Source organism: Schistocerca americana, chromosome 2 (genome assembly GCF_021461395.2).
Source record: "Schistocerca americana isolate TAMUIC-IGC-003095 chromosome 2, iqSchAmer2.1, whole genome shotgun sequence".
Lineage (NCBI taxonomy): Eukaryota > Metazoa > Arthropoda > Insecta > Orthoptera > Acrididae > Schistocerca > Schistocerca americana.
Window position 1 is genome coordinate 1,056,336,322 of NC_060120.1, and position 72,089 is coordinate 1,056,408,410.

Genomic DNA, 72,089 nt, shown 5'->3' on the forward strand with positions numbered 1-72,089 from the left:
GCTGGCAGTAACGGTCAACGCTCCATAAAAACGCGGGGCTACCACAACCTAACGGTTAACGCTGTTATCACGCTGCAATCGCCACGACACCGAGTACTGAGGAACACCAGTGTACCTGCGTGTCAGACACACGACTCACCACCGCACAGCCCCAGACGACTCGTATGAGGGAAGAGTAAGAACCCTTGAGCTCTAGCAAAAACATCGTTCAAGAAACCGCAAGAAGAGGAAATTTTGTTTATCATTGAGGTGGAACTCGCCGATTGCCATAAACAAAATTCTTAGGAATAAATTCAACAAGCCTCCTTTGGTAGTAGTACAACTTTCGTTTTACCATAAATATTCTACGATCGCGAAAGGCTCTTGCTCGCAGTCATTTACGGAAACCATGATGTGCACGGAGGTACCTGACGTACGTGGCACAATGCGCGACATTTCACGCAAAATATCCGCATTTGGTTGCTGTAATGAAGCGTTTCAGACCATGTGGTGTTGGTGTGTACCCGTCCTTTGGCTTCCTCCACCGAAAACCACGTCGAATCGACATGGCGAGCGTACAACTGGCGTTCGCCAAACGTGGTTTTGCGGGAACAGTGGTCCAGCGATATTATGCTGGCTGTCGTCTTCACACGTCCACCACAGATGCCAGACACGGTGTTGACATCTTGATAAACTCGTTAGCACTCAGATAAGATGTTCGCCCATTTTTAAACTCCACAGACACACTCTATTGATACTGACATTCCGTTTCAGCAAGCTAAACGTTTTAACACTTTTATGTGTATTAAGCATTACTGAAATCTATCATGTGATGCAAGAGATCCACAACAAAGCAAATCATTTAGTACCAGATACAAAGGTTATGGAAGTGTAGACCAAAACACTAAACTTTTGCAAAACATGTACACCAGCCAGACTAAATATACACGGACGTACAAATCATACAAATCATAAGAGTAACCAGAAATAAACACCCCTCAACGGACAAGAAAATTTCCTCATTCGTAAGAAAATGATCACCGTGGCTCAGCTCGGTGTGGTAGTCACAGACAATTCTGCCCCAGTCGATGAGATTCCAGGCCGGAGGCGTGTCTGCAGACGCTCCGGACAACTGCGGAATACCAACCTGTTTGTCGCCCTCCACACGGCCCGACAACCAGTTGTGATGGTCCGGGGTGCTATTTCATTTCATAGCGGGACCAATTTGGTTGTCATCCGTGGCACCCTTACAGCACGTGGGTAAATCGACTACATGGGGAAAGACGTTTGCATTTCAGCAAGATAATGGGCTCCCGCACAAGGCGAGAGTTTTTATTGCTTGTCTTCGTTTTTGCCAAATTCTATCTTGGCCAGCATTTGAGAATGTTTGGAGCATTATGGTCAGTGCCCTCCAACCAGCTTGGGATTTTGACGAGATAATTTGTCACGATATCCCACAGGATGACATCCAGCATGCGACTGCTCTATCAGCGCCAAGCTGCATAACTGCTTGGGTAAGGGTCAGAGATGGACTGCCGCGTTATTTACTCAAGTTGTTAAGCTCTTTCTCTTGAATAAATCATTCAACTCTTGTGAAATTGTAATCATTTGTTTGTCCGAATGTGTATATCACATAAACCAAATTTTGTCCCATTCGGATAATTCCATCGGGAGGTGTCGTTCCTTTTGCGTTTTTTTTTTTTTTTATATAAAATCTGAAACTTCTAGTAAGTTCCTTTGGGACCAAACTGCTGAGGTCATCGCTCCCTAGGATTACACATTACTTACCTAACATTAACTTACGCTAAGAACAACACACAGACACCCATGCCCGAGGGAGGACTCGAACCACCGACAGGGGGTGCCGCGCGAACCGTTACAAGGTATCTGACCCGCGCGGCTTTCTTTTTGTCTTTGTTTCTATTGGGGAGTGTATTTACCCGAAATAAATGCATATATCGAGGGGCGGTTTTCGCCAGTTCATCGTGGACAATACGACAAATTTACTAACATTCGCAAGTAATGTCTATTGTTTTTTCCCTTGATTACGATACCGACTTTTTTTTCTAATGGGATTACAGACTTTCTTTCTGTGGCTCTTGAAAGAAACTTCAGTGATATAACGTGAATGAAATTTGATCATACAGAATCAAGATAACATCGCTATACCGCCGTCATGAGAAGAGGCTCACAAGTGTCTAACCTTTTGTACAGAAAGTAAGCAGACACGTAACTCAGGCACGGTTCGTCTGTTTATTATCACGGCTGTCACGCTAAGTGTCCAAAATTATGACCTTGATTCTGGAGAAACAACATCGATTTTCGTATGGAGTTAACTGCAGCACAGGTCCGGGAGTTGTCTATTTTTTCTAGTAGATCTATTGTTTTAATTTTTGTCACAGGTGAAAGTATACGAAAGTTAAGCTTGGTGAATGTGTAGGCCATTTTGCGTTTCCTTAACGATCGTTTCACTGCTCTCTTAATTTCTCTTAGGAGAGTTTGTCATTACATGTGTAGAATGGGAGGGACATCCGCCATGTTGGAACCACCGTGAGAGGCTTGTACAAGGAGTTCGGAAATTCGCTATACTAATTTTCAGGACTAGAAGAGGGGAGCAGAAACACATGTAAGGAAACGTATCGTCTCCTTTCCGTGACGATTTCGATTCAGACGTTTAAATCATTCACTTCTGATAGAGGAAATGAATTAGGCAAGAATGCAGTACAATAGCTAGGTAAGAATTGCAAAGGCAATATAGCAAAATATCCATTTATCACTTAAGTACATTTTTTTGTATTAACACTTAAACACTACGAGTTTACATTATTTCGAAACAAAAAAGAAGCCAGCATACTATACGTACAAAACAGTATCGATGAATTACAATAGCGGCTCGATTTGGCGACCACCAAAGTTGTAAACAGACACTGTACCTACTAAGCATGTTCTGGTGCTCACTCTCCATCCCTCCCGGTGTCTCTTCAGTTTCTGGTGCAGCGGCCAGAACTCGTGTCAGAAGGTGTTCCTCTCACTTCACAGCAGTCTCGTAAATTACCCTTGCAGCAAGGCAGACGTTAACCATCGTAGTACACGTCATCCAGTCAACAAGCCAGGAATAGCAACTCTGAGACTTTCTCTTTCTCTCGGCAGACGTGGACGCGTTACAGATCTGAACCGAAACCGTCGTAGAACGGAACGGTACGTTAATGGACATGGCTTCCTATACAAAGTGTTATGTACTCACCCTAAAAGTCCTGTGGGTTTGTAACGGGAATTTCCGAACACCCTGTATAAAGTGTAATATCTTCAAATACCTGCGGCAGCAGCATATCACAGGTATTCGAGGTACTTGAGAGTATTTAGATTGCCATAAATAAAACACAGACTAATGATGCATGTGTTGAAAAACAAGAACCAAGCGTTTATAAACCAAGAGCGTAGTTTTTATCCACTTCTGTTTTAGTCAGTGTGGATTTGCAACTGATGATTTGTGCGTACTGAGAACATTTTCCCATGTTTGGTAAATGATGCTACCCTCTTAAATAAAATTTGGCATAGGTATGCTGTATGACTTAGGAATTCCCGTAGATAACGTATGGAGAGCTATAACCAATTCTGGAAGACATAGCCCTGAAGCTATGGATGCAGCGAAATGTAAAGACCATGTAATGCGATGCAATGCACTGTTCGCTGATCACTTGTTTGGTTCATCCCTCTGAGCTGTCTCTTACTGATATTTCCAAGGCGTGCCACTGCTGCTGCCTCTTACTGAAATTTGCATTGTTTGTTAGTGTTGCTGAAATGTTACTTTCGTTTCTTTCATCACTTGCTGTTGCTTTTCCTTGGTGTGTTTTTATTCTCCACACTTACTGCTTCTAGAACTTTTCTATAATGTTTGAAAAGACAGACCGCGAGAGCTTGGCATTGTGCAGTGCGGACACGTTTCGATATCAAGAGTTCCCGCGCGTCATTAGGGTCCCTCTGTCCGCAACCGCTTCTAGAACGGTCTGCCACCTGCAGAGAGCAAGTCTGTGGGCAGGCATTTAAGCGCTGTCGCTGCCACGAGGTCCTCACGGAGTGACGGGCGTTTAAGCCGTGTCTTTGACAGCGAATGGGAGTAAACGCAGTGACGAAATAGCCGAGAATATCCTTGACTCTAGCTAGAAGTGGCGTTTTTGGTGACTTTGGGTTCGGTGAGACTGAGTGTCGGCGGGGGCTGTGAAGATTGCTCGTTGAAAGAGCTGCACGATGCACGGCCCCCGACTTCTCGGCATCTCAATTTGCGAGAAGTATGTGCCCAATGTGGGGCTAGGTTGGATTCCTGTCCTCCAGTTTCAAGAACCGGGTGCAGGGGCATATGGTGAACAGTAACAGCTGGTTCCTGATTCTTAACAAACATTTCATAACATCTTTTTGGAACACCCATTTGTCGAACTTACTCTTTGATCTACTAGAAATCATGCTGAGCATCCGATTACCGTATGCACGATTATGTTGTGCCGCGCAGTGGGTATTCTAATGGGCCATCCTGGTTATCCATGTGCTGCAGCCAAATGTAGTAAGCGTTGCTTCACGCAATGGAGAATGGCAAACCAAGGGCACGCCTCTTGCGGACATCGCAACTGACGGCTTCCCAGCCGCCGGTGCAGCAGGGAAGCGCCGAGTGGCGACGAGTTCATCTCAACCACAGGGCATCCTGGCTTCAGCGGAGCACTGGTGGCCTGAGGCGATCAGCGGCGCGCGTTGCGGGCATTGTCGGAGAATCTACACAGCAGCAGCCAGGCGGAGGGATCCGCAGGGCTGGGCAGCCACGGCGAGGGAGAAATTGTAAAGAAAGTTCAATAAACAACTGTAAAATTCCACGCTGTCTCAGTCTTTGGAACAGCCACTGTGTCTGCTGCTAACAAGTGGTGCAGAAGCCGTAACACATGTAAAGACCTTCATTCACGAATACGTTAAATGATCTCACGCAAATTACGTTCCTTCGGATGTATGCAACTAAGCTAATGCTGCTCGAGCTGTTTGACTAAGTTTGGCTGCACCTTTAATTACAATTTGTCGTATATTTTGGAACCAGGTGCTTCATGTGCCACGTTTTCCTTTGTCATGTGTACTTACAGTGTCTATTTGTGTTTCAAATGCAAATTATAATTAGTGGTTTACATGTTACAGGACAGCTTGATTTACCTGTTGTTTGTGTGGTGGGCCCCTGCTAGGAAGACCTGGGTACGATAAACGCCTTTACAGAGTATCTGTCTCTCTAGTGGCGAACTCCATCCACACTTAAGTGACGAAAGAAAAATTGCTTTGCCCTGCAACTCCCACTTGTATCATATTTATATCTAATGTTTTCAGGCTATTCTGCTTGCTTGGTAGACGAAACCGCTTATGCCAATAAAGTAAAACATTTAAAAAGTATTTTTGGCTGGTTATGTTGTTCAGCGTATCTTTTCTTATCTCTTTTAGCTTGTGTACGTACATTAATTCTGTGCAACCAATAGGCGTACGTCAACGGCCTTGCCGAGGTGGATACACCGGTTCCCGTACGAACACCGAAGTTAAAAAACATTGAGACTTGGCCAATACTTGGATGGGCGACCGTCCAGGTACGCTATGCGCTGTTATTTTCCCTTTTGCCTTTACGGTGAAGGGGACAGTAGGGTCGATGGCGCGGAGCCCATGATGAACCGTGTTTCCTATAAATGCCCTGCATTCAACTCCAAACCTCTCGCAGTGTTTCATGAAGTGAGGGCTTGCGACACTGTTGATGGTGATACTTCCGTCGATTGTGACGTCAACCTAGGTGGCCCCCTTGGTGATCTTCGAGAGGAGGAGGCTACGTGCAAGGCCGGGGTTTCACCCTCTCCCACCTCTCAACATCATACAACTCGAACACAACACTACACTACACTACACACACACAAACACCTATCACAGTCACCTACACTTAAGAGATATGCACGCAGCTCCAAACTTGGCAATGGGAAGATTGTTTCAAATGGCTCTAACCACTACGGGACTTAACATCTGAGATCATCAGTTCCCTAAAATAAGATCTGCTTAAACCTAACCTAAGGACATCACACACATCCATGCCCGAGGCACGATTCGAACCTAGACGAGTTTGAGCCAAGACATTCAGACGAAGAAGAACCGCATGTGAGCCCGACATCCTTGGGTGAAGCGCCTAGAATCGATCGGCCACAGTGGCCGGCAGGAAAGATGCCCACGCGTGCGGATGGGGGGACACCTTATCAATTAGCCGGTTGATCCTGCCCTTCGGGGTCTCCCACCCATTCATGACCTACGATTTAACTTTAGAAGCATGTGTACATTCCTTCGTATTTCCAATAGTAGTGTAAATCACATATACAGCGTGGTCCATTGATCGCGACCGGTCCAAATATCTCACGAAATAAGCGTTAAACGAAAAAACTACAAAGATCGAAACTTGTCTAGCTTGAAGGGGGAAACCAGATGGCGCTATGTTTGGCCCGCTAGATGACGCTGCCATAGGTAAAACGGATATGAACTGTGTTTTTTAAAATAGGACCCCCATTTTTTATTACATATTCGTGTAGTATGTAAAGAAATATGAATGTTTTAATTGGACACTTTTTTCGCTTCGTGATAGATGGCGCTGTAATTTTAGACGAACAGTTGGTAACAGGTAGGTTTTTTAAAGTAAAATACAGAACGTAGGTAAATTTGAACATTTTATTTTGGTTGTTCCGATGTAATACATGTACCTTTGTCAACTTATCGTTTCTGAGAACGCATGCTGTTACAGCGCGTTTACCTGTAAATACCACATTAATGAAATTAATGCTCAAAATGATGTCCGTCAACCTCAATGAATTTGGCAATACGTGCAACGACATTCCTCTCAATAGCGAGTAGTTCGCCTTCCGTAATGTTCGCACATGCATTGACAATGCTCTGACGCATGTTGTCAGGCGTTGTCGGTGGATCACGATAGCCAATATCCTTCAACTTTCCCCACAGAAAGAAATCCGGGAGCGTCAGATACGGTGAACGTGCGGGCCATGGTATGGTGCTTCGAAGACCAATCTACCAGTCATGAAATATGCTATTCAATACCGCTTCAACCGCACGCGAGCTATGTGTCGGACATCCATCATGTTGGAAGCACATCGCCATTCTGTCATGCAGTGAAACATCTTGTAGTAACATCGGTACAACATTACGTTGGAAATCAGCATACATTGCACCATTTAGATTGCCATCGATAAAATGGGGGCCAATTATCCTTCCTCCCATAATGCCGCACCATACATTAACCCGTCAAGGTCGCTGATTTTCCACTTGTCGCAGGCATAGTGGATTTTCCGTTGCCCAACAGTGCATATTATGCCGGTTTACGTTACCGCTGTTGGTGAATGAAGTTTCGTCGCTAAATAGAACGCGTGCAAAAAATCTGTCATAGTCCCGTAATTTCTCTTGCGCCCAGTGGCAGGACTGTACACGACGTTCAAAGTCGTCGCCATGCAATTCCTGGTGCACAGAAATACGGTACGGGTGCAATCGATGTTGATGTAGCATTCTCAACGCCGACATTTTCGAGATTCCCGATTTTCACGCAGTTTGTCTGCTACTGATGTGAGGATTAGCCGCGACAGCAGCGAAAACACCTACTTGTGCATCATCATTTGTTGCAGGTCGTGGTTGACGTTTCACATGTGGCTGAACACTTCCTGTCTCCTTAAATAACGTAACTATCCGGTGAACGGTCCTGAAACTTGGATGATGTCGTCCAGGATACCGAGCAGCATACACAGCACACGCCCGTTGGGCATTTTGATCAGAATATCCATACATCAACACGATATCGACCTTTCCGCAATCTATAAACGGTACAATTTAACACGGGTTATGTATCACGAAGCAAATGCCGTCCGCACTGGCGGAATGTTGCGTGATACCACGTACTAATACGTTTGCAACTATTACAGCAACATCTATCTCAAAGCGAAAAAAGTGGTCCAACTTATACATTCATATTTCTTTACGCACTACACGAATATGTAATAAAAATGGGGGTTCCTATGTAAAAAAAAAAAAAAAAAAAAAAAAAAACGGAGTTGATATCCGTTTGACCTATGGCAGCGCCACCTTACGGGGCAAACATAGCGCCATCTGGTTTCCTCCTTGAAGCTAGACAAGTTTCGATATTTGGTCCAGTTACGATCAATGGACCACACTGTATAATCAAGTATTGTTAGTACAGTGACCGAGCGGTTCTAGGCGCCTCAGTCTGGAACCACGCAACTGCTACGGTCGCAGGTTCGAATCCAGCCTCGTGAATGGATGTATGTGATGTCCTTAGGTTAGTCAGGTTTAAGTAGTTCTATGTTCTAGGAAACTGATGCCTCAGATGTTAAGTCCCATAGTGCTCAGAACCATTTGAGCCATTCTTAGAACAGATATTAGAAATCATCGTCATAAGTTGAGAATAGCTTACAGTATTTATACAGACTACGGAATTATAGGGTACGAACTGCCAAGGAAAATATGTGTGGGCCTACTGAAGCTATTATTCAAGGCAAGACGACGTTTTCATTGGTATATACAGAAATACAATTTCAAAGTCTGGACAGTTATAGCAAGAAATACGTGCGAGTGAGTAAATGACGCCAGAGGTATGTCGTACATTTATTTCATACAGACACTTATTTCGCTTTATATTATATTCTCGGTCAGAAACAGACATAGTTCCAAAAGTCACTGGTAGATCAGTATATTATTTGTGTCAGACAGGGCCCCGAAACTGGGCTTGCCTATAGCAATTTGAACGATTTTTTTCTGCTTTAAATACGTAACGGTTGTCCCATTTCGCCAGTGCTATCCCCGGAATCTAAAAGCAAGAAAAATAGGGAAGGGAATGTAATATTTAGGGGCGCGGAATGTTAATGCCGAGGACACAGTGTTATTAGAATAGCTGCACGGCCAGGATATCAGGCTGTGCGGAGACACATTCCGCGGGAAAATACTGCAGGGGGGGAAAAATGGCGGCCCGGCGCGCAGAGGCGGCCTGCGACCGGTTTACGAGACCGCCCGGCTATTTCCGCTGCGGAAGCGCGCGATAACGTTCGGCCAGCGGCAGCCGGCGCGGCGAGCTGGCTCCACAAATTCTTAACTGACGCGCCGCATGCTGGCTACCAGCGCCGCCGCGCCCAGCCAACTACACGGCACGCTGCCGCGGCCCTGCGGGAATGTGAACACACGTAATGTCTCTGAATATACTCTGACAAGTGCCATCCATTACCGCCACCCGTGTTGTAACAAATTAAATTACTTAATGGTTCGATGAAAATGAACTCTCCGTCGATTTTGAGGCAATACGCTTCACTCAGTCACGTCCACAAATGGTGTCATACCAGCAATTGCTGTAGTATACACGGTGGTCCATTGATCGTGACCGGGCCAAATATCTCACGAAATAAGCGTCAAACGAAAAAACTACAAAGAACATCTAGCTTGAAGGGGGAAATCAGATGGCGCTTTGGTTGGCCCGCTAGATGGCGCTGCCGTAGGTCAAACGGATATCAACTGCGTTTTTTTAAAATAGGAACCCCCATTTTTTATTACATATTCGTGTAGTACGTAAAGAAATATGAATGTTTTAGTTGGACCACTTTCTTCGTTTTGTGATAGATGGCGCTGTAATAGTGACAAACGTATAAGTACGTGCTATATAGTAATATTTCGGCAGTGCGGATACATTACCCGTGTTAAAATGGACAATTTACCAATTGCGGAAAAGGTCGATATCGTGTTTATGTATGGATATTGCGATCAAAATGCCCTACGGGCGTGTGCTATGTATGCTGCTCGGTATCCTGGACGACATCATCCAAGTGTCCGGACCGTTCGCCGGATAGTTACGTTATTTAAGGAGACAGGAAGTGTTCAGCTACATGTGAAACGTCAACCACGACCTGCAACAAATGATGATGCTCAAGTAGGTGTTTTAGCTGCTTTCGCGGCTAATCTGCACACCTGTTGCAGATAAATTGCGCGAGAATCGGGAATCCAAAAAACGTCGGTGTTGAGAATGCTACATCAACATCGACTGCATCCCTGCCATATTTCTATGCACAAGGAATTGCATGGCGACGACTTTGAACGTCGTGCACAGTTCTGCCACTGGGCACAAGAGAAATTACGGGACGATGACAGATTTTTTGCACGCGTTCTATTTAGCGACGAAGCGTTATTTACCAACAGCGGTAACGTAAACCGGCATAATGTGCACTATTGGGCAACGGAAAATCCACGATGGCTGCGACAAGTGGAACATCAGTGACTTGACGGGTTAATGTATGGTGCGGCATTATGGGAGGAAGGATAATTGGCCCCCATTTTACCTATGGCAATCTAAATGGTGCAGTGTATGCTGATTTCCTTCGTAATGTTCTACCGATGTTACTACAAGATGTTTCACTGCATGATAGATCGGCGATGTACTTCCAATATCATGGATGTGCGGCACATAGCTCGCGTGCTGTTGAAGCGGTATTGAATAGCATACTTCATGTCGTCAAAGCACCATACCATGGCCCGCATGTTCAGCGTATCTGACGCCCCCGGATATCTTTCCGTGGGGAAAGTTGAAGGATATTTGCCATCGTGATCGCAGGCCGGGGTGGCCGAGTGGTTCTAGGCGCTACAGTCTAGGACCGCGTGACCGCTACGGTCGCAGGTTCGAATCTTGCCTCGGGCATGGATGTGTGTGATGTCCTTAGGTTAGTTAGGTTTAAGTAGTTCTAAGTTCTAGGGGACTGATGACCTAAGATGTTAAGTCCCATAGTGCTCAGAGCCATTAATGTATGTGTTTTTTTTTTCAGGTAATCACTCTGTAACAGCGTGCGGTCTCAGTAATGATAAGGTCACAAACGTACATACATTGGAACAACTGAAATCAAATGTTCAAACGTACCTACGATGTGTATTTTAATTTGAAAAACCAACCTGTTACCAACTGTTCGTCTAATACTGTGATCCCTATGTTTGTGACTATTACAGCTCCATCTATCACAAGGCGAAAAAAGTGGTCTAATAAAACATTCATATTTCTTTACGTACTACACGAATATGTAATAAAAAATGGGAGTTCATATTTAAAAAAACGCAGTTGATATCCGTTTAACCTATGGCTGTGTCATCTAGCGGGCCAACCGCAGCGCCATCTGGCTTCCCGCTTCAAACTAGACAAGTTTCGTTCTTTGTAGCTTTTTCGTTTAACGCTTATTTCGTGAGGTATTTGGCTCGGTGACGATCAATGGTCCATCCTGTATAAACAGGAATCAGTAAACATGGTAGAACGTTCCAAATTTCTGGGAGTACTTACTGATGAAAACACGAATTGAAAGAAACATATACTGACGGTAAAAAATAGCAACACCAAGAACCAGCTGTGCGACATAAACGAAAATTGGTAGGCGGATTTCTGTACATGAAAGATGCCGTCTATGTAAATTTCGCGCCAGTGTGGTGTCAGTAGTGCCTCTACGACGATGCAGATCAGGTTTTCTTTAAATACACGCTGTAACGGTCTCAAGCATTAGTTACTTTTGAGACCAGACGTGGTGAGTTGACGTTAGTCAAGAATGCCTCCAAGGTGACAAAGGCTCCATTATCAGCAGCTCTCTCATTTTAAACGAGGGCTTGTAATAGGGCTACCAGATGATGAATGTTTCTTCTACGATACTGCAGAAAGACTTGGCAGGAATATAGTCGCTCTGGATGGTCTACGTGCAGCGGTCTCAAGATGATCGGCTTCCGGACGGCCACCTGGCACTAACGAGTGGGAAGACCACCGTGTTCGGTGTACGGCTCTGGCGCACCGTAATGGGCAACAGTTTATCACCACTTCAAGCACAGCTCCGAGCCAGACACACTGCAGATTGCATTCCACTACCCAGACCACCGAAATTTTCCACTTCTATGGTATCAAGCGAGAACTCGTTGGTGGGAGGCGTGGTGGTGTGTTGTCTGATGAAAGCTAGTTCTGCCTCGGTGCCAGAGATGAGCGTGTATTGGTTAGAAGGTGGTTTGAAAGCCTGCAGCCAACCCGTGTGCGTGCCAGACAGACTGGATCAATAGCTGCACTTACGGCCTGCGGTGCGATTTCGTACGACAGCAGGACCACTGTAGCGGTTATCGCACACACCCGACTACAGATTTGCGCGTCGACCTGTTGTACTGACATTGATGAAAAGGATTCCTAGGAAAGCTTTTAACAGGATAATACTCGTGCACATACCACTTCGTTTCCTAACATGCCTTGTAAAGTGTCCACATGTTGCCTTCGCCTGCTTGACCACCAGATCTATCTCCACTCGATGAGAAATGAGACATCATCGAACGACAACTGCAGCGTTATCTACAACCAGCATTAGCCGCCCCCATATGGCCGACCAAGTGCATCACACATGGAGCTCCATCCCACAAGGCGAAATCCAGCACTTGTACAACACAGTGCATGGACGTCTGCATGCTTGTATGCAAACTTCTGGCGGTTACACCTATTATTAATGCACCAGCATTTCACATTTCCAATTACTTATATCTTGCTTGTATTAACCTGTGATCTTGCAGTCTTAAACACTTAAATGTGTTACCTAGACAAATGTATTCCCGAAATTTCATTACTCCACCTTAATCATATTTTGGTGCTACGCTTTTCGTGCATTAGTGTATTACTCAGCTATTCAAAGAATTAAGATCAGCTACTTCTGCTCTTCACTTAATTGATAGTGGTGGTAGCAAATGATTCAATCTCCTAACATACTTCCACTTTCAGTCTTATGAAATACATTTCATTATACAGAAAGAAAGCATTGACTTAAAACAAATCGAAAAGGGTCCTAAGAAAAGTACGGTATGTACACCTGCAGTCAGCTTGTAGGCGCTTTTAACAAGTTAGGTAGTTTAACTGCAGCTTCAAAATACGTAACAAATATTCGATAAAGAAACATGTCGTAAATAATCCGCCACCATTTGGGAAAATCTGTCAACTTAACACCAACAGCTCCGTAAGAAAAATTACCTTCATTACTCATTATGAGTTGCATACATGGAAGAGGCCTGGAGATACTAGAAGGTATCAGATAGATTATATAATGGTAAGATAGAGATTTAGGACCCAGGTTTTAAATTGTAAGACATTTACAAGGGTAGATGTGGATTCTGACCACAATCTATTCGTTATGAACTGTAGATTACAAATTAAGAAACTGCAAAAAGGTGGGAATTTAAGGAGAAACTTAACGAACCAGAGATTGTAAAGAGTTTCAGGGAGAGCATGAGGGACCGATTGACAGGAATAGGAGAAAGAAATACAGTAGAAGTAGAATGGGTTGCTTTGAGGGACGAAATGGTGAAGGAAGCAGAATATCGTGTAAGTAAAAACACAAGGGCTAGTAGAAATCATTGGGTAACAGAAAATATACAGACTTTAATTGATGAAAGGAGGAAATACAAAAATGCATTAAGTGAAGCAGGCAAAAAGGAATACAAACGTCTCAAAAATGAGATCGACAGGAAGTGCAAAATGGCTAAGCAGGGATGGCTAGAGTACAAATGTAAGGATCTAGAGGATTATCTCACTAGGAGTAAGATAGATACTGCCTACAGGAAAATTAAAGAGACTTTTGGAGAAAAGAGAACCACTTGTTTGAATATCAAGAGTTCAAATGGAAAACCAGTTCTAGGAAAAGAAGAGAAGTCAGAAAGGTGGAAGGGGTATATAGAGGGTCTATGCAAGAGCGATGTTCTTGAGGACAATATTATGGTAATGGAAGAGGATGTAGATGAAGATGAAATGGGAGATATGATACTGCGTGAAGAGTTTGACATAGCACTGAAAGACCTAAGTCGAAACAAGGCCGCTGGAGCAGACAACATTCCATTAGGACTACTGATAGCCTTTGGAGGGCCAGCCCTGACAAAATCTCCCATCTGGTGAGCAAGATACGAGACAGGCGAAATACCCTCAGACTTCAAGAAGAATATAATAATTCCAATCCCAAAGAAAGAAGGTGTTGACAGATGTAAAAATTACCGAACTATCAGTTTCATGCCTGCAAAATATTAACGCGGATTCTTTACAGTCCAATGGAAAAGCCGGTATGAGTGGCCGTGCGGTTCTAGGCGCTGCAGTCTGGAACCGGGTGACCACTACTGTCACAGGTTCAAATCCGCCTCGGGCATGGATGTGTGTGATGTCCCTAGGTTAGTTAGGTTTAGTTAGCTCTAAGTTCTAGGAGACTGATGACCTTAGAACTGAAGTCGCATAGTGCTCAGAGCCATTTGAACCATCAATAAAAAAACTGGTAGAAGCTGACCTCGGGGAAGAGCAGTTTGGTTTCCGTAAAATGTTGGAACACCTGAGACACAATATTGGTGCTGACATTAGAGTACGTAAGCTAAGGGAGTGAAAAGCGACCACTAATGACTGATTGGAGTTCAAACGAATGATGGGAAAACAATTTGCTGGAATTTATGCCCCCATACCAGCATCCAAAAGACAAGATCAATTATTAAAAGAAGAACATAAGGTTATTGTTCTGTCTTTACGTTTCCTAGTGTGCATATTTAGTTAGGGCAATCTTTGGCAAACCATTTTCGTCGTAATTGCTGACGAAAGACTGAAATGGATTACACAGTTGGTTCATTACTGAAGAACGCACCACATACGTCGTCCCTTATCTAACAACTCGGTGACTCCAGACTATTCTCCCTGTGTCACAGCACTGAGTAGGGTGTTTTGTATAACTGCTAGACATTCCCTTTCCTGTCCCACTCACAAATGAAGTGAGTGAGAAACGAGTGTCTGTATTTAATACTGTCTTCACCGTCCTTACACGAGCTTTGCGAAGGTAGCAACTGAATGGTTCTTCAGTCCGTCGCAAGCTGTTGTTCTGTAAATACTATGCAGTGTTTCGCGAAAAGAAAATCTTCAACCATCCAGCGATTCCCATATGAGTTCACGAAGCATTTCTATAACACTCACATGCTTATCGAACCTACTGGTAACGAATCAAGTACCCCGTCAATGGATATCCTCGAGCTGGTGGGAATCTCAGGCACTCGAGCAGCATTGAAGAAAAGACCTCACAAGTATTCTGAAGGTGGCCTAGTTTACAGGTGATCTACGCCTTTCTTCAGTTCTCACAGCGGACTGAAGTCGAACATTTGTCTTCCCTATAACGGACCTTACGCGCTCATTACATTTCATGTCGCTTTGCAACGTTACTGCGTTAAACAGCACGCCATTGATACAGTATTCGAATATTACAGGTTTGCTTTTCTCACTCCTCTGCACTAACTTACATCCCTGTTTATAGTTATTTAGAGCAAGCTGCCAACCATCACACCTAATAGAATTTATGTCCAGGCTTCCCTCTATCCTTCTACGGACAACAATTTACCATATACCACAAAATCATCTTCACCAAAGAGCCACAGGTTGCTGTTCACTCTATATCCGCCAGATCATTTATGTATATAGAGAACGAGAGTGGTCTTATCAAACCTCCTTGGGCGACTTCTCATGACACCATTGTCTTTGATGAACACTTGTTGTCGAGGACGAAGTAGTGTGTCCTATTACTTGAAAAGTCTACGAGACACGTATCTGATGCAAAAGGGAGAAGTTAAAAGGGACTTGGATACAGAGATGGAGCGCCAGGGGAGTAATTAGACCATACCAGAGTCATCCAGTGACGAGTGTACAGCCATCACTTATGCAATGTAGGCTTCCACATGATGACAGCAGATGATTTTTCGGGAAGTCGCAGTGGTAGGGCAAGGGCGACTTCACCTGACAGTGCCGGTTGCCTAAATCAGGAGCAGGTATACATTCAGGGACAAACGCATTGTTCTCTTTTGATTGACAGGTCCTTAACCTATTGTTCTGCTCGAAGGATTAAGGCACCCTGGAGCTAGTCCACCCTTTTGACTGACAGGTTATGAAAACCTACGGATAATCCTTCCCTTCGATTGAAAGTCCTTAAACTGTTGTTTCCCCACCTTCTCCCTCCTTCTCCTCCTCTCCACATCCTCCTCCCTGATATATGATTGCTAATTAATTAAATCGTTCAGATAACTAAAGACATGCTCTGGGAAACCAACCAGCCATCCCCCTCCCTTCCCCCTCCCGACCAGGAAATAGTCTCTTGGGATAGAGAGCTGAAAAAATGTATTACGGGAACAGGAGGGTAGCGTCAAAGCGACTGTGGCCCAGGGAGTAGGTCCGGGGTATTGGAGAGCTCACGACCGGAGGCCGCAGATCTACTTGTATTCCCTCGGAATGCGAGAAATCTGCGTTTTGAAATATTGAGTTTCCTTACGAAGGTAAGTGAGGAACACAATGATGAAATGTTTCGTGCATATTGTAAGGAAGAAGTGTGTGAATTGTGTTCATTACAGAGTTTTGACCGGTTAATACGATTGAGAACGCAACTGGAATTGTTACCACTGATCGCTATCTATTGCAGATAGATTTCATTACTTATTAGATCACAATGATAAAGCTTTTCGATGGTATATGTGTTGAGCAACGTAAAAGATACACACAGGTCCACGAGAACATCAGTTTTTTCTGTGTCAGCGTCGGAAAGCGCGAGATATTGTTTCTGTAAGTGCAAGACGTGGGTTAACGAGATAAACGAATTTCTCTCAGGGAGTTTTTGTTCAGTTACTAGAAGCATTTGATGTATGTAACAGAATAATGTGGGAGATCCTAATTTTAGCATGTAAATATTAAGTGGGAGGTCTATCTGTTAGGGAATGCCTTTCTGGAAACGATTCTAGAAACCACAACACGCCACTGACACCCCCGTGACGTGCTACCTTCTCGTCAACGGCAAATACGCTAAAAGACAGAAACTGCATCGCATCGAACTATTGGACTCAGCCCTATACCTCAAGTGCTAGGTCGAAGACACAGATTTACACCGTTTTGAGTGTGGGGCAGCAGCAGCTGTCTGGACCCTCGTACAGAAGATTGTGGCTTTCTGCATCCGAGTACCACCACATCACGTCTCTCCTACCATGCTGATATACCCTGAGACGACCTAGTTTCGATCGTCTAAGTGGCGCACCATCACATGGATCACTGGCATGGCTATCAACTACCTCTTCCGGTTCAACATCATCGATCCGGCGGATGTCTGTACGCGCCTCCAAGTACGCCAGCACACCCTTCGTCAACATCGACACTATCGGGCCACTTTCGCGAACTATTTACAGAGTATTTTTAACAACCCGCCTCAGAGCTGGAATCTCATCGTAATGATCCCACGGTCCCACGATCCAACGTCCCCTTCTAATGAAATGTCAGAATGTAAATCTTTCACTACTCTTTCCTCTTGATCTTCTCATTTTTTCCTTGCACATGTTTATTCTGTTCACGGATTTCTCTGTATCTGCAGCCTGTTTGTTTTCTTTCTCATGTGCTCCCCTATAAAAAAAATTAAATAAATCAAATATAAAAAAATAAAGATGGTAGCGTTGTTAATGATGTTGAGACTGTTTACATATTTACGTTTATAAAAACAAAAGAAAGATGTCGAGAAAGTTTGCTTATGTTTTCTTATTACCTGCAACATTTTGCTCATGTAGTATTTATTTAATTATTTACTCGTCAAGTTCCGTAGGACCAAATTGAGGAGCAAATCTCCAAGGTCATGGAACGTGTCAGTAAATGAAATTACAACATAAACGTAATAACAGATAAAAATAAATGTTCATGAACCTTTAAAAAGTCAATCCATAAATTTAAGTTAACGCTATTAGCAACACAATAAAAATCAGCTTAATTTTTCAAGGAACTCCTCGACAGAATAGAAGGAGTGACCAATGAGGCTGGCTCTGAGCACTATGGGACTCAACATCTATGGTCATCAGTCCCCTAGAACTTAGAACTATTTAAACCTAACTAACCTAAGGACATCACACACATCCATGCCCGAGGCAGGATTCGAACCTGCGACCGTAACAGTCGCGCGGCTCCGGACTGAGCGCCTAGAACCGCTAGACCACCGCGGCCGACCAATGAGGAAACTCTTCAGTTTCGATTTGAAAGCGCGTGGCTTAATGCTAAGATTTTTGAATTCGAGTGGCAGCGTATTGAAAATGGATGCAGCAGTATACTGCACACCTTTTTGCACAAGAGTTAAGGAAGTCCGATATAGATGCAGGTTTGATTTCTGCCGAGTATTAACCTAGTGCAAGCTACTTATTATTGGGAATAAACTAATATTGGTAGCAGGAAACGACAATAAGGAATATACATATTGCGAGGCCAGTGTCAAAACACCCAGACTCGTGAACAGAGGTCGAAAAGAGGTTCGTGAACTAACACAACGTATTGCCCAAACTGCCCGTTTCTGAGCTAAAAATATCCTTTTAGAATGAGGAGTTACCCCAAAATATAATATACGACAATAACGAATGAAAATAAGCAATGTAGACTAATTTTCGTGTCGAACGATCACTCACTTCTTATACCGTTCGAATAGTAAAAATGGCAGTATTATGTCTTTGAAAAAGATCCTGAACATGGGTTTTCCACGACAGCTTACTATCTATCGGAACACCTAGAAATTTGAACTGTTCAGCTTCACTACTCATATGCCCATTCTGTGAAATTAAAACGTCAGGTTTTGTTGAATTGTGTGTTAGAAACTGTAAAAACTGAGTCTTACTGTGATTTAGCGTTAGTTTATTTTCTACAAGACATGAACTTAGATCATGAACTGCCCTATTTGAAACGGAGCCAATGTTGCACACAACTTCCTTTACTACTAAGCTAGTGTCATCAGCAAACAGAAATATTTTAGAGTTACCCGTAATACTAAAGAGCATATCATTTATATAAATAAGGAACAGGAGTGGCCCAACACTGATCCCCGGGGCACCCCCCACTCAGACCCTACAACACAGCCGTTATCAACATTGTGAATAATGACCTTTTGCTGCCTGTTGCTAAAGTAAGAGGTGAACTAATTGTGAGCTACTCCCAGTATTCCGTAATGGTCCAACTTCTGGAGCAATATTTTGTGATCAACACAATCAAATGCCTTAGTTAAATCAAAAAAAATATGCCTATCGTTCGAAACCTTTTGTTTGACCTATCCAGTACCTGACAGAGAAAAGAGAATATAGAATTTTCAGTTGTTAAACGACTTCTAAAGCCGAACTGCACATTTGATGGCAAATCGTGTGATACAAAATGATCAATTTTCATTACATACATAGCTTTTTCAATAACTTTTGCAAACACTGATGGAAGAGGAATAGATCTAAAATTATCTACATTTTCCCTTTCTCCTTTTTTATAAAGCGGCTTTACTACAGAGGACTTTAATCGCTCAGGAAACTGACCATTCCTAAAGGAAAAATTAGAAATATGGCTAAATACAGGGCTAACATGTGCAGCACAGTACATTAATATTCTGCTAGGCCCTCTTTCATAACCATAAGAGTCCTTAGTCTTCAGTGATTTAACTGTCAATCTCCCCCTTGAAACTTCCTGGCAGATGAAAACTGTGTGCCCGACCGAGACTCGAACTCGGGACCTTTGCCTTTCGCGGGCAAGTGCTCCACCATCTGAGCTACCGAAGCACGACTCACGCCCGGTACCCACAGCTTTACTTCTGCCAGTATCTCGTCTCCTACCTTCCAAACTTTACAGAAGCTCTCCTGCGAAACTTCTGTAAAGTTTGGAAGGTAGGAGACGAGATACTGGCAGAAGTAAAGCTGTGGGTACCGGTCGTGAGTCGTGCTTCGGTAGCTCAGATGGTGGAGCACTTGCCCGCGAAAGGCAAAGGTCCCGAGTTCGAGTCTCGGTCGGGCACACAGTTTTAATCTGCCAGGAAGTTTCATATCAGCGCACACTCCGCTGCAGAGTGAAAATCTCATTCTGGAATCTCCCCCTTGTCTGTAGCACAGAGGAGTATTTCAGACATCAATCTTGGAAAGGCATTTGCCAAGAAAGTTATATGATTTCCTGTAGAAACTAAATTTTTATTTAATTCACCAGCAATGCTCAGAAAATGATTGTTAAATTCTGTACATATATCAGATTTATCAGTCACAGAAATATTTTTACTGCGAACTGACTTTATATCACCGACCATGTGCTGCTGACCAGGCACTTCCTTCACAACTGACCATATGGTTTTAATTTTATCCTGTGAATTAGGTATTCTATTTGTATACCACATACTCTTTGCTTTCGTGATAAGATTTTTAAGCACCTTACAATACTGTTTGTAATGGGCTACTGCATCTTGATTGTGACTACTTCAAACATTTTGATATAATTCCCGCTTTGTTCTACATGATATCCTTATCCCACTAGTCATCCACCCGGGCAAAGCAAGTCTCAAAGACCATGAGAAATGCGTTAAGGAAAGCATTGTATTTATAATCTATGTTATCGGCACTATAAACGTCCTGTCACTCTTGTTCCTTGACAAGGTTTTAAAAACTCTCAATTTCTGTTGGATTAACTTTCCTGTATAGTTAGTACTTAAACATGACATTGGTGCATCTTGGTCTGAAAATCCATTCAAGTTTTTTGCTAACAAGATGCCCACCTACTAATGAAAAATGAATGAAAATATTGTCTATGGCTGTGCTACTGTTCCCCTGCACCCTAAATGGAAATAACACAGTTTGCATCAGATCGTATGAATTTAGGAGATCTACCAATATCCTAGTACCTAGTAGGTACTTATTCTTTTCGTTCTCTACAAAAAGAAAAGGGGTGGGGGGGGGGGGGGGAGGGGCTTGATAGAGCCCTTGTCCGCGAAAGGTAAAGTTTCCGATTTAGTCTCGGTCCGTCAAAAAAAGAAAAAAAAATGCTTCGTAAGCTGGGGACCGCTGGATCGAATATCGCTCATCCTTTTTTCTTATAGTTCTTTCAACAGCTGTCATATTTAGTATATATTACATTCGAAAGATAATATGACCAAAGGACACGTGTATTTGCAAGAACTTAACTGAATTTTCAATTTAGCAGTTTAATAACTTTTATTAAAACAACCAATGTTATGCGACTTTCATTTCTACCCACAAGTTAAAAACTTTATCAAGTGCCTTGAAACCTGTTCGTATTTGACATAAGACGACGAGTAATTGCTTCTCGTGAAGATGTTACTAAAATAAATTTTGTCGTGCAATTTTCGGTGCCGATGTGTACTAAAATGCTGGGTTACGCTAGGTTTGCTTCCAATTTTTTTTTTCTTACATACTTCGAAGATTCCTTTTGCATGCGGGAGAATTGTACTCATTTGATGAAGCAGGTGCCGTTTTAATTTGCTTTCCGTCTCTGTATGGAAAATATCATCCTGCAACTTGTAATGTCGACAGCACATCCGAAGATTACTCGTACAATATCCTCATACTCTGGCATATTGTAACTCGCTGTATTATCAAATAAAGTTATTTACATCTTCATTTAACGAGAATTGACTTGGGGTTGCCAAGACAGTCGCTCGTCCTTGAAACCTGTATCTGCAGATCGGAGCGTCCAGGTGCAAAGAAGTTCTCGGTACCTTACTCGACTGCAGGTATAGGGGATTTCGGAAATCATAATAGGCATACATTTTCAGGAAAAAATGGTTCAAATGGCTCTAAGCACTATGGGACTTAACATCTGAGGTCATCAGTCCCCTAGACTTAGAACTACTAGGACATCACACACATCCATGCTCGAGGCAGGATTCGAGCTTGCGACCGTACCAGAAGCGCGATTCCGGACTGAGGCGCCTAGAACCGCTCGGCCACAACAGCCTGCACTTTCAGGAAAAATTTAGCGTTTGATCGGTTACGTGTCGATGACTGTAAGCATAATATTGGTTGTGCTCATAAAATTAATAAATAACGAAATTACATTGTAAATTCAATAAAGTTACTCGCAACTGCACGTCTCTTTTCATCACATTACGTTTCAAATGTAGTTTATGTGAAATAATATTATTAATGTCGAAAAAATATTAATTAAAAAACGGATGAGCCGGGCTCCATCCAGCAATCCACCGATTACGGAACCTGAACGTTAACAACATGGTCGATGGCAGCACGTGCTTAGAGAGGCAACAGACCCGTAAACCACTGACGCGTTGAACTTGACCGCAATGTTCTCGACATCACTTGCGTAGTACGCCTTAATACTTGCACATTACGTTGTCCTAACGGACTATTAAAAGTTCAGACAGCTGATCTGAACAACATCGTGGCTTCCCCGTTACATCTGAGTGAACTGAGAACATAGAGACTCAGTGGTGTGCCAAGTGCTAGTGTTACCTACAGGGATAAAAGTGTAAATAATGCAAAGGCCAAGGTGGTACTGTGACTGAAGGTGAAAATTTGAAGTGTAAATAACTGAAAAGAAAGCAATGTCAGTGTATGAGCAAACCCGGAGCGTGGATTTTTTCCGTAGAGGACAAGTAATCCAACGTAAAGAAGACAGACACGCACTCGAATAACTATACAAGTTGGCTGGATTAATTAACCCCCCGCTTTTCACAACATCTGTGTGACTTTATCTAACACTCGGGCCTCTCAGGCCTGAGTTGTTTGAACTAGCATAAATTGACACTACTCTGACTACTTAAGATATGAACCACGTTTCACGTATAAACACTTTTAAAATAATTTTCTATATTTAAAGTCAAGGTTAAGAAACACGAGCTTTACGTTTACTATTGTCTTTCCAAGAATATACAGTTTATTCTCATTCTATATCAACTGTTTTTATACACTGAAGCGCCAAAGAAAGAAGTACAGGCATGCGTATTCAAATACGCCGATACGTAAGCAGACGGTATACGGCGCTCTGGTCTGCAACGCCTATATAAACCAAGTGTCTGGAGCAGTTCTTAGATCGTATACTGTTGATACGATGTTAGGTTATCAAGATTTAAGTGAGTCTGAAAGTAGTGTTACAGTAGGCGCACGAGCGATGGAACACAGCATCTCCGAGGTGGAGATGAAGTGGGGTTTTCCGCGTACGGTCATTTCACGAGTGTACCGTGAATATCAGGAATCCGATAAAACATCAAATATCAGTCACAGATGCTGCCGGAAAAAGATCCTGCAAGAACGGGACCAGTGATGACTGAAGAGAGTAGTTCAACGAGACAAAAATGCAACCCTTTCGCAAATTTCTGCAGATATCAATGCTGGCCCATCAACAAGTGTCAGCGTGAGACCTATTCAACGAAACATCATCGGTATGGGCTTTCGGAGCCAAGGGCCCACTCGTGCACGCTTGATGATTGCACAAGATAAAGCTTTACGCCTCGCCTGGGTCCGTCAACACCGCCATTGGACTGTTGATGATTGCCTGGTCTGACGAGTGTCGTTTCAAATTGTATCGAACGGATGGGCGTGCACGGGTATAGAGATAACCTCATGAATCCATGGACCCTGCATGTCAGCAGGAGCCTGTTCAAGGTGGTGGAGGTTCTGTAATTGTGTGGAGTGTGTGCAATTGCAGTGATATGGGACCACTGATACGTCTAGATACGACTCTGACAGGTGGCACGTACGTAAGCATCCTGTCTGATCACCTGCGTCCACTCATGTCCATTGTGCATTCCTACGAATTTCGGCAATTCCAGCAGGGCAAAGCGACACCCCACACGTCCAGAATTACTACAGAGTGGCTCCAGGAACACTCTTCTGAGTTTAAGCACTTCCGCTGCCCACCAAACATGAACATTATTGAGCATATCTGGGATACCTTGCTATGTGTTATTCAGAAGAGATGTCCATCCACCCCCCCGCCCCCCCACTCCTAGTCTTACGGATTTATGGACAGACCTGCAAGATTCATGGTGTCAGTTCTCTCCAGCACTACTAAAGATATGAGTCCATGCCACGTCGTGTTGCGGCACTTCTGCATGCTCGCTAGGGTACTAGACGATATTAGGCAGGTGTACCAGTTTCTTTGGCTCTTCAGCGTAATACAGTTCTTATTGCAAATTTTCACAGGGTCTACAGTCAATATCACTTTGTTCTGAGCACACAGGTTTGGTACACATATAAAATGTAATTTGACTTTTTCTACCTTTCTTCTCTATACAATATGCACAACTTCTTCTTTCCTATCTGACGATTTCACTGCCATTCCTGCATCCGGTACTACTAATGAATTCATTGACTTCTTTGCTGCTGTCAGTTGCTTTCCCAAATTGATGGTGAATGTCTGACCTCTCACTTTTCTATTGGTAACCAGCTTCATCCAAATTTTGTATGTATTCATTAAACTTACGAGTACATCTATTTTGTTGAAGAAAACCACCAATGGCCAGCGCCTTGTTTCTCCTTTCTCACTGTACCGTCACGTCTTCTGGTTCATGGTGTTAATGTCACCTTTTGTGGCACTTTATGTCATTATAATTCAGGCTTATTTACTCATGATGGCTATACCGTTTGTTGGTCGTGAAGAGAGCAAGTATGGTAACTACTTTGTTCTTTGTCATGACATCTGTTTGGAAAGCTAATAATGTGTACTTCAAGTCCTTTAGGTGTAATAAAATCGGCAGGCAGTTCACCTTTTTTTTCGGGTACTACAGACTAGTGTCAAATCTTTTGATAATAAAGAATGAGCTAAATCGAGAGACGTACAGAAATGATCCCAGGTGAGATTACGTCCAAATTTTTAAGTTGAATCATCACTGTTTTCACAACATTCTCTCCAAGCCGCACAGCTCTGTTTTGTTCCTCCTTCCCCCAAATACACTTTCGTCTTCCAGCAGTTGCTTGTTTCACTGCCACAAATTACCCAGAACTTTCTTCCGTATCTACCGGGTTTTGATGGCATGTACTGCCGAAATGGATAGCTACCTGGGAACGTGAGCAGCTGTTCATCCACGGTCATGCACCATCCTTGAATTCAGATATCCTGCAGGGTAGTTTCCTACATACTGCAATCTTCTCTGAGTGCTTCCAGTTTGTCACTTGAGCTATGTTCACATCTTGCTGCTGCGCTATCACAGCACAATAGCATGGAAGCGGTTGTGAGACATTTTTTCATTGATCGGTGGTCGGACATTGTCAACTCTCCAAAGTTGACATCATTTCTTGATCTTTAAACACGAGCAATGACCAGAACACCTACAAAATTTTTCATTTCATACAAATTCATACCCATCCAAATAATTTCACCTTCCTTGTTGGTCGACATACAAACTTACTCAGTTAGGGGCACACGATAAAACAACATAAAACAAGGCTCATCATTATCGCAGTTCCTAATCAAATACCCTGTAGATCCCTTGTCTCCTTTCAGTACATCCCTTTTGCTCCGCCTTTCATAAATTCCAGGTTGAGGGGCTGTAGCCCGTATTTCATTCCCATTATGAGAAAACGATGAGTCTCACTCAACGGAATTCCCACTAAATTGTTCTTCGCATTCTTCGTAATGGAATGATTCATGATCACCGTCATCTTTGTGCGGTGTTGTGTTAAGTTTTCATGTCTACTTCATTAACATCATTACTGGAAAATTCTAATTCACTATGTTAGTTTTCAGATTCAGAAGACTGCGTCAACAATTCTCTTATCTCCTCATCCGATACTACTCTTCTCCGTAATATTTTTCAGTTTCTAGATCAGGTAAGTGTACACAAAAATATACATGTGCTTATCACACGAAGGACTGTTGGGCACTGAAAGAATGACGAAGCGATCATCAAAGCTAATGACTAACAGATGCTGCGCAGATAGACATATTGTTTTTTTTAAAAACTACAGGGACTTGTCAGTCCTTTGTGGTTTGTGAGGACCGGAAGCGTGAACCATCACTTTAAGGCAAATCAATACGTTAATTTTTATACTTGTTTTCTGAGGTTATGACTAACAGGTCGAATTACAAAAAGTGCTAAAATTTTATAAAGTTATATAGTTACTAATACAAAACATAATAAAAATCACAGATGTGCCTGTGAGGACTGATGGTAGTCAAAGCTTTGAAGACCTTTTTTCGTTCATGTTCATTGTCATGCCTGTCCACAACCTCTCCTGACCGCTTCGTGGTGGAGTCAACTTAAATAAATTAATAAATAGTAATTTACGAGTAAGATTACTAAAAATTTGTCTTAAGTTTCTCGCCAGTTGTCTCCCAAAGCATCTACGAAGACTGCAGTCCCTAAGGAAAACGCGGGCACGTCCTGACAAGCCACTCTCATCCGCTACACATTGGCGCCCAACATTGGGCATTTTACCTCTGCAACGTCATGCTGACAGTCAGTTCCGTATACTCGTACCTGGATGAATTCTGCAATTTGGCACTGTAACAAACGCATTCTAGGATCATGGGACCTGATTGTTGCCCTCCGTTTGATCTCATACGCGGTACGGGCAAAGTGAGTTTCGCATGAGTGATGCGGGAGGCACCAGACAACAGTGCTTTGTGGAGATGGGGCTGAAGCTGGTGCGGTGCTGCGGTGCGGTGGGCAGCTATCGACCATGTAAGGCGATACCGGCGCGAGATGGAGGCCGCGGCGCTAAAAGCAGGCGTGCCGGCCGGCCGCTGCCCCCACTGGTCTCCAGGCTGGAAGCGCCGGAGTCTCCAGGAAAGCCACGGCCGCGGCACTCACGTTCCACAAGCCACAATCACTTGGCAGCGTCCTCCTTGTCACAGCATAAAGGATACGATATTTCAGGAACTGTTTTATGATTGTCACACAAGACTGACATTACTGTTGACAATGGAAGAACAGATTAAGAAAGACCAAGGCACATTCCGAGGATTTATCGGCAAAAAACCATCCTACAACATGAGATGGTGCAAAATGTGCGAAATTCCCAGGAAAATGGGAGTACACTAAATGGGAAGACGGATACTGTTCAGTATGTACAAGAAGCCAATGTCCGCCTCCGTAGTTGAGAGCTCAGAGTAGATGGCTGCCGCGCGGTGGACCCCTATTCGATTCCCAGTAGTGCCGAGGGCTTTCCCTCGATGGGAGGAGTGGTACCGGCTGCAGTCAGCCTCGCGACGCCAATTGAGGAGCTGCGAGGCCGAGCAGCAGCAGTTCCACCGCGGTCTGGAAAGACTGCAGAACGGCCGGGAGATGTGGTGTGCTGCCGCGTGTCCCTCGATACTGCACAGCGTCGCAAGGCAGAGGATAACACGGCGGCTGGTACACATGCCTTAGGTCTTTACTGCCCGGACAACTTGCGCTTTAAGTTTCCTTTAATTTACGTCTATGGCCACAAACTTTTTGTTAACAGTCTTTAATGACCATCATCAGATCTGTTTCATAAAAACAAAGTCCTGAAACAGATCTGATGATGGTTATTAAAAGACCGAAACCGGTAATCTGTTACCAAAAAGTTTTTGACCATAGACGTAAATAAAAGGAAACTTATTGCATATACGGGTCACTGTTTTTTCGCGACGATGTCGCAGCTTGTGTAACATGCTCTTTGTTTTTAAAAATAGGAACTCAATATGGAATAATAAGAATGGCAGACTGGAGTATTTGCATTAGAAAATATATGAGACGAGGAAATAGCGTTTAGCCCCTAGTGATCACTTTAGACATCGCAGAAATAAGGGTAAGGGAATTAAAGCGCAGGGTGAAAGTATGTCAGTGACAAGACTTTGTCATCACATTGCTGTCCTAATTGAAGGAAGAATTGTAAAACCTACTGAATCAAATCGACAGTCTAATAAGCACACACTGTGGATTGGAAGTTAATCGAAGACATGTGAAATAATGAGCAGCAGCAGAAAAGAGACTAGCAATAAACTCAACATCGAAACTAGGGATTAGGACCTAGACGAAGTCAAGAAATTTTTCTACCTTAAAAGCATACTAACACGACTGATCATACTAGGACGACACACCACACCGAGAAGCACACGCAGTGGAGGCATTTCTGGCCAAAATAAGTCTACTGACATGATATATCGACATTCACGCGAGGAAGAAATTTCTAAAATTATGCATTTACAGCACAGCAATGCATGTACAGTACAGCGTGAAATGGGGTAAACCCGTACGCCAAAACCATCGAAATGTTTGAGACTTGATACCATAGGAGGCTGTTGAAAATTAGTAGGTGAACTGATAAGGCTCTCCGCAGTATCTCCGAGAAAACAAATATCTGATAAGGAATGAGTAAAATGATAGACGGGCCAACAGGACACATTTTATGACGTCAGGGAATAACTTCTATGGTACTTGAGGGAGCTCCAAAGGATAAATACTGTTGAGAGAAAAAAGTTTGGAATAATATCAATACATAATTTACTTCTTTCGGGACAAGTGTTGATCTGCGGTGAGGAGCATGGTGCATGAGATACACCGATGACAAGAAAAAGAAGCTTGAACTGCTGCCGACAAACCCTTTCCTCTGTGCATTAGTGGTGTCCTGAAGAATGGTATTGGAAAAGCGAAGGAAAAATTACATCACACTTTCGCTGTAATATACCTAAGGAATAAACTGGTAGGAACTAACAAATTCGAAAGCGTATGATACTATCTAAATGTCAAAATTACCACTGGAGGTGCGTTGTAGCTTAGGTGAACACTTGTTGTGGCCTTCAGTCCTGAGACTGGTTTGATGCATGCATCCATGCTACTCTATCCTGTGCAAGCTTCTTCATCTCCCAGTACCTACTGCAGCCTACGTCCTTCTGAATCTGCTTAGTGTATTTATGTCTTGGTCTCCCTATACGATTTTTACCCTCCACGCTTCCCTCCAATAGTAAATTGGTGATCCCTTAATGACTCATAACATGTCCTGTCAACCGATCCCTCCTTCTAGTCGTGCCACAAACACCTCTACCCGCCAATTCTGTTTAGTACCTCTTTATTAGTTACATGATCTACCCATCTAATATTGAGCATTCTTCTGTAGCACCACATTTACAAAGCTTCTATTCCCTTCCTGTCCAAACTATTTATCGTCCATGTTTCACTTCCATATATTGCTACAGTCCACACAAATACACTCAGAAACGACTTTCTGACACTTAAATCTATACTCGATGTTAGCAAGTTCGTCTTCTTCAGAAACTCTTTCCTTGCCATTGCCAGTCTACATTTTATGCCCTCTCTACTTCGACTGTGATCAGTTATTTTGTTTCCCAAATAGCAGAACTCCTCTACTACTTTAAGTGTCTCATTTCCTAATTTCACTCATTTCACTCAGCACCACCCGACTTAATGCGACTACATTATCTTCGTTTTGCTTTTGTTGATGTTCATCTTATATCCTCCATTCAAGACACAGTGCATTCCGTTCAACTGCTCTTCCAAGTCCTTTGCTGTCTCTGACAGAATTACAATGTCATCGGCGAACCTCAAAGTTTTTATTTCTTCTCCATGAATTTTAATACCTACTCCGAATTTTTCCCTTCTTTCCTTCACTGCTTGCTCAATACACAGATTGAACAACATCGGGGATAGGCTACAATCCTATCTCACTCCCTTCCCAACCACTGCTTCCCTTTCATATCCCTCGACTCGCCGGCCGCTGTGACCGAGCAGTTCTAGGCGCTTCAGTCTGGAACCGCACTGCTGCAGCAGTCGCAGGTTCGAATCCTGCCTCCGGCATGGGTGTTTGTGATGTCCTTAGGTTAGCTACGATTAAGTAATTTTATGTCTAGGGGACTGGTGACCTCAGATGTTAAGTTCCATAGTGCTTAGAGCCATTTGAACACCTCGACTCTTATAACTGCCATATGGGTTCTTTACAAATTGTAAATAGCCTCCTGCTCCCTGCGTTTTACCCCTGCCACCTTCAGAGTTTGAACGAGAGTATTCCAGTCAACACTGTCAAAAGCGTTCTCTAAGTCAACAAATGCTAGAAACGTAGGTTTACCTTTCCTTAAACTAAGTTAAGTCGTAGGATCATTATTGCCTCACGTGTTCCAACATTTCTACCTAATCCAAACTGATCTTCCCCGAGGTCGGATTTCCATTCGTCTGTTAAGAATTGAGGTTAGTTTTTTGCAGCTGTCACTGATTTCTTTGGGATTGGAATTATTATATTCTTCTTGAAGTGTAAGAGTATTTCGCCTATCTTATACATCTTGCTCACCAGATGGTAGAGTTTTGGCAGGGCTGCCTCTCCCAAGGCTGTCAGCAGTTCAAACGGAAGGTTGTGTACTTTCGGGGCCTTGTTTCGACTCAGGTCTTTCAGTGCTCTATCAAACTCTTCACGCAGTATCATATCTCCCGTTTGATCTTCATCTACATTCTCTTCCGTTCCCAAAATATTGTCCTCAAGTACATCGCCCTTGTATAGACCCTCTATACACTCCTTCCACCTTTTGGCTTTCCTTCTTTGCCTAGAACTGGGTTTCCAGCTGAGCTCCTGATATTCATACGAGTGATTATCTTTCCTCCAACGTCTCTTTAATATGCCTGTATTCAGAATCTATCTTACCCAAAGTGAGATGTGCCACTACATCCTTACATTTGTCCTCTAGCCATCCCTGCTTAGCCATTTTGCACTCCCTGTCGATTCCATTTTTGACACGTTTGTATTCCATTTTGCCTGCTTCATTTGGAGCGTTCATCGGTAGCGTCGCATTTCCAAGGTGGTGCTGCTGTTCCAGGTTCGACGGTCAGACGAACGACCGCGCCATCGCTCTGAGGTGGCAGACACCGCAGTGCAGGGGAGTGTCTGGTACCGACCTGGCTCTCAGGAAGACAGACGTGTCCCTGCTGGATGCGTGACTGACTGGCATTCAGTAGTAATAGTAGAGTTTCAGACACATACTCCTGATGCTCTGTATTTCCGTTATTTGTTTTTGGCTATTAATTTTCAGACTGTGGCAAAATTTATCAAGTGTTATGCAGTTCCTTTCTCCCAAACTGTGACTACAGTTTTGTGTCTAACCACCCACCTAACAATAAGACAAACGTATTGACAGAGCCTGCTTCCGGGAACTGCCACACGGACTCTGTGCCATCTAGAGGTTAGCATCTCTCTTCTATGGTCGCTCCAGTCCGTCGGCGTCTCTAGTTCCGTGATTCCATCACATATCATGGGCACGTAAGTAAATGAACGCTTTATGTCTTGTTTCTTGCATTTATGAGCTATGTGTACTGACATTTATCACAAGTAAAGGGCGCCTGGTTTCTCGAATGTAATACAGCAAACATAAGTGACCTGACAGATAAAAACTGGGTATCACGCCAGTACTCTATCTTGGGACCTTCACCTTTCTCGCGCAAATGCTCTACCGTCTGAGCTGTCAAGGCTAAGCGCAAATTGAGACGCGTATAGCACGCGTGACGTGATATTATTTGGACGCGCGCGTTCCACACCCACCTTGCTGACCTGCGCAAATCGAGACGACTGTGACGAGCCTGCCCTTCAGTCTGGGTGACGCTTGCACGCCAGACGCCGGTTACTCAGCTACTGCATGCCAAACTGACAATAAGCAGTTCGTGAATAATAGAGTTATTATTGTTAGAGCTGAGCTCCGAATCAGATTCGAAGACTAATGCTGAAGACGAAGTGTTGTTTTATTCATTAATATAAAAAATTCAGATCATCACATAGATGTATTTCGTTTGAAAGGAAAAGATGTGGATGATTTCAAACTATGACTAAAGTGAGTGATACTGATTTTACAAATTACTTCATTTTCTGTGGAACGTGGAATCATACGGCATACCATTGACTCAAACGGACAAGACCAAATTACAATTGGACAAAATCTAGCAGTAATTTTGAGGTGCTTGATGAACAGTGACATTCATTTTTGTTTTTTTAACTAACTATAAAATGTTGCAACCTCGTATCTAGGAATTTTATTTTCAACCCCACGACGCAAAACGTATCATAAAACACCCTTCGTCCTCTCATTAAGTTGCCGCTGAGAGAAGTAAACTATTCATCATCTGCACAACGCGATGGTTTGTGTACTGCCAATAATCGAGAAAAATACAAGTAACAGGAATGTGGAAGATACCGAGGAAAGCATTGTGGTGGGACGGGACATGTCATGAATGTATGTCTGCTTTTGTCAGCAATACATTTCAACAAATTAAATATATCAAATGACCACATTCTTTCAGGTTATTCATACTTTCGAAACGATACCGACCGCTTCTTCATTTGTGTAGCCTGTTGTATAATTACTTCTTTAATGCTGATACCGTGTGTCCAACCACTGAAATTTTTTCGTCTTCACGACGAGCCAAGTAAAACATTGTCATTCGAGGAGGTTTCTCGACTGTTTCTAGCTTTCAGTGGAAACGTGATGTCCACGTGCATGTAGAACAACGTCTGTTATTACATCCATATCCAAGTAAGTACAGTGAAAATTATATACTTCAGATCTTGGACGCTTTCTACCGGGAGCACAAACGGATCACACCTGTGGCAATTATCCTTTTTCGAGTTTTGTAACAGATCGTACAGATTCACCAGCTAATAGGCAGCAGGTAGATAAGTTTGCTTTACCTTTCTCCCGTGCTTCTTTACAATACGATTTTATAATAGTTCTTACTTCCTTCTTCATTGCACTCTGTCACTTCTTGCGATCTGAAAACATTATGGAGGCAGATGATATAATCACAGAGGCCAGTGGCCCAACTGTTACTGAACTGTGCATTGTTCTTGGCAAAATAAGAAAATAGCTGAACAGATATAAATCATTGAAAAATATAGATACCCGCCTGCGTAGCTGGGTGGTAACGTGCTTGCCTCCCGTGCAAGCGAGCCCGGGTTCGATTCCAGGCTGGGCTGGAGATTTGCTCCGCTCGGGGACTGGGTGTTGTGTTGACCTCATCACCGGCCCGCAAGTCGCACAATTTGGCGTAGACGGAGATAAGACTTCCACTTGGCGGCCAAACTTCCCCGGATAGGACCTCCCGGCCAACGATGTCATACGCTCATTTCATTTCATTTCATTGAAAAGCATAATGTAACGAAGGAAATAAAAAACAAAACAAAACAGAGAGTTTAAATGTCGAGAAACGAAACACTGCTCAACGGCAACAAAATTCAGCATACAGTAAGGAAATATTCTTTAGGTACGCAGTACTACCATTGCCCATATGAGCCGTGCCGGAGAGAGCATACGCAGGACTGCCTTCCCGCTCCCAGCCTCACACTTCCCGCAGTGCACGCGTGGCACGTGGCGCGACAAACTGTGCCACGACTATATACGCAGGGTGACCTGGAGCAGGCGCGTGTCGCGTCCCCATCGCGTCGCGCCCCTATTTCCGATGCTCCGTTTGAACCTGTGAAGTTAGAAAAATGAGAGCTGCTTTGCGCCTCGCTACACGCACTCTATGCGTCTAAATTTGCAATTACCGTAAGTCAAAAGTCTTAGTTCCGGAGGACGGTTTTAACCTGCCTAGAGCTTCTGAATCGGCATTGCAAAGTGGACTTCCATCCTAGCAATCATTCGTATCCAGTTTCCAAGATAGAGGGCCAATATTTTCATTGAACTGTTATTTTCGTTCCATTTTTATAACATTTCTGAGATACAGTTCAGTTAAACTCAACAATCTTTCCAGAAATCGGAGATCGATGGCGACGACTGTGCCTGTAGCAATGATTGCTTCAGATGAAGAACGCCCTGACGATGGCACCAGAAACTCACATAACACATTATTATTTTAATATTTTTAGTATTATATAAAATTTTTACTATTATGTAAGATGACGTGTCATTGTACCCAGGAAGATTTTAGTCAGAATAAAACGAAATTCTAAGAAATATTAATTTCCGATTTACAGATGCTTTACACTATGACATGAATTTGTTTGATATTTTCTGTCCCTTTATGTATGGACGTTTTTTTCTTGATAATCATTTTTTCTTCGTATATTTCAAGTCTTTGTACTTGCTTTCCCTTTTGGATATTATTACCATCGTTTTGAGCATCTACCGAAAGTGAAAATCATCTCTTACTCCTCGTAACCTCATAAGTTTCATAAGAAATTAAATACATGAAGTAATCCCACAATGCTTGTCAGAAGAGCTCTGCTCATCACAATCTTGACACTCTCTTAAAAAAGTGTTTTGAGACAATTGATGTACTTTACTCCAAGCGGAAAATCAAAATACCTCGATTCTTATAACTAGTTTTCCCTGAAGTAAATTTTTAAGTATTTTAATGTCTATTAAATAATTAAAACGTCGATACAGATGTATAGATGACTTTCGTAATATTTCTTCTACCAATTCTCTGATCAGATTCGTTTGAGCTGCATAACGACTGCACTGTTTGATTTTGATTTCGACATTTTCGAGTGTTTTTTTTTTTTATTTTTTCAGGCCTCCTGTATCTCTTCCAACTAAGTTCCAACAAAATATTTTAAACACGATTTACATGACTACAGAACTGACAAGTAAATTGCACTCAGAGTAGCTGACTATCAACATAAAGTTGCACGACATTCAATCTGATTCATAGGAGACGTTGTGACTCTGAGGTTGGGCTCTTTCTGAGGGCGTGGAAGTGACGTCAGCAGTCACCAGAATAAAAGCAGTGGTATTAGCTGGGTGTGTGTGGTAGTCGGAGTACTAGGGACGATCGAAGAAGGAGAAACTCGACAGCTGGAGACATGCAAATTTTCAGGAGGGTGCAGTACTCTTTTCACCTAGGGGAAGTTCTTTTCGAACTTTTTCGGTGTGCGGCTCCTCTTGATACGAACATTAGCGCTGCGGCTCCTGTCACACATGGTATTTGACTCCAAGCATGAGGTGTCATGGCTGTTAGGTTCAAATGGCTCTGAGCACTATGGGACTTAGCATCTATGGTCATCAGTCCCCTAGAACTTAGAACTATTAAACCTAACTAACCTAAGGACATCACACACATCCATGCCCGAGGAGCCGAAAATTTAATAGTATTGGGTGACTGGAATTCGATAATAGGAAAAGGAAGAGAAGGAAAAGTAGTAGGTGAATATGGATTGGGGCTAAGAAAAGAGGAAGCCGCCTGGTAGAATTTTGCACGGAGCACAACTTAATCATAGCTAACACTTAGTCCAAGAATCATGAAAGCAGGTTCTGTACATGGAAGAGCCCTGGAGATACTAAAAGGTTTCAGATAGATTATATAATGGTAAGACAGAGATTTAGGAACCACATTTAAAATTGTAAGACAACTCCAGGGGCAGATGTGAACTCTGACCACAATTTATTGGTTTTGAACTGTAGATTAAAACCGAAGAAACTGCAAAAAGATGGGAATTTAAGAAGATGGGACCTGGATAAACTGAAAGAACCAGACGTTGTACAGAGTTTCAGAGAGAGCATAAGGGAACAATTGACAGGAATGGAGGAAATAAATACAGTAGAGGAAGAATGGGTAGCTTTGACGAATGAAATAGTGAAAGCAGAAGAGGATCAAGTAGGTAAAAAGACGAGGGTTAGTAGAAATCCTTTGGTAACAGAAGAGATACTGAATTTAATTGATGAAAGGAGAATATACAAAAATGCAGCAAGTGAAGCGGGCACAAAGGAATACAAACGTCTCAAAAATGAGATCACAGGAAGTGAAAAATGGCAGAGCAGGGATGGCTAGAGGACAAATGTAAAGATGTAGAGGGGTAAGATAGATACTTCCTACAGAAAAATTAAAGATACTTTTGGAGAAAAGAGAACCACTTGCAAGAATATCAAGAGCTCAGTTGGAAAACCAGTTCTAAGCAAAGAAGGGAAAGCAGGAAGGTGGTACGGGTATATAGAGGGTCCATACAAGGGTGATGTACTCGAGGACAATGTTATCGAAATTGAAGAGGACGTAGATAAAGATGAAACAAAATATATGATGCTGCGTGAGGAGTTTGACAGAACACTGAAAGACATGTCGAAACAAGGCCCTGGGAGTAGACAACATTCCATTAGAACTGCTGAAAACCTTGGGAGAGCCAGCCCTGACAAAACTCTACCAACTGGTGAGCAAGATGTATGAGACAGGTGAAATACCTTCTGACTTCAAGAAGAATATAATTCCCATCCCAGAGAAAGCGGGTGCTGACAGATGTGAAAATTACCGAATTATTAATTTACTAATTCGCGGCTGCAAAATACTAACGCGATTTCTTTACAGACGATTAGAAAAACTGGTAGCAGCCGACCACGGGGAAGATCAGTTTGGATTCCGTAGAAATATTGGAACACGTGAGGCAATACTGACCCTACGACTTATCTTAGGAGATAGATTAATGAAAGGCAAACCTACGTTTCTTGCATTTGTAAGCTTAGAGAAAGCTTTTGACAGTGTTGTCTGAAATACTCTCAAATTCTGAAGGTGGCAGGGGTGAAATGCAGCTAGCAAAAGGCCATTTTCAACTTGTTCAGAAACCAGAAGGTAGTTATAAGAGTCGAGGGACATGAAAGGAAAGCAGTGGTTGGGAAGGGGGTGAGACAGGATTGTAGCCTATCCCGATGTTATTCAATACGTATATTGAGCAATCAGTAAAGGAAAAAAAAATCGGGGTAAGAAGTAAAATCCATGGAGAAGAAATAAAAACTTTGAGGTTCACGGATGACATTGTAATTCTGTCTGAGACAGCAAAGGACCTGGAAGTGCAGTTGAGCGGAACGGACAGTGTCTTGAAAGGAGGCTATAAGATGAACATCGACAAAAGAAAAACGAGGATAATGGAATGTAGTCGAATTAGGTCGGGTGATGCTGAGGGAATTAGATTAGGAAATGAGACACTTAAAGTATTAAATGAGGTTTGTTATTTGGGGAGCAAAATATCTGATGATGTTTGAAGTAGAGATTGCCATACTGGCAATGGCAAGGAAAACGTTTCTGAAGAAGAGGAATTTGTTCGTGTATAGATTTAAGTGTCAGGAAGTCGTTTCTATGGGTAGATCACATAATTATGAGGAGGTATCGAACAGAATTGGGGAGGAGAGAAATTTGTGGCAGAACTTGTCTAGAAGAAGGGATTGGTTGGTAGGACATGTTCTGAGGCATCAAGGGATCACCAATTCAGTATTGGTGGGCAACGTGCAGGGTAAAAATCGTAGAGGGAGATCTAGAGAGGAACAGACCAAGCAGATTCAGAAGGATGTAGGTTGCAGTAAGTACTAGGAGATGAAGACGCTTACACAGGATAGAGTAGCATGGGAAGCTGCGTCAAACCAGTCTCTGGAATGAAGACCACAACAACAACAACAACAAAAAGAGATTATCGACAGTTGAAAGGGTTTTCCATGGTGGAAGCCTCTCCGACTCTCAATGTTGTTGTAATCTTCAGTCCTGAGACTGGTTTGATGCAGCTCTCCATGCTACTCTATCCTGTGCAAGCTTCTTCATCTCCCAGTACCTACTGCAACCTACATCCTTCTGAATTTGCTTAGTGTATTCATCTCTTGGTCTCCCTCTACGATTTTTACCCTCCACGCTGCCCTCCGATGCTAAATTTGTGATACCTTGATGCCTCAAAACGTGTCCTACCAACCGATCCGTTCTTCTAGTCAATTTGTGCCACAAACTTCTCTTCTCCCCAATCCCATTCAATACCTCCTCATTAGTTACGTGATCTACCCACCTCATCTTCAGCATTCTTCTGTAACACCACATTTCGAAAGCTTCTATTCTCTTCTTGTCTAAATTAGCTATCGTCCATGTTTCACTTCCATACATGGCTACACTCCATACAAGTACTTTCAGAAACGAATTCCTGACACTTAAATCTATACTCGTCTTCAGAAACGATTTCCTTGCCATTGCCAGTCTACATTTTATATCCTCTCTACTTCGACCATCATCAGTTATTTTACTCCCTAAATAGCAAAACTCCTTTACTACTTTAAGTGTCTCATTTCCTAATCTAATTCCCTCAGCATCACCCGATTTAATTTGACTACATTCCATTATCCTCGTTTTGCTTTTGTTGATGTTCGTCTTATATCCTCCTTCTCCATGAATTTTAATACCTACTCCGAATTTTTCTTTTGTTTCCTTTACTGCTTGCTCAATATACAGATTGAATAACACCGGGGTGCGGCTACAACCTTGTCTCACTCCCTTCCCAACCACTGCTTCCCTTTCATGCACCTCGACTCTTATAACTGCCATCTGCTTTTTGTACAAATTGTAAATAGCCTTTCGCTCCCTGTATTTTACCCCTGCCACCTTCAGAATTTGAAAGAGAGTATTCCAGTTAACATTGTCAAAAGCTTTCTCTAAGTCTACAAATGCTAGAAACGTAGGTTTGCCTTTTCTTAATCTTTCTTCTAAGATAAGTCGTAAGGTTAGTATTGCCACACGTGTTCCAACATTTGTACGGAATACAAACTGATCTTCCCCGTGATCCGCTTCTACCAGTTTTTCCATTCGTCTGTAAAGAATTCGCGTTAGTGCTTTGTAGCTGTGACGTATTAAACTGATAGTTCGGTAATTTACACATCTGTCAACACCTGCTTTCTTTGGGATTGGAATTATTATATTCTTCTTGAAGTCTGAGGGTATTTTGCCTGTCTCATACATCTTGCTCACCAGATGGTAGAGTTTTGTCATGACTGGCTCTCCCACGGCCATCAGTAGTTCTAATGGAATATTGTCTACTCCCAGGGCCTTGTTTCGACTCAGGTCTTTCAGTGCTCTGTCAAACCCTTCCCGCAGTATCTTACCTCCCATTTCGTCTTCATCTACATCCTCTTCCATTTCCATAATATTGTCCTCAAGTACATCGCCCTTGTATAAACCCTCTATATACTCCTTCCACCTTGCTGCCTTCCCTTCTTTGCTTAGAACTGGGTTGCTATCTGAGCTCTTGATATTCGCACAAGTGGTTGTCTTCTCTCCAAAGGTCTCTTTCATTTTCCTGTAGGCAGTATCTACCTTACCTCTAGTGAGACAAGCCTCTACATCCTTACATTTGTCCTCTAGCCATCCCTGTTTAGCCATTTTGCACTTCCTGTCGATCCCATTTTTGAGACGTTTGTATTCCTTTTTGCCTGCTTCATTTACTGCATTTTTAAATTTTCTCCTTTCATCAATTAAATTCAATATTTCTTCTGTTACCCAAGGACTTCTATTAGCCCTCGCCTTCTTACCTACTTGATCGTCTGCTGCCTTCACTACTTCATCCCTCAGACCTACCCATTCCTCTTCTACTGTATTTCTTTCCCCCATTCCTGTCAATTGTTCCCTTGTGCTCTCACTGAAACTCTCTACAACCTCTGGTTCTTTCAGTTTATCCAGGTCCCATCTCCTTAAATTCCCACCTTTTTGCAGCTTCTTCAGTTTCAATCTGCAGTTCATAACCAATAGATTGTGGTCAGAATCCACATCTGCCCCTGGAAATGTGTTACAATTTAAAACCTGGTTCCTAAATCTCTGTCTTACCATTATATAATCTATCTGATACCTTTTAGTATCTCCAGGATTCTTTCAGGTATACAACCTTCTTTTATGATTCTTGAACCAAGTGTTAGCTACGATTAAGTTATGCTGTGTGCCAAATTCTACAAGGCGGCTTCCTCTTTCATTCTTTCCCCCCAATCCATATTCACCTACTATGTTTCCTTCTCTCCCTTTTCCTACTGACGAATTCCAGTCACCCATGACTATTAAATTTTCGTCTCCCTTCACTACCTGAATAGTTTCTTTTATCTCGTCATACATTTCATCAATTTCTTCACCATCTACAGAGCTAGTTGGCATATAAACTTGTACTACTGTAGTAGGCATGGGCTTTGTGTCTATCTTGGCCACAATAATGCGTTCACTATGCTGTTTGTAGTAGCTAACCCGCACTCCTATTTTTTTTATTCATTATTGAACCTACTCCTGCATTACCCCTATTTGATTTTGTATTTATAACCCTGTAATCACCTAACCAAAAGTCTCGTTCCTCCTGCCACCGAACTTCACTAATTCCCACTATATCTAACTTTAACCTACCCATTTCCCTTTTTATATTTTCTAACCTACCTGCCCGATTAAGGGATCAGACATTCCACGCTCCGATCCGTAGAACGCCAGTTTTCTTTCTCCTGATAACGACGTCCTCTTGAGTAGCCCCCGCCCGGAGATCCGAATGGGGGACTATTTTACCTCCGGAATATTTTACCCAAGAGGACGCCATCATCATTTAATCATACAGTAAAGCTGCATGTCCTCGGGAAAAATTACGGCTGTAGTTTCCCCTTGCTTTCAGCCGTTCGCAGTACCAGCACAGCAAGGCCGTTTTGGTTGATGTTACAAGGCCAGATCAGTCAATCATCCAGACTGTTGCCCCTGCAACTACTGAAAAGGCTGCTGCCCCTCTTCAGGAACCACATGTTTGTCTGGCCTCTCAACAGATACCCCTCCGTTGTGGTTGCACCTACGGTACGGCCATCTGTATCGCTGAGGAACGCGAGCCTCCCCACCAACGGCAAGGTCCATGGTTCATGGCGGGTGCCGACTCCCAATATAAGTGACATATTGGCCCAATTGGGGAAATATAAGTGACATATTGGCCCAATTGGGGAAATCAAAGTTTTTTCTCGTAGATTTGTGCTATGGATACTGTCAGGGATTAACAGAACCAAGACTGAGAAAAGCGTCGTGTAGTGAAAATTGTGAACACTACGAGTGAAAAAGGATTTCGATGGGGCTTGCAAGAATCTCCCACTTGCACTAAACCTACAGAAATGTCTGTTTAGCCCGTGAGTCGATAAAGGACGGTATAAGAAACGGACAGTATGACGAGCTGTGGTTTTCCATCGAGTTTTGAGGAGGTTAAGACAACCGTTGCTTGTCTGTCTTAAGGAGTCGCTGTCTTTGACTCTGTCTAACTGTTTTGCCGAGAAACTCTTGAAGTTTATGTCCCTCGCAGAAGTAGTATCAGCGTTGTCGGGTTCTCTGCAAAGCGCTTTTCTATTTCCCGTGACACTTAGTGATGAAGGGGGAAGCTATATCGTTGGAATAACGTTCAAAAGGGATCCATTATGATGTATTTATTTACTAAAAACCATAAACTGTTTATATCGACACAATTAATAGTAATTAACTGAAAACTAACGATTTCGTGAGGGCATGGTCTTACAACAGAACTATCGCCGATACGCGACTGTGGCGCACAGCCCATACCAAGCAACAACATTCCTGATATTTTGTAGCCATTCGTACCCTTTCTTTTACTTAAACATCATTCATTTACTTGTTAATATGATCGATTTCTGGCTTTGTATTCTGTTGTAGGTGTATGCTTATACTGTAGGCTTCTCCTTCTACCTGTATTGGAAAAATGTGACTAGTATTCGCAATATTTATTAGGCTAGGTCACTTGCTTCGCGACAGAGTAGCTGTGCTTTGCCCCCGTACGTCGCTGATGACGTAATGAGTGTTCTGATGTCTAGCTTTAGCGCCTCACACCACTCGCCACTGGCAACGTGATATGGTCCACCGGCTCCTTCAGTCAGCGTGAAAAATGAATTCTTATTTCCGTTTACTTTTTCAATACTCATAATACTAAATACTCATAACAACCTGATAATTCTATTCTTGTTCCTTGACTCTTCCCTATTACCCCTATATTCTTTGGCATCATTACTGCATTGTCTATTGTTATGAAATACTGAACTCCCAACACGGTTCTTTATGTCAAAATTATCATTTTGTCAACAATAATGATAATGTTTCCTCTGTCACAATCATTATTTGGTTTCTTCTTCGTCTCAGCGATCACTGGCCCTGTAGGCCCCGCGCTGCGTCAACTATCTGCTTCCACCGCCTTCTATCTCTCGCAGCCTCTCTCCACCCTGCGGAAATTCCTAATGCTGCGATGTCCTTGTCTATCTCATCCTTCCATCTTGTACGAGGTCGGCCCAATGGTCTTGTTGCCTGGAGAGTTAATTCAAACGCTTTCTTAGTGATTCTGTTGTTTTCCATTCTAGCCACATGTCGAGCCTATTACAGTCTCCTACTTTTTAATTTCTGGATGATATTCATTAACTGGTAAATTTCATTGTTCTTTCGATTTCTCCATACGCCATTCTCTACCACAGGTCCGCAGATTTTTCTCAACATTTCAAAAACATTCGGTTTTCTCTTTCATTCTTTGTAAGCGTCCAGCTTTATGAACCGTACAGTACTATGGGGCAGATAATAGTGTTGTATATCTTCACCTTTGTGGTGATTGACAAAGCTTTACTTTTGAGTGGGTTGATTATTCTTTCATTTATATCCATTGTTATTATATTTTTACTGTTGAAACGTGATCCCAGGTATTTAAACTGGAGAACTTTTCTAAATTTAGAATGTTGGTCAGTTTCAAAGTAAGGATTTGGGTTTGTGATTTGACCTATTTCAATATATTCTGTCTTCTGTTGGTTATTCAAAAGCCTCATTTTGCTGGCACTGTGCCTGAGAGATCTGTACATGTCTTTCAGTTCTTCTTCAGTTCACTCAGCAACAGTGTACCATCTGCATAAGTCAAGAGTTTCACTTCACTGTATTCGAATCGGAGACCATTGTATAGATGTAAATTACTCTCCCGAACCACTTTCTCCAATGCAAGGTTGAAGAGGACACACGAAAGAGAATCTCCTTGCCATAAGCCTGTTTTAAATGGAAAGGTGGGGGATATGGATCCTCTGAACTTCACTGCTGGTAGCCATCCATGCACAGTTGTATCACACTAATGATTTTACTGGTTATACTAAATTCTCGTAATGTGTTGTATAGACTGCTTCTGTGGATGCTGTCACAGTCTCGCTGGAAGTCAGTGAGAGGCATTGTTTTTTTTTTTTTTTGTTAAATTCCCATTATTTCACAAACATCTGTCGTATTATAAATAAATTATCAGTTGCGGAACGGTTTGCTCGAAATCCAGCCTGGTAATCTTGAATAATGTTTCCTGCGTAAGGTTTAAGTTTTTCCAGAATGGTCATTCACAGGATTTTGTATGTTATGTTCAGCAAAATGATTCCTCTGTAGTTTCCACATTCCATTCTGTTTTCTTTCTTACGTATGGGCCGAATTATTGCAGTTTTCCAATCTTCAGTTAGTGTTTCATTTTTCCATATCATTCACATAAAGTTATCAATTTCTTTGTGTAGTTTTCTTCCACCCTCTTTTAACATCTCTGCTAATATCTTGTCCTCGCCTGCTGCCTTGTTGTTTTTCAGCTTTTGAATGGTGTGGGTCACTTCCCGTTCTGTCATTCTACATTCGCCATTATTAATGCTCTCATTCTCAGACATTGCGTAATTGAAGGTTATGTCTGGATCAGTGCAATTTAACATTTCCGAGATATCCATCTTTCTTGGATATCTTCTAGCTGTGTTAGCATATTTTGATTTTTATCTTTTATGAACAGGTTTTCACTTTGATGAACTCTCTTACTTTTCTTTGTATACTGAAACATTCTTAATTTCCATTCCCGCTTTCCGCTTCTATATCTTCTAGGGCTCCCGTTAGATATTTCCTTTTCTCTGTTCGTAGAACTGTTGCTGTTTCTCTTCTAACCGCCTTGAAGGTCTCTCTCCTGTCCCCACTCTCCTTATTATGCAGCACACCATCCTGGCTTCTTTCCTCTTTGCCACTGCTTCTGGCACTATTCGTTGAACCGTTTCTGTTTCTTCGTTTTCTTTTTCCTCACCAGTGTTTTTCCTGCTGCATCTCTTACTACAGTCTTTATTCTTTCCCAAGCTCTCCCGACACTATTTCCCTTCTCAGCTTCTTGCAATGCTGTAAATCGGTTATTTATTTCAATCGCATAGATATCTTTCACAGACAGTTTCTTCAGACGTTCGATATCTAAATTAGATTTTGGTGTGGCGTCTGGTTGTTGATTTCAAATCATCTTTATTTTAATATTTCCTTTCACTAGGAAATGATCTGAGCTAATTTCAACTCCTCTGTACGTTCTGATATCTCTTATAAATGAAGTGCAACGTTGATCTGTCATAACATGGTCAATCTGATTTACTGTTTTGCCACTTGGAGCGCACAATGTACCTTTGTGTATTTCTTTGTGATGGAACATCGTCGAGCAAATTCACACATTCTTTGACAGTGCAATGTTGATCATTTTAATCCATTTTCGTTTGTGGTCGAGTGCTTGCTATGTTTTCCTATTTGGGGATGAACATATCCTCGTTACCTATTTTTCCATTAATGTCCCCTAAGACAATTTTCACACAAATTGTTGGAATACTTTCGACTCTTGTTGTTGTTGTGGCCTTCAGTCCTGAGACTGGTTTGATGCAGCTCTCCATGCTACTCTATCCTGTGCAAGCCTCTTCATCTCCCAGTACCTACTACAGCCTACATCATTCTGAATCTACTTAGTGTATTCATCTCTTGGTCTCCCTCTACGATTTTTACACTTCATGCAGCCCTCCAGTACTAAATTGGTGATCCCTTGATACCTTAGAACATGTCCTACCAACCAATCACTCCTTCTAGCCAAGTTGTGCCACAAATTTATATTTTCCCCAATTCTATCCAATACCTCCTCATTAGTTATGTGATCTACCCATCTAATCTTCAGCATTCTTCTGAAGCACCATATTTTGAAAGCTTCTATTCTCTTCTTTTTTAAACTATTTATCGTCCATGTTTCACTTCCATACATGGCTACACTCCATACAAATACTTTCAGAAACGACTTTCTGAAACTTACATCTATACCCAAAGTAAACAAATTTCTCCTCTTCAGAAACGCTTTCCTTGCCATTGCCAGTCTACATTTTATATCCTCTCTACTTCGACCATTATCAGTTATTTTGCTCCCCAAATAGCAAAACTTCTTTTTCTACTTGAAGTGTTTCATTTCCTAATCTAATTCCCGCAGCATCACCCGACTGAATTCGACTACTTTCCATTATCCTCGTTTCTCTTTTGTTGATGTTCATCTTATACACTCCTCTGAAGACATTGTCCACTCGGTTCAACTGCTCTTCCAAGTCCTTTGCTGTCTCTGACCTCAAAGTTTTTATTCCATCTGCATGGATTTTATACCTACTCCGAACTTTTCTTTCATTTCCTTTACTGCTTGCTCAATATACAGATTCAATAGCATCGGGGAGAGGCTACAACCCTGACTCACTCCCTTCCCAACCACTGCCTCCCTTTCATGCCCCTCGACTCTTAGAACTGGTTTCTGTACAAATTGTAAATAGCCTTTCGTTCCCTGTATTTTACCCCTGCCACCTTCAGAATTTGAAAGAGAGTATTCCAGTTAACATTATCAAAAGCTTTCTCTAGGTCTACAAATGCTAGAAACGTAGGTTTGCCTTTCCTTAATCTTTCTCCTAAGATACGTCGTAGGGTCAGTATTGCCTCACATGTTCCAACATTTCTACGGAATCCAAACTGATGTTCCCCGAGGTCGGCTTCTACAAGTTTTTCCATTCGCCTGTAAAGAATTCGCGTTAGTGTTTTGCAGCTGCGACTTATTAAACTAATAGTGCGGTAATTTTCACATCTGTCAACACCTGCTTTCTTTGGGATTGGAATTATTATATTATTCTTGAAGTTTGAGGGTAGCTCGCCTGTCTCATACATCTTGCTCACTAGATGGTAGAGTTTTGTCAGGACTGGCTCCCCCAATGCTGTCAGTAGTTCTAATGGAATGTTGTCTACTCTCGGGGCCTTGTTTCGACTCAGGTCTCTCAGTGCTCTGTCAAACTCTTCACGCAGTATCATATCTTCCATATCATCTTCATCTACCTCCTCTTCCATTTCCATAATATTGTCCTCAAGAACATCGCCAATGTCTAGACCCTCTATGTACTCCTTCCACCTTACTGATTTCCCTTCTTTGCTTAGAACTTGGTTTCCATCCGAGTTCTTGATATTCATGCAAGTGGTTCTCTTTTCTCCAATGGTCTCGTTAATTTTCCTGTAGGCATTATCTATCTTACTCCTCATGAGATAATCCTCTCCATCCTTGCATTTGTCCTGTAGCCATCCGTGCTTAGCCATTTTGCGCTTCCTGTGGATCTCATTTTTGAGACGTTTGTATTCCTTTTTGCCTGCTTCACTTGCTGCATTTTTGTATTATCTCATATCATCAATTAAATTATAACTATTTCATTCCTCAAAGCTACCCATTCTTCTTCTACTGTATTTATTTCCCCCATTCCTGTCAACTGTTCCCTTATGTTCTCTCTGAAACTCTGTACAATCTTTGGTTCTTTCATTTTATCCAGGTCCCATCTCCTTAAATTCCCACCTTTTTGCAGTTTCTTTAGTTTTAATCTACTGTTCATAACCAATAGATTGTTGTCAGAGTTCACATCTGCCCCTGGAAATGTCTTACAATTTAAAATCTGGTTCCTAAATCTCTGTCTTACCGTTATATAATCTATGTGAAACCTTTTAGTATCTCCAGGCCTCTCCCATGTACAGAACCTTCTTTCATGATTCTTCAACCAAGTGTTAGCTATGATTAAGTTATGCTCTGTGCAAAATTCTACCATGCAGCTTCCTCTTCCATTTCTTAGCCCCAATCCATATTCACCTACTACGTTTCCTTCTCTTCCTTTTCCTACTATCGAATTCCAGTCACCCATGACTATTAAATTTTCATCTCCCTTCACTACCTGAATAATTTCTTCCATCTCATCATACATTTCACCAATTTCTTCATCATCTGCAGAGCTAGTTGGCATATAAACTTTTACTACTCTAGTAGGCGTGGACTTCGCGTCTATCTTGGCCACAATAATGCGTTCACTAATCTGTTAGTAGTAGCTTACCCATACTCCTATTTTTTACTCATTTAAAACCTACTGCTGCATTACCCCTATTTGATTTTGTATTTATAACCCTATATTCACCTGACCAAAAGTCTTGTTCCTCCTGCCACCCAACGTCACTAATTCCCACTATATCTAACTTTAACCTATCCATTTCCCTTTTTAAATTTTCTCACCTACCTGCCCGACTAAGGGATCTGACATTCCATGTTCCGATCCGTAGATCGCCAGTTTTCTTTCTCTTGATAACGATGTCCTCTTGAGTAGTCCCCGCCCGGAAGTCCGAATGGGGGACTATTTTACCTCCGAAATATTTAACTCAAGAATACGCCATCATCACTTAATCATACAGTAAAGCTGCATGCCGTCGGGAAAAATTGCGGCTGTAGTTTTCCCTTGGTTTCAGCCGTTCGCAGTACCAAAACAGCAAGGCCGTTATGGTTAGTGTTACAGGGCCAGATCAGTCAATCATCTAGACTGTTGCCCCTGCAACTAACGAAAAGGCTGCTGCCCCTCTTCAGTAGCCACACGTTTGTCTGGCCTCTCAAGAGATACCCCTCCGTTGTGGTTGCACCTACGGTACGGCTATCTGTATCGTTGAGGCATGCAAGCGTCCCCACCAACGGCAAGGTCCATGGTTCGACTACTCCCTCTAATTTTTCATAGTACTCATCTTTATCATCATCAGTTGAATCTTCAGTCGGTGCAAGGAGATGTATGAATGTTACTAAATACCACTATTGTTTGATTGTTATGTAAGACAGCCTTTTGTTAATAGGATTGAATGCCTTAACCTGATTAACAATCCTATTTTTTACTGAAAAACTAGTACCAGATTCATGACGTTTCCTTCTCCGCCATAAAAAATGACACAATCATCCCAATTATCCTCCGTGTGTTTTATTTGGTTTACCACCACAAAAACGTGATCTCCTTCGTGTCCACCTATTCGTCTTCTGGGAAAACCATTATCATATACTTAATTTTCATTTGTGAGGACATTGCTTACCTTATTACTGTTTTAGTTCCCATTATTATTTGATTTTCACTTTACGTCCTGGCAACCATTACCTTCTGTTGCTCTTTCTTGCAAAGGCTTCGGAAATTTCCCGACATGGAGTACTTTTAGCAATAATCTATCGTAACCTACCGTCGTTAACAACATTTCATGTCCTCTTGCAATGGTTACTTCTATTATGTATTTCTGTATTACTAAAAGATTTGTAGAAAGCAACTATTTTTACATAGTGACCTTCTTTTGTAGTATTGCTGCTGTTGTTATTTGCTGCAATACGATTTCTTAATTTTGAATCTAGCTTTCTCTCTACCATTTAAGGGAAGATATCTGTGCCTCTAGCGGTAAAGACACCGACTTTTTGTTGGATACCGACTACACTCTCAAATATCTCTTTAATATTAATTTTTACAAAATTCGGTACTGATTGTATTCTATTAGAAAAGGCTGACTCAGTTTTGAAATGGAGATTGACTCATCATGGTTTAACTGAGATCTAATTACGTAACAAAATCTAATTCAGCTGCTGGTGTTTTTTGAATTTGCTTATCTGTCACTAGGTTATTATATATATTTAGTATCGACTGTTACTTCTTACATCACACACTGTCGTCTTACATTCTTCTGCCCTATCGTTGACTGTGACTTTAAAAGTATTAAATTAGCTATTGATTAGCATTCCTGCCAGTTCTTCTGTTTGCATGTTAATTGTATCTGACTGTTAGTCAGTGTTCCTAGTATTATCCTCTGTACAGTAGTCCATTGTAGCTAGTTTATTCATAAAAACTGAAAACATTTCGCCGGCCGGAGTGGCAGAGCGGTTCTAGGCGTGACCGCTACGGTCGCAGGTTCGAATCCTGCTTCGGGCATGGATGTGTGTGATGTTCTTAGGTTAGTCAGGTTTAAGTAGTTCTAAGTTCTAGGGGACTGATGACCTCAGCAGCTAAGTCCCATAGTGCTCAGAGCCATTTGATTTGAAAACATTTTGAAGTGTTGGCAGAAGAGCCAACACCGTGTTGCTAGAGGAGGCCGAAATGCACGCTTTTAAGCTCACGCAGACTGGCATGAGGTCTGGAACAGTTAAGGGAATTAATAGTAGCAAATAAAGTACGAAGATCTTGGAATACTTAACTTTAATCCATAATTGGAGAACATCGCTCTTGACGGTACATGTTTTATAATCTCAATATTAACTGGTAATGGCGCCTTGCTAGGTCGTAGCAAATGACGTGGCTGAAGGCTATGTTAACTATCGTCTCGGCAAATGAGAGAGTCTTAGTCAGTGAACCATCGCTAGCAAAGTCGGCTGTACAACTGGGGCGAGTGCTAGGAAGTCTCTCTAGACCTGCCGTGTGGCGGCGCTCGGTCTGCAATCACTGACAGTGGCGACACGCGGGTCCGACGTATACTAGAGGACCGCGGCCGATTTAAAGGCTACCACCTAGCAAGTGTGGTGTCTGGCGGTGACACCACACATTTCCTGCGAATTAAATTATTCTTGTTAGCTTCATCCGTGTGTTTGTTTCTTTCTGTCTCCTCACAGACGTCTAACGTATGCGTTTCTTTCCCCATAATATCAACACTTTTCAAGTAGACTATATATCACAGTATTTAATCACTGAATTTGAAACACCCTTAGGGCTAAAGTGAACCTTGACTTACTTTACATAAACTTCTGCGTTCCCCTGACGAATTAGCTGCTTGAAGAATGTGACGATACTGTGTCGGCGCGCCGCACTTCAGACCTATGTACCTGCATGCGTATCCAGCGCACCCCACTGAGTATTCTGTATTGAACTGGAGACCTAGAAACGAGGGAGAGGCTTCGTTCCGCCGTAGCCCTCAGTGTTTCACAACTTTACAACAGGCCACAGCAGTCCACCCACCCCACCCCGCCGTCCCACACCAAACCCAAGGTTATTGATGAGATTAGATTAATACTTGTTCCATAGATCATGAATGCGACACTTCGTAATGATGTGGAACGTGTCAGGTTAATAAAAGATGTCTGTACAAGATATTACATTACACAAAATATTGCATTACACTAATGTTTATGTTGTTGTTGTTGTATTTTTTCCCTTAATTTATATCTAAACATTCAGCCAATGAGTAGAAAGAGTTGTCATCTAGAAATTCTTTTAATTTATTTTTAAATGTTAGTTGATATCTGTAAGGCTTTTGATGCTGCTTGGTAGGTGACCAAAGGCTTTTGTGGCAGCATAATTTACCTCATTCGGTTCCAAAGTCAGATTTAACCCTGCATAGTGAAGATCATCCTTTCTCCTGGTGTTATAGCTATGCACTTCTATTACTTTTGAACTGGGTTGGGTTATTAACAACAAATTTCATAAGTGAATATATATACTGTGATGTTACTGTGAGGATCCCTAGATCCTTAAATACATGTCTGCAGGATGACCGTGGGTGGGCTACCGCAATTATTCTGATTACACGTTTTTGAGCAATGAATACTTTTCTACTCAACGATGAATTACCCCAGAATATGATGCCATACGAAAGCAGTGAATGAAAGTAGGCATAGTAAGACAATTTACTGAGATTCTTATCACCAAAATTTGCAATAACCCTAATAGCATATGTAGCTGAACTCAAACGTTTCAGCAGACCATCAATGTGTTGCTTCCAGTTTAACCTCTCATCAATGGACACACCCAAAAATTTTGAAAATTCTACCTTAGCTACAGACTTCTGTTCAAAGTCTATATTTATTACTGGAGTTGTGCCGTTTACTGTACGGAACTGTATATACTGTGTTTTATCAAAATTTAAGAAGAGTCCGTTTTCTGAGAACCACTTAATAATTTTGTGAAAAACGTCATTTACAATTACATCATTTAGTTCTTGGTTTTTGGATGTTATAACTATACTTGTATCATCAGCAAAAAGAACTACTTTGCATGTTTATCAATGTGGAATGTAAGTCATTAATGTATATCAGGAACAGTAAAGGACCTAAGACCGAACCCTGTGGGACCCCGTACTTGATAGCCACACAGTTTGAGGAATCAGCTGTTGTTTTAACATTACATGAACCACTAATTTCAACTTTCTCCATTCTTCCAGTTAAGTATGAATTAAACCATTTGTGCACTGCCCCACTCAAACCGTAATGATTTAGCTTATCTAAAAGAATTCCATGAGTTACATAATCAAAGGCCTTTGAGAGATCACAAAAAATACCAATGGGTGATGTCCGGTTATTCAGAGCATTTAATATTTGATCAGTGAAAGCGTATATAGCATTTTCTGTTGAAAAACCTTTCTGAAAACCAAACTGACATTTTGTTAGTACTTTATTTTTACAAATACGGGAGGCTTCTCTTGAATACATTACTTTCTCAAAAATTTTTGATAGAGCTGTCAGAAGAGAGATTGGGCGGTAGTTGTTGACAACCGACGTATCCCCCTTTTTATGCAATGGTTTTACAATGGCATATTTCAGTCTATCGGGGAAAACACTCTGCTCCAAAGAGCTATTACATAAGTGGTTGAGAATCCTACTTATCTGTGGGGAACAAGCTTTAAGTACCTTGCTGGAAATGCCATCAATTCCGTAAGAGCTTTTACTTTTCAGTGAGTTTATTATTTTACTGATTTCAGAGGGAGAGGTTGGTGGAATTACAGTTGTTTCAAACTGCATTGGTATGGCCTCTTCTATTAGTAGCCTTGCCTCTTCTAGTGAAGAATCGGGAACGTCTCATACGTGACGAGTGTAGCCCCAAATGTGTGCGAGGTAGAGTAATTATGGTGTACGCGTACGTGGAGACAGTGTTTGCGCAGCAATCGTTGACATACTGTAACTGAGGTGGAATAAGGGGAGCCAGCTCGCATTCACCGAGGCAGATGTAAAACCGCCTTAAAGCCATCCACAGGCTGGCCGGCACACCGGACCTCGACACCACTCCGCTGGACGGATTCGTGCCGGGGACCGGCAAGCCCTTCCGCTCGGAAAGCACCCCACAGTGCTGCGCGCTCGCCCTGCGCTTAGCCGTGTCTCCTTGTGCGTGGCTGGTCTCGCTACTTCTGCTGACGCAGCCTTCTTTTTTCTCCCTTGCAATTTCTTCTCGACGACCGTTTGTTACGTATCACCCGCGAAGTGTTCGTAATCCTTGCTTGAGATCTATATTATCCACTACGTGGAATTTCTGCGATTTGCGACATACATTTCGCACTCTACGACCTGCAGAGTTTTAATGTTACTATTTAAAAGGTACAAATTCCAGTCACTTTTTAGATTTACTGTTCCACTTCCCGCTTCCTTTTCCGCTGCACTTGCTGTCGAACTGCACTTGCCATTCCTCGCACAAGTTAATAATAAATGGCTTCTTCAGTTACAAGTTATCCAACTGAGATCGCATTTGACACCCAAAAGGTACCTGATGCATTCACTGCAATTTAGGCAAATGCCACTAGTTCATCCCATGCAAGGGATGCCAAATGTAAAAACCTCCCACTTGTACTAAACCTACAGGTATGTCTCAGTTCAGCCAGTGAGTCTGTAGAGGTCAGCGCTTTTCCATCCGAATTTTGCGGAGATTAAGGCAGTCCATCCTTGGACTGTCTAAGGGAGTTGTAGTGAAGGATTCTTTGTAACTGCTTTGCCAAGAATCTCTGGAAGTTTATGTCACTTGCAGAAGCAGTATCAGCGCCGTCGGGTGCTCTGAGAAGTGCAATTGTAACCCCTGAGATTCTAAATAACGCAGCAGAAATCTATGTCATTCAAAATAAAATTCAAGAGGAATCCCATTATGATGTATTTATTTACCAAGGACTATAAACTGATAATATTGTCACAGTTAATAATAATCATCTGAAAACTATTGAATTCCTGGGGGTGTGGTCTAAAAGAAAAACTAGATGGAAAGTCATCCTATCGGTGAGTCGCACTTACGGCGTACAGACTGTACATCGTACCCGCAGTCGCGATATTTCGTAGCCGTTCATACATTTTCGTTGGCTTAGGCATATTCATTTATTTCCTAAGATGATCGATTACGTCTACTGGCATTGTACTAGCGTTCAGAGAAGGTGCTTCTCCTTATACCTGTATTGGAATAATCCACTTTTATTAGCAGATATTTATTAAGCAAGATTACTTGCTTCGCGTCAGATTAACAGTGCTTTCCCTCCGTAACTTGTTGCTGACGTAACGGGAGTTCTCATGTCTAGCCATCCACACCGCCGTCCACTGGCAACGCCATAATATGGTCCATCGGCTCCTTCAGCCAGCTTTACAGCTGTAATCTTACTCCCGAGTGTGTGCGTTCTGCAGTACTCCTTTACTCACTGAATGCTACATGATGTCTGCAGAGACGATACAAAGTTGTTTAACTGGAAAATAAGGAAAAAATGTTGCTTGAACATAAAGTGTACCTTAGTGGCTAAAGATTGCGACATTTCAGAGACTAATTAATGTGGATTTCGCAGGATTGCAAATGAATGTGTTATGGGAGTTCAATAAAGTAACATAATGAGTAGCTATAGGACGTCTTGGATACATTAAGGGCAATACATTAAAGTTACAAGCAGATAAGTGCGAATTCCTGAGAGAAGAGGTAATATCCTTATGTCAGAAAACATTTGATATAGGTGTAGGACCAGACCAGCGTATCATGAAAAAGGTGAAGAACTTTCCAATCCGAAATTCATGAATGATGGTATCTAGGTATTGCTGTATATTACAATTCGTTCATTCCATTCATTTAGTGTCATTGCGAATCCATTACATAAACTTCTGAAGATTAAAGTGCCTTATGAATGAGGAGATGGGCAACAAGTGGCATTTCAAGAACTGAGACAGAGATTAGTAAACCCTTCTGAATTGAGCCGGGCGCTGTGGCCGAGCGGTTCTAGGCGCTTCAATCCGGAGCCACGCGGATGCTACGGTCACAGGTTCGAATCCTGCCTCGGGCATGGATGTGTGTGATGTCCTTAGGTTGGTTAGGTTTACGTATTTCTAAGTCTAGGGGACTGATGACCTCAGATGTTAAGTCCCATAGCGCTTAGAGCCATTTGAACCATTTGAATCCTGAATTGAGCTACCTACATCATAGTTATGGTGGACGCCAGTGGACATATGCTGGGATCAGTCTCAAGGGAAGATGGATGCAGATTTACCAGTCGCCTCTGAGTCATTGTCACTGAATGAGGTTGAAAGAAACTATTCTGCAACTGATTTACAGTGTTTTCGAACAGTACGGGCCATAAAGTCATCTAAGCTTTACGTCTATGAGGTAAATGTCACTATAGCAATAGATCGCAGAACACTGACATGGTGTTTCGGGGTGAAAGATCCTTTACGAAGATTATTAAAATGGAGGTTGAAATTAGGGAAGAATTCTTATGGCACTGAGTATAAACCCATAAAACTCAATCAAAATGCAGATGCATTTTGTCGAATGTAATCTAATGATGTAGACTATGTAAGTGAAACTATGGGACATGTAAGAGTGCTCAGGATATACGAAGAACAGGACGCAGGAACAGAGGAACTTCATGCAGAATGAAAGACCGAAATTATGAATCAAATTCATTTTAATCAATTCGGCAGACATGAAGGAATGCACAGAATCTTATAAGCACTGGAGAGGCATGGAAACAAACAATAGAAGAACACATTAGAGGAAGTGTGACGAATACCAAACGAATAAGGTCATGCAAAGCAGGACAAACGTGCATCTAGTAATTACAGACATCGTGAAAGCAGTATTCGGGAAATTTAACACAGACGTTGCAGAGCGGTTATACGCAAAAACAGCTGATAATCGATACATCTTGACATTTCAAAATGATTGGAGCAAGTTCAAAGTACTAGTACTAGTCGAGAGACAGGCTTCTGAGGCAATAGTACAGAAACTTCTAGAAGAAATTGTGTTAAAGACAGAGGTACCATATGGATCATTTTTGACCCACGAGGGAATTTTAAGGGCCCTATTCTCCTCCATGATCATCGCAGGACCAAACGCTCCTGTGGTTTCTCATCATTTATGGGGTTGTACAACTCACCAAAATTTCAGTCCTCTAGCCCCCCCTATAAGTAGGAAAAGTTTAGCTGTTACGCCAGTAGTACCATGTGGATTATTTTTGACCCATATGCATTTTAACGCAATTTGATATCAGCAATGCTGGCTTTTATATACTAAACAGTTTCTCGGCGTGCATCTACGTTGTTCAAGAGATGCTGGAGTGTTTCAAGAGTTCGCAAAAAAAAAAAAAAAAAAAAAATAAGAAATACGAAGAATTCAAACGTCGAGCGATTATATCAGCGCAACCTTCCATTTTCTATGGACTGGCGACATGCAGACCATGCAGACCTATAAAGTGACACTGGGAAGCCACAGAGTAACGTTTTATACAGTGGGGAAGGCCCTCTACTTTCTTCCTGCACTGTTGTCTGGGGCACTGCTAATAGTTCTGCTACACGACACCAGATGTCAGGCGTGTCGCCCTTACGGACGTTTCCCGTGAGTACGTCTGACGTCAACACGAGTGGGCTGAAGCAGCTCTGACGACAGCGATGTGAGCTTGCAGTTCATTATCGCGAGCTCGTGTCATTGAAACTACGATGGCAAGACGAAGGCCGAGATTCTCTACTATCTGGAGAACATTTCACTGACTCAGTCGAGTGATGAATCCGGTAGTGCGACTAATGCGGAGGAGGACGACGATTTTGTTCCAATGGTTACTCCTGACGCAAGTGATTCAGACGCATCAAATGAACAGCAAGCAGAATCTGATCCATCTGACAATGACCTACCTCTTGCATAATAAACGACATGCTGTAGAAGACTCACCATTCTATGCGTGGCAGCTACATATCAGCGACCCGATCCTTAAACTCATAAAGAAGTCGACTGAAGAAAGCGCACCCTAAGCCTGGAAGAACTAGATGCTTTCATTGGAGTACCCTACGCTCGTGGAGCCTATGGCGCTTGGTGCATTTCATACAAAGGCTTAGATAGCAATAAGTGGGGACCTCCCTTCTTTCAAAGCATCATGTCAAGGAACAGATTTGCAGAAGTATGCAGTTATCTTAGGTCTGCTCCTATGTCCCCAAGAAGACAAGGGAAGGAAACTGCTAAATTTTGCCTTGCTACGGAAATAAGGAGTCTACTTACTGACAGCTGTATTGCCTGCTACAAGCCAGGCGCGAACATGAATGTCGACGAGCAACTGTATCTTTGGATGTTCAGGTGCCCATTCATACAGTACACACCTAGTAAACCAGATAGGTATGGGATAAAATACTGGGTTTTCTGTTAGGCTGACAAGCACTACATCCTGAATGGATGTCGTTAACTGTGGAAAAGGTAAAACTCGGGATCCAACCAAGGATGTTGGTCACCATATCATTATGAAACTGGCACAGACACTCCTCAGCTGTACTCATAACATCACCACTGACAACTTCTTCACCTCCATGAAACTGGTGGATGAGCTGAAACAAAAGGGAACAAGTCTAGTAGGCACTCTTCTGGGATCACTCTAAAAGGTCCCTCCTGCTCCGCGAAGTGGAGACGAAGCGTTGTATGTAGCGTACTTATACAAGTCAGGTGACAATCTTCTCTCAATATACGAAGGGAAAAAGAAAAAAAAGTATCTTCATTCTGAGTAACGTGCATGCTGGATGTAGGATGAACGAGAATACGGAGAAGACCTTTCCGAAGCTGTAAAGTTTTATAATGAAACTAAGGGCGAAATCGATATAGTTGATCAAATGGCTAGACACTACAGTGTCTGAACTGGCGTCCATGTCTTTTACAATATTCTTGCCCTTACCATGATCAACGCCCACACATTTTTTAAGTTAGTTATCTCTAAAACGATTTCAGTCTGAAACTTTATCCTGAGAGTAGCAGATGCACTTGCTGCCCCCTACGAACTGCAGAGAGGAGCCACTTCCCCTTGCAGGCGCTCGATACCGGTGCTGGCCAATATGGAAATAGAAAGCGTCGTCAAGTTCAGATTTCCTGCAAACAACGAGACGGGAATAAAACATCAAAGTACGATTCAAGTGCAACAGGTATATAGGCAAAAGCTGACAAGCAGAAACTCTTGTCGAATGTCTGAAATGTGAGCCCATCCCAGCTTAGACAATTCTGTCAAGACTTCGTTAGTAAATATTAGGAAATGTTGTTCTTATATTTTAGTTCCTTGATTGCAATAAGCAAGAAAATACATAGACAATTTTAGTCACCTGCTGCATTTTAGAATCTTTCACAACTACTCAGTACTTATCTTATTTGACTGTAAAAGAGATGTACTACTAGTTCTCACATAAACAATATGTTTCGAATCTGTTTCAATCTTGCATCAAGAAAAACATTGTAACATTATTTTACCTGCTTATTTTAACGATGGGTGACGAAATACTTTCGAATTTGTACTCTAAATTTTAAAATAAAAAAGCGTTCATTTCTGAAAATTTATGTTTGACGCTGTAATGTTCATTTTAGAGACCAAATTATCCTTTGGTTACAGTTTAAAGTCACATGGCAACACTCAAAACACCACCCAAGTACGAATAAAACGGCCGGTCAAGACTGACCTTCATGGTATTTCTAGCAGTATGGAGAAATGTGGCACTTCCAGGGTTATGGTAGGAATTCTGTTATTGTTGTTGGCTGACTAGGGGTCGGATTTTTCAAGTGAAGTGTTCAAGAGGGAATGTAAATTATTAAGGGTCCAAGAGATGCGGACCACAGCATTTCACGCAGAGATAAATGAGGTCCTTGAGAGAACACACAGGACGCTGGTTGAATATTTACGACACTCCATAAAGACCAAAGTAAATGCGGTCTATGAGTACCGTAAAGTGTTAATGTATTTAATAGAGTGCCACATGTTAGCACTGGGAATAAACGTTTTAATCAATATTTGGGAGAAAAGGAAATCGTTCAGGAGTCCTACAGAAATAAGAATTAAGTTTTGGGTATAATTACAGATACACATGTGTGTATGAGTTGTGAATTAAAATGCAAGCAGCATACTGAGGAGCACTAGAAAGGATAAAAGAAGCAGAGAAAATCAGTAAGGCTGACTATAAAAAGATGGAGAAGCCAAGAGTATTTAGGGTAGGAGTAAGATTCTTTTGTATGATGAGGCCGTATGAGCGTGCCGTTTCAAAAAGCTAGATGCGCAGTTCCGAGGACCGTACCCGGAGCTTGCAGTAGATATACCCTACGTGGTAGTTTAGATGCCTAGGAGTAAGCAGATGCAAGTACACCCATGCAAACCGATTGAAGCCCCGTTATTAAACAAGGGAAGTCGAGAGGAGACAGTAGCATGCACAAATTATTTTACAAAACCAGGGAGCCATGGTCTACACGAAATTAATGTCATGGGCGCTAAGTGGGTGTTGTCGCAGATAACGCGAACATTGGATGGAGAGCCAAAAGACAGAAGTATCACCTGGGACTTTCCATTATCATCAGGGCGAGGTAGAAATCATGACTATCACAAAGATGACACTGTTGAGAAATATGTAGACATGACGAATGAAGATGTAGAATGTTAACAACGTCTGTTTCATTTATAAAGCTTTACGAATTTTCACACACAAAATGCGGAGAAAGCTCTTTCCAGCACGATATCGTAAATAAACTGAGTCAGTTTGTGGCAGGGTGGTTGCTCTCTCACTATCCTTGAAACAATATGTCCACCTACCTGTATAGCCTTCCGATTATCTTCCCCTTGACTCTGCGATGGTAGATATTGGTTTAGCCGACAGACGCAGCGTCGATCAAAATTCAGCTAAATACCTACCACGCAAAGGCCATGTAACTCCAGTCCGTGGGTAGCATCTGGAAGTTACACTATCGAGCGTTCAGGATTCTTGCATTAGTCGTTAAAAAAGTCAAAAGTTTGATTTTAGTTGGTTTATTGACTTTAAAACAAGGAAGATGGTTATCAAGCCCATATTTAACATACCAACATCATTTACGCAATGTTACTATCTCTGTAACAGGTTTACACTAAAAGCAGCCAGAAGATATTTAGTCCGGTCCCATACTTTAAACGTCCTAAACAGTCACTGACCCAAGACTATTTGCGAGTTAAAACAGTCAGCCGCTCAGTACTCTTCTTGTACAGAAGTGCTCGCTATGATGTCTCGTAATTTGCACAAAACAGGCCACGCGGAGTTTATGTACAACTTGAAACGTTTACTCGCGAAATCCCTTAACATAAATCACTTACAAAGCTAAAAATTTCACATAATACTCAGCACTGTCGTCGCTTTCCATCAACTACAGGAGAATTTCATTAGTTTGGTACAAATTTGATCAGCGTGGTGTAACATACGTGTTTACTCACTTATCCGAGGCATAAAGTCACACTCAAACGCGCGAGAAATTGCTCAATTTCTTATTGGCTAGTACGTTAAGCAACCAATAATATCATCTCGAGCACTTCCATACTCTCGGTATTTCTAATGTCAGCCAATCAGGTTACGACACGTAATTTAGACTAGACCGCAACTCGTGGTCTCGCGGTACCTTTCTCGCTTTCCAAGCACGGGGTCCCGGGTTCGATTCCCGGCAGGGTCGGGGAATTTCACCTGTCAAGAGATGACTGGGTGTTGTTGCGCCATCTTTCATCCACATTACGGCAAGCCTCCTCCATTAGGACTTTGCCTAGTACTGCAGTGCGGGTCTCCCGCATCGTACCCCCACGCTCTGTAAAGAAGCATTCCAATTTAGACTAGAAATTTATAATTCCGAAACCAGATAAAATGTAACGAAAACAAAATACGATTGCTTTCCACAAAGTAAATAACTAATTAATTTAATACTCAACGCCCCTTCTGGCTGTCCTTCACAAAATCAAGCTCTTTCGTACATACGTCACAATTCCCCTATTACAAGACAAATTTCTCACACTTGCGTGTACACGGTTTTTATAAAATATGACATTCTTACATTACGTGTACTCTTTCAGTCTCCCCAGAAGACTCATACACCCAAATGACAATGAAACAGTAATTTTCCAACGTACTGTTAATGATGACAGGAGTATGTGAATGAAACTGAGGAAAATTCAAGAAAATTTGATTATATGTACCTATCCTCTTGGTTGTAGTTTCAGTTGATACTATAGATGAATATATCATAGTCTCTACCTCGGTTTCACAATACCAGCACAGTTATTATGTGTCTTGTGTAAAGTGTAGAAGTTCTTGATTTGAAATTTTATCAATGTGGTTCTGTTATCCATAGAATTTGGTACAGTAAGTATGATCAATTAATATTTAATAGTACTTGTTCTGGTTCATAGAGAGTATGCGTAACGTACTGCACGCATCCTTAGCCAAGTGCACAGCTAGTTGATAGTTGATGATTGGAGAAACAACATCGTTGTTACAGGTTGTTGTTGTGGTCTTCAGTCCAGAGACTGGTTTGATGGAACTCTCCATGCTACTTTATCCTGTGCAAGCTTCTTCATCTCCGAGTAACTGGTTCAAATGGCTCTGAGCGGTATGGGACTTAACTTCTGAGGTCATCAGTCCCCTAGAACTTAGAACTACTTAAACCTAGCTAACCTAAGGACATCACACACATCCATGCCCGAGGCAGGATTCGAACCTGCGATCGTAGCGGTCGCTCGGTTCCAGATTGTAGCGCCTAGAACCGCACGGTCACTCCGGCCGGCTACATTCTATATCCTCTCTACTTCGACCATCATCAGTTATTTTGCTCCGTTCATTGCAAAACTCATTTATTACTTTGTTTCATTACCTAATCTAATTCCATCGGTATCACCCTATTTAATTCGACTACATTCCGTTTTCCTCGTTTTGCTTTTATTGATGTTCACCTTATATCCTCTTTTCAAGACAATGCCCATTCCGTTCAACTGCTCTTCCAGGTCCTTTGCTGTCTCTGACAGAATTACATTGTCATCGGCAAACCTCAACGTTTTTATTTCTTCTCCATAAACTGTAATTTCTACTCCAAATTTTTCTTTTGTTTCTTTTACTGCTTGGTTAATATACAGATTGAATAACATCGCGGACAAACTACAACCCTGTCTCATTCCCTTCCCAACCACTGCTTCCCCTTCATGCCCCTCGACTTCTATAACTGCCATCTGTCTTCTGTACAAATTGTAAATAGCCTTTCGCTCCCTCAATTTAACTCCTGCCACCTTCAGAATTTTACAGGTAGTCTGCGAAAACCAGCTCATAAATGGATGGAATTGTGTATAAGCCTGGAGTTAACCCCCTCAGCGGCTGTTAAGGCCTGATGGTGGTGTACCGAAGCACCGAAAATGGTAACCATATAGTAAACAACATCGTAAGGACGGCTGTAGGTGTTCTAGCTTAATACACCTGTTTACCTTAGTTGGACTAATGCTTGTATACGCCTGAGTAAGAAAGGAGTGTATTTTGTCATGATTACGTTCGGTCTACATGACTGCTTGTAAATCGTTGATGATAGCTGCACTGACAATTGAAACCTAGACCACCAGTGCAATAAAAGAATATATGACCTTATGACTGATGCTGACCTCCTTTCTGTTCTGGATTACATCCCAGTTGTGGGCCATGGCCATTCGCATTGAATCGATCATGCTGTTGCTATGACGTCACTGGCAAAACAAATATTGCCTGCCTAAGGCGTACAATCACGATCTATCTGTTGTGACCTCAGCCGCTGATTACGCATTATTAGTCTCGTGTTTATTAGTGATTGTCACACAATAAACTCCGACTGACGAGTGAAACCACGTTTTAAAGTCCAAACACCTCGATCTGGGAAGGGCAACCACAGGTCAAAGACATTGTGAATATCCGTAACAGCACTTAACACTCAAAAACCATTCAAAATATAATAAAATGATAACAATTAAAAAGTCAAGAATAACGAGATGTTTCTAAAAGCAGCATAGCTGTAAAAAGGTTGTGTGTTTTATACAGCTGATGTCCACAGTAACTTATAATATATCCTACTGTGCGTTACCTGGTAACCTATTTTTCGGGTTACTTTCACTTTCGACGTTCCACACAATAGTATTATTTTTTGGATGATATTACCCGTGTACTTATAGTACATGCAGGTGTTTTATCCTCGTTCACAATAGTGTCCTGTTCATTGTTAGGTCTTTCCCCCGATTTTTTCTAGGCCTGTCTCATTCAGTGGTCATGATTTACACATTTTGACAGGTAATTTTTGGGTGTATCAGTTTTATGACAACCCATCAAAGGGGTTTGACCGTTTAACGTGTGGATTTTCCCGAAAGCTGTGAGTCCTTATTGTCCATCTACATGAAGGAAATATAACCGTTGAGAGTACCTGTCACGGTTTTTGTTGAATACCAACGCTATGGTTCTCGATTTCAACCACTTCAAAAATTTCACACTGTTACTTGTATTCTAGAGAGATGCAGCTGAAGATGCCTCTATACTGACGTGAGGCCGGTAGTTGCGAATGAAGCACCTTCACACACCTATGCGGCTTTTCCTGAAAGTTCATTATGCTCGATGTTGTAAATGTTATAATTTTTATGATAATTTGAATGGTTGTTGAGTGTGCAAAGTCGTTGTGTCATTTTCATTTTTGTGTGTCATCCATGTGCACGCCAGAGAGAGAGAGAGAGAGAGAGAGAGAGAGCAAGTTACGTACTGTTAAAAAAAGTTTTTTCTCGTCGCGGCACACTCTTTGCCTCTGCGCAGCCTGAAACATTCTTAGTTGAAGTGTGGTAGTTGATGGGCGTATTCAGTAGTGGCGTGTTGACTTGTGGCGGCATCTGTTAGATGAAGAAAGATTTATTGAAAAGGACAGCAATGATGAACATGACGTATTTATCGGAAGGAGAAAAGGATATAAATTTTTAATAATGGTATTATTTTTGAAGAGAAGAAATTTGAGGCAAGACTGTGGCACTGCACAACTACGAATGGTTATTATCAGCTAGTTAATTTGTTCAGAGCTGAGAGAAAGACCACGCCACTTCCCTGAGTCATGGATTGACACATTAACCGATTAAGCTGTTTGGATCCTATATAAACTCTTTATTAACGTTGTAGCCTATTTAAACCTATTTTCAGTTTGTTAGGCATAGTACACTCCCGGTCATTAAAATTGCTACACGATGAAGATGACGTGCTACAGATGCGAAATTTAACCGACAGGAAGAAGATGATGTGATATGCAAATGGTTTGCTTTTCTGAGCATTCACACAAGGTTGGCGCCGGTGGCGACACCTACAACGTGCTGACATGAGGAAAGTTTCCAACCGATTTCTCATACACAAAAAGCAGTTGACCAGCGTTGCCTGGTGATACGTTGTTGTGATGCCTCGTGTAAGGAGGAGAAATGCGTACCATCACGTTTCCGACTTTGATAAAGGTCGGATTGTAGCCTATCGCGATTGTGGTTTATCGTATCAAGACATTGCTGCTCGCGTTGGTCGAGATCCAATGACTGTGGAATCGGTGGGTTCAGGAGGGTAACACGGAACGCCGTGCTGGATCCCAACGGCCTAGTATCACTAGCACTCGAGATGACGGGCATCTTATCCGCATGGCTGTAACGGATCGTGCAGCCACGTCTCGATCCCTGAGTCAACATATGGGGACGTTTGCAAGACAACAACCATCTGCACGAACAGTTCGACGACGTTTGCAGCAGAATGGACTATCAGCTTGGAGACCATGGCTGTGGTTACCCTTGACGCTGCATCACAGACAGGAGCGCCTGCGATGGTGTACTCAACAACGAACCTGGGTGCACGAATGGCTAAAAGTCCTTTTTCGGATGAATTCACGTTTTGTTTGCAGCATCATGATGGTCGCATCCATGTTTGGCGACATCACAGTGTACTCGTTATCGCCATACTGGCGTATCACCCGGCGTGATAGTATGGGGTGTCATTAGTTACACGTCTCGGTCACCTCTTGTTCGCCTTGACGGCACTTTGAACAGTGGACGTTACATTTCAGATGTGTTACGACCCGTGGGTGTAGCCTTCATTCGATCCCTGCGAAACCCTGCATTTCAGCAGGATAATGCACGACCGCATGTTGCAGGTCATGTACGGAACTTTCTTTATACAGAAAATGTTCGACTGCTGCCCTGGCCAGCACATTGTCGAGATCTCTCACCAATTGTAAACGTCTGGTCAGTGGTGGCCGAGCAACTGGCTCGTCACAATACAGCAGTCACTACTCTTGATGAGCTGTGGTATCGTGTTGAAGCTGCATGGGCAGCTGTACCTGTACACGGCATCCAAGCTCTGTTTGACTCAATGCCCAGGCGGATCAAGGCCGTTATTACGGCTAGAGGTGGTTGTTCTGGGTAATGATTTCTCAGGATCTATGCACCGAAATTGCGTGAAAATGTAATCACATGTCAGTCCAATGAATACTCGTTTATCATCTGCATTTCTTCCTGGTGGAGCAATTTTAATGGCCAGTAGTATATTTTTATACCAGTGTTACATGTCAAGATCCCACGAAGTTTTACTCTGTCTTTTTGAGTACATAAATCGTCCTAAAATCGTTGTCTTGGAGTATAATTTCGTAGGAGTAGTTACTCTCCCCACCCTCCTATTTCTCGTTACGCAGTACCACACACAGCAGTTAGAATAATATGTATTTACAAACAAAAATCTAGCTCAGTCGCTCCCTGGTTGCTGTTTGCTGTTGTGCTTTCGAGAAATCTGCAAAGATGTTGTCAAGACGTCAGGTAAGTGAAAATTTTGATTACGGGCAGATTATTGTTTTACTTCAGTTGCGCATTTGATATAAAGACAAGCAGCATTCGCATCAGCTACAGTTCTGTTCAAATTATGTTCTGTTTGGTCAAAGGTTACCGCACAAGTTTAAGTAGGATAACAGTTTGTGGCGACATAGGTTTGACAATACGTAGACTTTTATAGAGTGGGAGATAAAATCGGGTTAAAGTTCATACAGAAACAAATATAGTTGGGAGATTGCAAGTGTTGTTGTTCTTGTTCACCTCAATCAATACTGGAAGCCGCGGATCTGCAACCAAGGACAACAACTGAAAGTTGTAGTGAAACTTCCTGGCAGATTAAAACTGTGTGCCCGACCGAGACTCGAACTCGGGACCTTTGCCTTTCGCGGGCAAGTGCTCTACCAACTGAGCTACCCAAGCACGACTCGCACCCCCTCCTCACAGCTTTACTTCTGCCAGTACCTTGTCTCCTACCTTCCAAACTTTACAGAAGCTGCTCTCCTGCGAAACTTGCAGAACTAGCACTCCTGAAAGAAAGGATATGTTGGTAGAGTACTTGCCCGCGAAAGGCAAAGGTCCCGAGTTCGAGTCTCGGTCGGGCACACAGTTTTAATCTGCCAGGAAGTTTCATATCAGCGCACACTTCACTGCAGAGTGAAAATCTCATTCTGAAAGTTGTAGCTTAGGGATTCTGCACTGTTAGTGAGAGGTTGCGCTAACACCGTTTCCAAGAAGCTATAGGTAGATCTGACTAGTCACTACCAGGTTGCATTCAAATTATTGCGAGAGGTCAGTTGCTTTATACACACTCGAGGAGGGGTACATATTTTGCTGAAAATAAAAGCATTCGCGCAGCTTTGCATACGGTGAAATAAACAGAAGAATAATTTTGGCAACATTTCGTAACAACGTTTCGGCGTTGGGCTACAGCGTGGGCGGCGCTTCACCGCAGCCAGTCCCCCGCTCTCCAGCCGCGCGGCCCCCCACGCCAGCACAGCGCAGCAACACCACACCGCACCACACCGCAGCCCCGGCTTAAGCCGGCCTGTGTGACCGTGTCCCCACCCGGCGTGTCTCCTTTCACAGCGGGCGGCCTCAACCTCCCACGGCGGCGCGCATGCGCCCTTTTCGCCTGCCAGGGCGGCCTTTTCCCCAACCGTGTGAAAAGCCTCGGCCCCCTAATTACTCCAGACCACGTCTCTTGATACGTCCTCACTGTCACCGCGGCGCCCATTTCCTGTTAACGAAAGTTTACCCGGTCACTTCCTTTTTTTATTTTTGTCCGCCGTCCACTTACCGAGGTCGTTCCAGTTTTTGTAAAAAGAAGCACTAAAATATCCGTGCTTACAGCCGCTGTGTGAACGAGGTAATTATTCCGCACTCTGGGGCAGATTTTTTGCTGAGGAGTAAAAATTTCACGGGCCTGCCTCTTTATATGTCCTCCCATAATTCACAGATCTAAAGGGATGTCGAAAGGCGTGCACCCCAGCAGTGTCGTGTGATAAGCTTTCCTTGTCACACCATGTTTCCTTCGATAGACATTTAGTTTTAATATTCATTTACAAAATATTCTTAATTTAACTACTGGCTAAGCATTTAATGTTTTAGAAACGTTTCGCCATTTATACGAAGGGAGTCTCCCGTAAACGTTTCTACAATATCACAGTTTTGTTTTTATATGTCGTTACAATGGGGACCGAACTCGAAATCTAGAGACATTCTTCGGGATTATTTTCTGACCACCCCAGATAGCAGAAACCACCAAAACGCACAGTCCATATCGAATCTGACTCTCACTTTAACGGCTGGTGAACCGGCCAGGCTGGACGTGGTTTTAACGGGGCTCACCATAACCATTTAAGTGAATAACGGTCTGGTCCCGACGTCCCGTCTCAGATACACGTTGCACAAGCATTTTTACAACGTCATCACACTTGACTGTGAGATCTGCATTAGGCAAACACAGATGGGGTATACAGTTTCCTTCAAGGGGGAAGTTGTGCAGTCAGCAAGGTCATTTGGCCACCAAATTCCAGTATCATTGCGAAAACCGACGTACCGGTATATAAATGCCGAACACGTATAGGAACTGATTAAAGGCGAAAGGAAAGGAAATAAGTTCGAGGATGTTTTCTGAGTATTCTGGAATAGCTGACTCGTTGTTTCCTGTGGCTCGTTACGAACAAATAATGTAAGTACTGTTTATTCAGTTACCATTGTTCCTGTGATAATACCTTTACGACAGTGACAAGTGTGTAATGTGCAGCTACGGAAAGCTGATGCAATAAATCTCACACATAGGCAAAGCTACAGCAATGTTGTTGCCCGTTCCTGCTTCCCACGCCCGTGTTCCCGGGTTCGACTCCCGGCGGGGTCAGGGATTTTCTCTGTCTCGTGATGACTGGGTGTTGTGTGATGTCCTTACGTTAGTTAGGTTTAAGTAGTTCTAAGTTCTAGGGGACTGATGACCGTAGATGTTAAGTCCCATAGTGCTCAGAGCCATTTTTTGTTGTTGCCGCCGCTACAGGAGCAGTGCAACATACCTTCGAAATGCTGACCTTCCATTGCACTCAGTGCACCCATACAGGCGTTGCATATCGGCCAGCTTATCAGTAAACATATCCATAATTTATGAGACCCAAAACATGCTCCAAGTAGGTTGTAAACTGTTTATTATCCGTCGAATTAGCCAATTGAGACAGTGGGGCATTTTCGAGCGCAAGTTTTGAGATTCACACTTCATGACCCTAGTTTAAACTTGGCTAATTGCACAGATAATAAACAGATTACAGCCTATTTGGACCATGTTTTCACTCTCAAAACTCACTGAGGTTGCGGAAACCCCCCAAAATTAAATTTTAGCAAATATTCATACTTTTCTTCGCAGCTGTTACCGCAAACTGCCACTGCCGTAAAACAAACTCCAGGCAGAACGCAGCAGTAGTATATGCAACCTTGGGAAGAGTAGAATTGGCATTGCTGTTGTTAAAAACGATTGCATAATCGAACAAGCTTTGTTCAGTAGACATTTGCATTGCTGTGATTAAATGTTTATTGCAATGTGGATACAAAGATACATGTATGTATGAAACCAAACGAAATGTAATTGCTCTTTAAACATTTGAGTCTCAACAATAAGAAGAAAGATATAATTTTACAATTTTTTTTCACAATTCTACCCTTTAAGTAAACTTTAAGCATTTTTCAAAAAGTAAATAATCTGTTTTAAGAACGTGTTTCACTTCGGAACAACACATAGCTTTCAAACACCCTTCATTTCTTGTGATACAATTGAAAGCAAATTGGTGTTTTTCCGAGACAAATTGCCACATTTCGAAAATACGATAAACTCCAAATGCCTAAAACAAATTACAGTCCTAAATAACAAGCAAAAATCGACTAATATTTAAAAAAATCTATATCAAAACAACATACTATCCCAGAGGTTTGATTTCGAAAGGTTTAATAAAAGAATTTGTAAAACTCAAATTTACGTTACAGTAACTCACGTTACACTAGCTTTCAACGTCAGTAACCTCCTGTGTAAGGCCAGTATAAAAGAAACCGCTACAAAGCAATCCATTCGTAGATGTACCTCATTGTACCACTAGATGTCTCTGTCTTGCAACAACATCGGTAGATCCATGCTAAATGCACTGGCATTCCAAAATAAAATTGCGTTTTCTGCCTCAGAGCGGTACCTATGCACTTTCCATAGTGTAAATTACATAAAGGGGGGGGGGGCGAGGTTTTCATGCCCAACAAAGAAAAAAACTGAAAGAAACAAAATCGTTATTTCATTTGAAAATATCTTTTAGCACACTCTTACCAACATCAAAACACTCTCACGTCAGTAACGTGTACTATCGACGTGGTGATGAGGGGGGAGGGGGTGGGACGATGGTTTATTGCCGCCAACAAAAAATTTAAAAAATTCTATTTTCGTTAATTGTTGTTGACATTTACTAACAAAATACTGTTTAAAAAGATCCTAATGTGTAAGTTACTGAAGCTGAAAATTTTGAATGTGACAGTCACTGGGGAGGTGATATATCTAAGAGTCGAATTTTTGGGTTAACTTTAATTTAAAACATAAAAAGTATTGAATCTGGTAGCAAAATTCGTTAAAAACAATACTTTTTCAAGATTTCAAAATATAAAGTAACGGACTAGATTATAATAATATAAAACTTCCTGACAGATTGAAACTGTGTGCCTAATCGAGAATCGAACTAGGGACCTTTGCCTTTCGCGGGCAAGTGCTCTACCAAGTGAGTTACCCGGGAGAGCTTCTACGAAGTTTGGAAGGTAGGATACGAGGTACTGCCAGAATTGAAGCTGTGAGGAGGCGGTCTGAGTCGTGCTTAGGTAGCTCAGTGGGTAGAGCATTTGCCCGCGAAAGGTAAAGGTCCCGAGTTCGAGTCTCGGTCCGGCACACGGTTTTAATCTGCCAGAAAGTTTCCTATCAGCGCACACTCCGCTGTAGAGTGAAAATTTCATTCTGCAATAATATATTTTCAAAGGTGGGCATAATGTACCCCCAACCCAAACTCCCGTTGGTACTGAGTTAACGAGCCACTGGTCACAAATTTATAGCAAAATGAAACCTAAATGTGCAAAATTAGGCTTAAATTCAAATCGAAAATTCTCTCTTATCTTTGATTTCTTCGCTGTGTTTTGCGATATGTATAGCCCTTCATCCCTGATATTAAACGTAGATGTTTAAGTTACCGTGTCAGTCTTATAGAAAATCGGATCCCATGTTTTGACCTTCTCGCTGAGTCTGTCACCTGCGAAAGGGCTGTCAACTGAGGAGCGATGTCACACTCTGGTTCACTTAAAAGAAATATTATGGATATATATGTCCACCTGTTACGTAGTTCACTGTTTTTGATGTGACCCAGACATGTTTCAGCCCCTTTCTGTTACCGTCAGTGGGTTTTCTTTATTCAGACCTGCGATATTCAAACATATTTTAGGAGCTGACTCATCTACGAAGATTAAGTTACGGACAGTTTTTGTCTATTGTTGTTATTGCCTTCCTTCTATATTATACGGTTATGCAGCACCTTCTGTACGTTATTACGTTCTGGTCGCTTGTCATCTGCAGCTATATGTTGTTAATGTGTATTTGGTTGACGAGGTAAATACACAATTTTATATCTAAACGTAATTTCGTTGTGTCAAGAAATATCGCTCCTATATTTACTATTGCTGATGTTTGGCTTTGTAAATCCTTCTTCACTTTGGTTATTAATTCTTGAAAACCACAAGCAAATGCTACTAATATCTTGCAGTGAGTTTAGAGCGAAATTTAAGTTTTGTTTACCTTTTATGACTCTCTCCCTCTCTCTCGCTCCCTCTCTCTCTCTCTCTCTCTCTCTCTCTCTCTGTGTGTGTGTGTGTGTGTGTGTGTGTGTGTGTTTGTGTGTGTGTGTGCCTTTCAGCTGTTTCTGTCGTCTTATCCGTTAATGTGCTGAATGATGTGCGTCTGCTTAGTGCAGTGTCATCATCGTTGTTTTCCAGATCCAGTTTGCCGGGTATGGTGTACAAGCGCTGGCCATCCCCTACTGTCTTGATACATCTACCCGTTCCAGGACAACTTCTCATCTATGTCCTTTCTCCTCCACATATGATATTATAGTCTCTTTGAAGCCTGCCTTTCTTTATGACAATGGTAGCATGAACCTCAGTAATAGCTACTTTTCTGTTCACTTCAGTCCTGATTTTGTCCTTTCTAGCTGTGTGACTCATGAATATCATTTCTGTTGCCTGAATTATGCTAAGGTCTTTGTTTAGTAGGTTACATGTTTCTAAGCCATATGTAAGGACTGATGCGAAAGAGGTATGGTACATGGTCACTTTTGCTTTTCGTGGGGTATCTCCCAGAGGAGATATCTGATTTGACTGGAAGAATGGGATGCTTTCTGTGTCTGCTGAGTACTTCCTGCTTAATGATGTTGTCTTTCGAGATCATGCTTCCTAAGTACTTGAAATGCGAAACAGGTTCTACTTTGACTCCTTCTAGAAATATATTTGAGGTTGTTCATTGTCTGTTGATGGTCATTTCTACTGTCTTTGTTATACTTATTTTTAGTCCGAAATTTTTGAATGTGTTGATCCAATGATTAAGTTCCTTTCGTGCTTCAGCTCCTGTCTCTCCCAACACTATCATATCACCAGCAAAAACCAAGGCATTTGGATCACTATCTATTTTCTTGGAAGATTTTCTTTTAACTTGTCCATTACTATTACAAGCAGGAGTGGCGGTAGTGCGGTGTATTCATCGATAATCTTTTTCCCTTCTGGTACGCGGAAGCGTTCATCCATTGTTAATTTATGGCATAGGTTGAGGGTGGATTTTAGTACTTTAAATCCGTTTCTGTTTTAGTTGCCTAGTAGTTATGCCTATTAAGTGGACAGCAAATGTGTTATGGGAGTTGTATCGTTCTATAGCTTTGAAATATACTGAATATCTAGTTCCAAAGTGCCTTCATGTTTATTCTACGTATAGTGAATGACAAGTACAACGAAAAACCAACCAAAGTAGGAAATTTCTCTTTTTTTATTTACTCGATGACTATTTTCCAGTGCGGACTCATTTTCAGGTCGCGCCAGATAATTAAAATCGCATTTCCAAACGTACAAAACCATGTCAAAAGAATGTAAGTATTACGAAGCGCAACTGAACAGTTACAGCGCATATAGATAATTTTTCATTTGCACTATATAATACATATATCTTTTTGACTACCTGGTGGGATGATTTGAAAGCGGGTCACGACCCAAAACAAGTCATCCAGTAAAAAAAAAAAAAAAGTGAAATTTTCCACTTTAGCTGTACTTACTAACTTCGAATTATTGAAGCAAGCTTTAAGTTCATGACTGACGCGTGTTGCATGTGTGTTCATGCACTGAAGAGCCAAAGAAACTGGTACACCTGCCTAATATCGAGTAGGGCCCCCGCGAGCACGCGGAAGCGCAGCAACACGAAGTGGTATGGACTCTACTAGTGTCTGAAGCTGTGCTGAAGGGAATTGACACCATCAGTCCTACAGGGCTGTCAATAAATCTCTAAGAGTACCAGGGGCTGGAGATCTCTTCTGAACAGCACGTTTCAAGGCGTCTCGGATATGCTCAATAATGTTGATGTCCGGGGAGTTTGGTGGCCAGTGGAAGTCCTTGAATTCGGAAGAATGTTCCTAGATCCACTCTGAAGGCATTCTGGACGTGTGGAGTGTCGCATTGTTCTGCTGGAGTTGCCCAAGTCCGTCGGAATGTACAACGGACATGAATGGATGCAGGTGATCAGACAGGAAGCTTACGTACGCGTCACCTCTCAGAGTCGTATGTAGACGTATCAGGGGTCTCATATCACTCCAACTGCACATGCCCCACACCATTACAGAACCTCCAAAAGCTTGAACAGTGTCCTGCTGACATGCAGGACTCATAGATTCATGAGGTTGTCTCCATACGAGTACAAGTCCATCCGCTCGATTCAATTTAAAACGAGATTCGTCCAACCAAGCAATATGTTTCCAGTCGTCGACAGTTTAATTTCGGTGGTGATAGGCCCAGGCGTGGTGTAAAGCTTTGTGTCGTGCAGTCATCAAGGGTACACGAGTGGCCCTTCGGCTCCTGAAGCCTATATCGATCATGTTTCGTTGAATGGTTCGAACG